At 38.1% G+C, this 72089-nt stretch overlaps 1 protein-coding gene and 1 pseudogene across 2 annotated transcripts; one reads left to right on the top strand and one right to left on the bottom strand.

Annotated features, from left to right (window-relative positions):
- Positions 1-38876: 38876 nt before the first annotated feature.
- FH (fumarate hydratase) lies at positions 38877-70142 on the bottom strand. 2 transcript variants are annotated; one of them, XM_033099773.1, is made up of 10 exons: positions 69974-70142; positions 64505-64639; positions 60238-60348; positions 58551-58727; positions 56005-56187; positions 53674-53839; positions 45395-45598; positions 43729-43856; positions 41386-41539; positions 38877-39078 (listed from the first exon to the last, which is right to left on the bottom strand). In XM_033099773.1, exons 1-10 carry the CDS (start codon positions 70100-70102, stop codon positions 38936-38938), a joined length of 1530 nt encoding a protein of 509 aa, XP_032955664.1. In that variant the 5' UTR covers positions 70103-70142; the 3' UTR covers positions 38877-38935. The 2 variants fall into 2 exon arrangements, with proteins under 2 accessions (XP_032955664.1, XP_032955665.1); XM_033099774.1 differs by lacking the exon at positions 69974-70142 and adding an exon at positions 69482-69731.
- A 561-nt stretch (positions 70143-70703) lies between these two features.
- Positions 70704-71722, top strand: LOC117018501 (junctional adhesion molecule C-like; annotated as a pseudogene).
- The last annotated feature ends 367 nt before the right edge of the window (positions 71723-72089 follow it).

The raw sequence follows: 72089 nt of genomic DNA, 5'->3' as shown, positions 1-72089 counted from the left end.
TAGTCATAGCCAGTCCTCACAACCAATCTGCCTGAAGGTCAATCACTCTCATTGACATGGAGACAGCAACCAAGGCTCAACTACAATAGGATGGCACACACAAATCACACCTGAAACACTCAGCTTAGGTAACCACAGAGATTGTGCCACTCAACTGGCCCCACAGGACACCTAGTACATAAGGCTACTCTACTAAGACCAGGACACATAGCAGCCTTACATAATACATAGAAATAAGCACAGAGGGGCAGCCAGCCAAATTGGGAGGCAAAGAAACATGTCCCAAATGAAACATCAGAATAAAGCTCCAGAAAAAGAACTAAACAGAATGGAGACAAGCAATCTACCAGATGCAGACTTTAAAACACTGGCTATAAGGATGCTCAATGATCTTAGTGAGAACTTCAACAAAGAGACAGGAAACATAAAAATGGAGATAGAAAACAGAAGAAACAATCAGTCAGAAATAAAGAATACAGTAACTGAAATGAAGACTACATTAGAGGGAATCAAGAGTAGATTAGATGAAGCAGAGGACTGAATTACCCATTTAGAAGACAAGGTAACAGAATACACTCAATCAGGACAAACAAAAGAAAAAAGAATTTAAAAAATAAGGATAGTTGAAGAGGTCTCTGGGACAACATCAAGCATGACAACATTTGCATCATAGGGATACCAGAAGAAGAGAGAGAGCAAGGAATTGAAAACCTATTTAAAGAAATGATGACAGAAAACATCCCTAACCTGGTAAATAAAATAGACAAGCAGGCTCAGGAAACACAGAGTCCCAAACAAGATGAACCCAAAGTCTCCACACCAATATACATCATAATTAAAATGCAAAGGTAAAAGACAGAGAATCTGGGAAACAGCAAGAGCTCCCATATGACTATCAGCTGATTTCTCAACAGAAACTTTGCAGGCCAGAAGGGATTGGCATAAAATATTCAAAGTTATGAAAGGCAAGATCCTACAACCAAGATTACTCTACCCAGCAGAGCTATCATTTAAAACCCAAGGACAGATAAAGAGCTTTCCAGACAAGAAAAAGCTAAAGGAGTTCATCACCACCAAACCAGTATTATAAGGGATGTTAGAAGGACATTTTTAAGATAAAAATATATATATATATATGAATAATTAAATGGCAATAATTACATATCAACAATTAGTTTAAATATATATGGATTATGCTCTAATCAAAAGGGTGGTTGACTGGATAAAAAAAAAAAACAAGACACTTACATATGCTGCCTACAAGAGACTCACTTCAGACTGAAAGACACATATAGACTGAAAGTAAAGGTATGGAAAAAGATATTTCATGAAAATGGAAACAACAAAAAATCTGGGGTAGCAATACTTATACCAGACAAAATAGACTTTAAAACTAAGGGTCTATCTAACAAGAGACAAAGAAGGACCCAGTAATCCCACTTCAGGCTATTTATCCAAAGAAACCCAAAACACTACTTTGAGGGGATGTGTGCATCCATATGTTCATTGCAGCATTGTTTACAATGGCCAAGATGTGGAGGCAGCCTGGGTCTCCATCAATGGATGAATGGATAAAGAGGAGGTAGTACATGTATACAGTGGAATATTTCTTGGCCATGGAAGGGAATGGGTACTTGCCATCTGGGGTGGCATGAATGGACCTGGAGGGAATTGTGCTGAGTGGAGGGTAAGACAGAAAAAGACAGATGCAGTGTGATTTCACTTATATGTGGAATGTAAAGAACAAAATAAACAGAAACAAACTCATAGATACAGAGAACATTTTGATGGTTCACAGATGGGAGGGGGGTTTGGGAGGTGGATGTAAAAGGAGAAAGGATTAAGAAGTACGAATGGGTAGTTACAAAATAGGCATGGGGATGTAAAATAAAGCATGGGGATTACAGCCAATAATATGGGAACAACTCTGTATAGTGCCAGGTGGGTACTAGACTAGTCAGGTGGCTCACTTCTTAAATTATATAAATGTCTAACCACTATGCTGTACACCTGAAATTAATATAAAATAATATTGAATGTCAACTATAATTGAAAAACTTAAAAAGGGGTAAAAAGGTGAAGGGGAATAAGAAGTTCAAACAAGTAAGTCATGGGGATGTGATGTACAGCATAGAAAATATAGTCAACAGTATTGTGATAACACAGTAAGGTGTCAGACGGTTGCTGGACCTATCATGGTGATCACTTCTTTAGGTATACAATGTTGAATAACTATTGTGTACACCCTAAACTAATATAATATTGTATGTTAACTGTATTTTAATAAAAATTATTTTTAATTAAGAAAGTAAAGAAGGCCTAAGGGAAGGTGTAGCAGTTACACTAAAAATAAGAAACAGAAAGCTGAGAAGGTAAGGGGAAATTTATGGCTGTGTTTAATCTTGTGACTGGGCTTCTGTCATGGTTAAGTGGGATTAAACTTTGATGCTTTTGAGGGCTAGAGACCATATAGACATAGATTTGAAAGCAACATAAGGAAATACTTTCAAGCAGTCAAAACTATTTCAAGATGGAAAATCCCCCAAAGGAAGTGAGTCCCTCATTAATAAAAGCAATAAATCCAGGCTTGATAAACACGAGCAGAAATGTTGAAGAAGAGGTATAGCATCAGATTCAGGAGTCCACTGAATTACTTTTAGAAGTCCATTTCTACCTGAGATCCTAGAATCTGCTGAGATTAATTACAGTTCATTGGGAATGATCAGAAATCAAGGAATTCAAATACATCATTTGAAATATCAGAAGTCAGAATGAAATTAAAACTTTTAGCTGAAGGTGCAGCCACTGAGAGACCATACAAATTGCTGTAATTAAATCATTATCTGTTAACAATCTGTAGAGTACGATCATATTTTCTATATATACTCATGTCTCTTGAAAATCTGTATGCATTGTCTTTTTTTTTGTATTTCACGTTAAACACTATAAACTATTATATGCCTACATGCCTATAGTGCTTATCCCTAGATTGTGAGGTCATAGATGATTTTTTAATTTTCTTCTTCCTGCTTATGTTAATATGTTTGTTTTCTTTAAAAGGGCATGAGTAATTAAGAAATAATAAATTTTAGTAAAATTTCAAAAGAAAAGAAGTGGCATATACTGAAGTGGGTAAGATGCAGATGTGCCTTGTACATCCTGTCTTTTCTCCCTTCTGGTTATCCATAAGACATCAGAGGATGTGTGGTGAACATGTCACAGCCTCCCCTCCGTCAACCTTGACCCCCCAGTGACCTCAGGGACAGAGCGCCATCCCTGCCACCACCACCACCACCACCAGGAACTCCTGCATTGGACCATAATGTGAACAAGAAATAAACTTTTATTATATTAGGCAACTTAAATTTGGAGGGAGTACTCATCACAGCAGTAACTAATGTAACCACCCACTCTCACCCAGCCAGCTAAACTTCTCTGAAACTGAGCTTAGGTATCATCTCCTCCAAGAAATTCGCCCTGACCTCTGCGCCCTTTCACTCACCAGGCTGGTTTGAATGCTCCATCTAGCATTCCCATATTTCATTCACTAGATTGCTTTATAATTATGAGTGTATTTCTTGCCTTCGTTATACTGTGAGCTTCTTGATAGAATGGACCGTGTTTTAGTCTTCCTTGCCTCTCCAGAGCCTAGGGCAAAGACTGGAACATAAAGATGCATAATAAATATTTACATTGAATGTAAAATATATATTTGCTTGAAGAGATATTTTAGATGACAGATGACTGGTAGTGTTTATTTGAAAGGTTAGAGATGTTTCCCTTACTCTGAAAATTGGGAAAGGCTATTTTAAACTGAAACATGGAAATAACAGTTGCTTGAAAATTTCTTGCCAATCTGAAACTATACAAGCCGTAGAAGCCAAGATTGAAAGGGTATCAGATATGATCCACGGATCCATCGAGTTATACTTCTGTGAAAGATACATATTGTAACATGAACCGCTGTATTTCCAAATATCCACTGAAAGAAAATACCCAGGCTTGTAAGAGTTACCTGATTATAGCATCTTTGCAGTCAGGAAAACTAATCTTCAAATCCATCTGTTAATCAAACTACCTTGGGCAAGTTACATTTCCTCTCAGCATTAGATTTTTTTCTCTTGTAAAAATAGCTACAGCATACCAATCATGTAATTGTGAGTATTAATGAGAGAGCATAAGAATACATGAAAGCTCCCAACACTCAGAGGTAGTAAGATTCTTTTCCTTCATTCTACTGTATAAATTGCTTACTGTTAAAATGTGTGCATACCTGGCCGTGAAGAGAGGCTTCTCCACTGAATATTTTCATCCCAAGACCCAGTGTTAGAAACCTGCACTTCTCATCCTGCACGGAGAAGTGGTCCCTTTATAGAGCTGCATTCGCCATTCAGAACAGCTTTTATTTTTGCAAGTATTTTTCTAATCTACACAGCAGATTTTTCCAGTTTTTCACATTGTTTTTTTTTTCTCCTAGCTGCCTATTTTCTACTTTCAAAGTTAATTATGATTTATGACAAAAAACTTTAGATTAGTATTATAAAAGACATTATAGGAAACACACTTGATAGGATAAGTGCATTCTTTTGCAGACGAATACACCAGTGGGTGGGGAATTTGGAGTAGAAGAGAGAAAAAGTGTGGAGTTTATCGTCTAGAGTGACAAAGTGGGAAGTTTATGGTAAGGAGAAGGAGATCAAGAGAGAGACAGATGTGGCATCTGCAACACAAAGACCAACCTTAAATAAAGACCAGAACTGAAATATTCTGTGCAGTGTCCTTCTCCAGGTTCGTCCTTCAAACTTCAGCAAAGCATCTCCATACTCTGACTGTTCTGAGAATTAGATTGGGGGCGGGAGAGGAGGGAGCAGGAGAGGTAGACAGGCAAGATGGGACAACTGCTAAAAATTTGCCTAGTCAGGTGCTGGGAAGGACAAAGTCAAGTGTAGATGCAAGGAGAGCCAGGGATGGTTGGGTTATGCACACACAGAAGACTCCCCAAACCGCCATTTCTCATAGACTCAGAGCTCTCCATGCCCCGTCTGGTCTATATGCTTATCATTCCTATTTCTTTCCCTTTTAAACAGGAAATAAGAGGGATGGCACAAGAGTCCTTATCAAATAGTAAACCATATCCTCAAGGAAAGAAGTGTCCATCCCTCTTTACTCCCTGCTAGTGTTTCCAATTCCTCTGGAACCCCAACACAGATTCCCTGAGCTGACACTTGGAGAGCCCTTTGTTCTAACTTAGTAGGTAGGACAGATTGGTAAAGCCATAGGTAGGTCAGCTGGGAAAGCCACAGGTCAAACCATCCTCACAGAAAGGTACAAAGCAAACTAGCACAAAAGAAAATGAGATTTGGAGAATTTTTTAGGGAATGGGGGCAGGAGTTGCTTTTGTTTGAATGAGAAGCCACTAAGGCAGCTAATACGAGTTGCTTACACAGCGCTGGCATTTTCTGCCCAGAATACTCAGAAGCCTCATACAGAGATACATGAGCTACCATACACACCGTCACATGCCCCTGGCCCACCCATGTCACAGAGCATATTATTCATTTCCTGTCACTTCGTATTGGCCATCCTCTCAGCAAAATTTCCAGAGCAAACTATAATAGTATAGCCCTTGCGTTCAGACTTTAAAATTGACAGCTACCAATGTGTGATGGGCAGTGCTGGCCATTTGACAAACATTCACTCTTTTCATCCTCACAACACCTTAAATCCGTACACTGATGCTGGAGGCCCATGCAGATGAGTTTGCTTAAAGGCATCAGGCAGTAAGTGACCAGGAAGAAGGAGGGAAGGAAAGGAGAGTTCACTAGTGAGAGAGAAAACACAACCAGAGGGAGTTTCAAAGCATCGTGTCTTTAATACAGGAGCACGATAAGAGCTGAGGGTTTTATCCTGGGTAAGGTTTCTATCACCCCGTGCACAACGCAAAGGGTGGTTCCACAGCATTAACCTCATAAATTTAGCATCATTCGTGTTTTTAGCCTGGGCCTAAAGGAGGGCTAAGGAGTACTAACCACCTGTAATACAAAGAATACAAAGAGCAAACATTTGATGCAAAGCTGAATTCAAATCCAAGCCCCAGTGTCTCACACAGAGTAGTAGCCCTTGGGCAAACTATTCAATCTCTTGGGGTGTCAGGTAACCTTTGTAAAATGGTGTGTACATCATAAGAATGCTGCCCGTACACAATGAAGTATTTTGTATGCAGCACCTCACACAGGGCCTGGAGCATACTAAGTCTTAATGTGTGTTTGTTTCTTTTCTGCCTCATTTTCCTTTATAAGGATGAAGTAAGAAATTATACGACCTCTGGGAAATGGTTGTCTGCAAAGCCTGGAGACATGTCACTTTCTGGATATACTGCCATATGCCTGGCAAACTGTACTGATTAAAAGTTCCAATAGAGAGAGAATAAACGAATTTGGAAGGGGTAATCAAGACTCTTCGAAATCCAGAGGGGATGATTTTCCAGCTGTGCAGAGAACAAATAAACCTCCATCCTGAAGACAAAAGTCATCTTATGAAAGCCGCGTTAGGTTACTCCAGAGAGGGAGATTTCACAGAGCCCGGTGGCCATGCTGTGCAGAGGAGCTGAGCAACCCTGAAACTGTGCTATTGAAGGAAAGGATCACAGGATTGTCTGCTAAAGAAACACAATCCTATTTAAACTCTTAAAATATGTCTGTTCTAAGTACCCATAGTACTTAAAATCACTGTAGGTAATTTGACCCAGGCAATAGCTCCTTACGCCCAATTGTATCATCTAAAATTTAGGGAACTTGCTTTCTTCTGTTTTACTCATTTTTCTACTGGGTCTCATGTCCTCCTGTTCTGTCTCCGTATTGTACTTGGTGTTTCCTCCCACTTTCCATCTTTTTTCCTACCTTAATCTGCATCTTTGCTTTCCTTGTGAATATCATACACAATGTCTCCCTTTCCTGTGACAATGTTACTACTCCCACCAGAACAATATGCTCCTGAATGCTTTTCCTAAGTGAGCTTATATTCAGCTCTCCTTTCCTTGCGGTCTCCTTCTGTCACCAGTGCCTTCGGTTACAAGATGGCTTCCCAAGGTTAGGAGTATCACCTGATGTTCAAAAACCAAGTTGGATTTCTTCGTCTGTGAAAAACTGGGCAGCTTGTCCAATTTTGAGGTTCAAATTTGAATTGCCAATTTGAGAATCACAGGTGATAAGCCAGTAGGCATGTGTGCGTTGTCAAAACTATTTGCTTTCACACGGCCACTAACAGAAGCCACACCGAATACAATCCCCACCACAGAGCAGATGCATATGTATAGAACACTATGCATAGAACAGCACTATGCATAGCACTATGCATAGAACAGAAGATCCAGCTTTACCTCTGGATCACAGATTGAACCAGGATTGGGCACTTTATCCATTGGCAGCCAGTTCATAGGTTAACCACCTTGCCCCAAAAGGAGAGCTGACAAAAAGTAGTCTTTCTCCAAGGAATTTGAATGAGAAATATGATAATCAAGCAGGTAGCCATAGGAGATAAAAGTGAAAGGAGGTGAGAAAATATAAGTAAAAACAAAATCTTCTCCCAGGCCAGAAAGACAGCAGAGAAAGAAAACACTTCCGTTATTGAATAAACATTAAACCAGAATGTGAAGCACACCACAGGCAATCATCTCAGAGACTGAAAAGACAGAAAGAAATTTCGCCCTTTTATGTAGCTAAGCAGATACAACCTGTTACATGTTCTCAAGATAAACAATAACTAGTCCTCATGAGGACCTGACAGCACCAGAGTTCATCCTAATTTTACTTGGTAGTTGGGTGACCATGTTTTAGCTAACTGGCTTTATGCAAAGGAAAACGAGCTTCTTGTATCTTTTTGCCAGGAGACAGTTTTGCAGTTTGGAGCAAGGAACTTACTGAAGTTAGCCCTCTACCTTGCCATGGACACTAGGAGACAGGGGCACGAGCCCCTGTGTTGTTTACATTCCAAAGGGATGGCTCCCAGGTCCTTGAGAAAGACATTGCAGATCATAAAGCTGGCACAAAGCCTATCTAGCCTTCAAAAGGATTTACACACATTTTGGAGAAGAGAAAGAACTTATAATTAGAAGTTTTCTAAAACAAATGCGCAAAGAAAAGAAGGGGAGGGAAATCTCTTTCCTTATCTTCAACACGAAGAATTAAGCCTTTGATTTTCATTTGTGTATTTCCTTAACAAAGATCCAGATGTAGAGAGATTCTGGACCTATGTGAGATGAGGTGATGTGGTAACAGAAACAGCGAGTAAGCAGATGCTTATAGGGTAGACAGACGACATCTATCTCAATATTCACATTTTATCGATATCTATAATTGAGAGTTAATACTTGTAGAGATAAGACAGAGAAACAGACATGTGGCATGAGCTAGAGTACCTCAGCAGATCTGCCATTTTTTGTTGTCGCAGCTGCTTTCCGTGCAGAACTATCATTTTCCTAAGGCCTGGCCATCTAGATTTCACGGCATTCCCTGGTGTAAATGTTATTACAAGCACCACCATGCCTCTCCTCCATACACCATTGCCTGAAGTAGCACGAGGGAGTCTTTGTTTCCTGGCTAAAAAATGCTTGCTTAAAACAGGATGGAAAGACTTTTTCCGGAGGGCCTGGCAGAGAAACTGGGACCCTAGCGTGCAGAACACCTGTCATCTCAGACTCATTCAGACCACTCTAGGGAAGGGTCTTACATGATTTTATGGACATGAAAATTAACCTTCAAGTAAATGAAGAATCACAAACATAGGAGTTCTGGTTTGTGAAAGGCAATCTTTGGTTTCCTGAAACAGCTCAGCTACTTCTTGGTAAGAATTTAAAAGAATTAGACTCTGTGCAAGATAGTCACAGAGAAAGATATTCATCTCTTTGTTTGTTCTTTCACTCATTCATTCACCCAATCACGTGTTGGGCGAATCAGGGTTCTGTGAAGTAGGAACCCAGACCAGGGACCTGCTGTGGAGGCGGCTACATCCTCGTGGGGGACACAGACCACAGCACAGAAGGACATAAAGACATCATATGTCAGGGGCACCGGTGAAGGAGAAATAAGGAAGGAGGGGGTGGTGCTAGTTTTGATAGGTGGTCTGGGGAATCACCTCGATTTTGTGTTTCTTATCTCTCTTGTGTGGGTCAGGCCCACAGAAGAAGCTAAAACATAGCAAATCACACGTCAGTGAGAAAGAAATCCATGTACATGGCTAGAGTTGGATGCTCTAAGGGAATAAATGCTAAAATTCCCTCTCTGGGCCACAGAGGTAAGGCAGCTCTTTGAGGCCTCCTCTCTAGCTCCCCTCAGGGAGCACCTGAAGAAGCCACGTGAGGGATCTCGTCATCGCTATTAGATTAAGGGGTCCTTCACAGAAGAACCCCTGACACATCTTTCAATAGTGACATAATCATAAAAGCCTACTTGAGAGCAGCGCTGCTCATGGGACGGCACCGGTCTAGTTCCCCAGAGACCCCAGTCTTAACCCAGACTACCCACAGGAATTTATTATTACCCTAGTATTATTACCCTAGTATTATTACCCTAGCGTCTAGCCCACCTCAAGTCTCAGTATCACAGAAATGGATGAGATAAAGGGAGTTAAACAAATGCTGTGCTTTGTACGAACTTCCACACACTTATCACCCAGACCAAGCCCAGGGCACAACACTTACTACACTGCAATGCAGCGGACCGTGTGCATGCCTTCTCTCCTTCCCCAGACCATGAGCTACTGCAGAACAAGGACCTTGCCTGTTCATTATTTTACCCTGCAGCACACAGCACAGGGGAGGGAACTTAACACACGTTTGCTGAATAAGTTAGATCGAATCAAATCAAACGATTTGCCGACGTCTGACATTTTTGTCCCTGGTAAACTACTCTTTGAAGCAAAGAAAAAGTGAAAAGTGATGATATTGTTTCTTTTATTATCTACCTTGTACCATATTTCATGAGAGTGAATTGTTTTTAAAAACTAAAGGGCGAGAGCTGGGGAGTTTTTCAATGAGTCTCAGAGAAGAGGGTGTGGAGTCCTTGGGATGAGGAGGTCAATACAGCAATTGGTCCCTCAGTGGCTTCCCAGAGTCCTGCCCTCAGGGTTCACACTCCCGCTCATGTCTTGGTGCAGAAGTCCCCGGTGGACTCTTGTCGAGGACACTGGTGACAAGCAACATCTTGTTCAGGCTCATACTCCCTTCTGGGAGGTTTCCAGCCAGGTTTCCAACCCCGTGGCATCTCACGCCTGGGGCCGATCCATTCTGGCCAGTTTGCACTAACAGCTCCGACCAAACGAATCTTGTGTGCTGAGGGCACTGGCAGGGGTAAGTGTTAAACCATTACATTGTTTTGCACGGGTGAATAGCTAGAGCAACAGTTTGTATTGCTCAGACTACAGTGAACTCAGAGAATCATTGGAAGTTAGCACAGAGCCCTCCAGTAAGGTGATGCGTACTAAATTAGGCCATGCTCAGCCCCCAAATAAGAGTACAAATACAAACTCCACCCACCAAAATAAAGAAATAAATCTATGCTGAGCTGTGCTACACAGGCAGCCCTCCATGGCATCCATAATGGGCAGAGGTAAGCAACTCTCCAGTGAAAGCAGGAGATGTCCCTGTGGAGAGAAATCGGGCCTGAAGTGGATTTGGGGCTATTTGGTCAAACAACTATAGTAACGAGAGTACTAATGTCTCTTTCTCTTCAGAGTCTGAGGAAAATAGTACTCTGAGAGGGTTAGTTCTTTGTGTCCCGGTGGAGGACTGTAGGTTTTCAGGTGAGCATACGTACGACACAGGGTGCCATGGACAGAGGAAGACCAAGAGGCAGTGGGATGGGAGGGAAAGGACCTGAGTTAGAAGACGAGAGTTGGGTCTTTTACTGATGGTGTGATCATGGACGAATTACCAAGGCACAATGGGCCTTGTTTTCCTCATCCAGACAGGATTTAATCAAGATTAAGTTTATGAGGTGTACAGGTATTCTGTTAGGGTGTAAGGAGAAACTGTTAGAACTTCTATTTGCATTCATTTTTATCATATTCTCTTTTTAAATTTCTATTTTGTATATGTTTTTAACGCACATGGTAGTACAATAGTAAAGCTCTGTGGCCGAAATAGCATGAAGACCACTGATTTAGAATGCTATGAGTCAGAAAAACACGAATTTCAAAAAGGAGTTCAAATCTTCACTCTTCCACTTACTAGTTACCTGACCCTAGAGAAATTCCTCATTTTTTCGGAGCCTAACTTTCTATGTATTACTAGGATAATAATAGCACACACATCACATAAGATTGTGGTGAGGATTAAATGAGTACTTAGCATGGTGCCTAGAAAGAAAGAAATGTGAAATTGATAATAGCTCTTATTAATCGTCAACAAAATGGAGATGTAATTTCTTTCCTGCCAAATTGTTGTGAAATTTAATGACATGGTATATTTACAAGCACTCTGTAGAATATAAATTCCAGACATGCATAAGGCACTATTTTTTAACTGCTTTGAAAAACTAGTTCAAGTGCCCGAGTACGAGTCCATTTCATTTTAACCCTTCCTTTATGAGACCACGTGACTATCCTTCGTATCTTAGAGTTATCATAAGGAGGCCTGTGAGACGCTCATAGGGTTGGTACGCTGAAATTTTTCTCTATAAACAGAGAATTTGGACATCATCTGCGGGTGGGGGGAGGAGTGGACTTTGTAAGGCTATTCTCCCACATCCATGCTTCAAATGTGAGTATTTTCTAGCCAAGACCAAAATAGTCTCAGTATTCCCCAAAATTCTTATCCTTTAAAATTTAGAGTAAGAACTTGAGGTGGTTTGTTCCTATAACGCGGTGCTTTAGAAAACATAAGATTTATGCATTTAATAAGATCTACAGCATCCTGGGAGTCAGTGCACAACTAGGTTTAGGAAACAGGAATGGTTCCCTGAGCAAGCTATGTAAAAGAATGAAAACATAACCAACTTAAGTCCAACTTTCTTTTGGGACAGTACTTCATTTATAACTGAAATCATTGCTGTTTTAGCTCGAGTAGTATCAGTACCAGAATAAAATAAGATATATATATATATTCTGGCATCCTCCATTTAATCTCTCTCTTTCGATGACCCAGGGGCAACGTGACAAAGTGAGACTGAAAAAGAGTCTGCGAGCTGGGTGTTAGATGGAGACACGCTAGGACCTAACGTCGACAGTGAAGAATGGCACATAAGGGAATGACCTCTGCTCTCCCTTACGGCCCTCATGGGCTCCACCTTGGTGGAAGGAGCAGCTAGCCCAGTGATGGTGCCACAGCTGCCATTCTCCAGTCCTGAAGTTAATGTACAGCCTTGCTGTGAATAAACTCCTACGGGTGAACAATGTGGAACTTTACCCCAACCCCATGCTCCCAGGAAACAGTAACAGGCATTTCCCTTTGTATTCTGGGAAATGGCTGGCTGCAGAGAACTAACTCCCCTGCCCTATATGACTTAGACAGAACTCCTGGATGACATCCTTGTGCACCTGTAACAAGGCCAGACACAGACCCTCCAAATTTTCATTCTTTGTTTCATCAATGATTAGCCAAACTATTGTTCTCCACTGACCAATCAGGAAAACTATCGCTAACTTAACTTGATTAAACTTTATCAGGCTTTTCTCCTTCCCCCAGGCCACTGAACTTTGGCTTGCCCCTAAGCTTAGAGAATCTTAAGCTAGCCCCGAAATATATCCTCCCTCTAATGGCCCTTTCCTGTTTCAGACTGTGTCTTTACACCATCTGCTCATCCTTCTCCTGCACACCCAGTTCTCTCTAGACTTCATTACTCCACCCTAGAAGAGAAAAGCCCTTTTCTGCTTGACCTTTCAGACACTTTCAGATGTTATGGTTGGAGAATTCTTCCTATTGAAATAGCCCCCCTCCCAATATTGTAAGAGTCCCCAACTCTGACTGCAATCGCCTCCCAACAATAGTTCTTGTGAATATAGTTTCTCCTTACTTAAGCCCAAATTTATATTTTATTGGACAGGGGAAAGCTACACTTTCTACTCCACCTTTAGTATTTTTTCCTTAAATGTCTTTTTTCTTGTATTCATTTATTAAACAACTATGTATGTATCAATATCTATCAATATATCTATATCATCTATATCTATATCTATTTATATCTGTACCATCTATATCTACATAGATCTATATCATCTATATCTCCATACCTATCTATATCTATATCTACGTCTATATCTATATTGAGCTCACTCTTGGTGGTGCAGATGAAATAAAAACAACAAACTCCCTGTCTCATGGCATTACACTATTGGGGAAGCCGCTGAGAGACAGATAAGGAAATATAAACACCAAATGATATGAAGTGCTTTGGAGATAAATAAAGCAAGGTAAGTGAGAAAGGGTGTCCTGGTTTGGTGATGAGTTGTAAATATATATATATATGGTGGTCAGTTAAGATTTCACAAATATGAATAGACCTAAAAGAAATGATGGAGAGAGCTAACAAGGGCAGAGACTCTGAGATGTGTTTTGGGGGTATGTTTGGAGTGTTCAAAGAATAGCAAACAGGCCAATGTGGCTGGAACATAGTAAGCAGAGAGGAGGAGATAAAATTAGAGAGGTAGCATGTTCTAGATCATACAGGCTTATATGTCATTGTAAGACTTTGGTTTTACTCTGAATGAAATGGAAAACAAATAAGGAGTGTGTGCAGTAGTGCCATGATCTGACTAACACATTAAAAGAACCACTCTGGATTCTAAATGGCGAATAGGTAGCTTTAACAATAATAGAAGCATGGAGGCCATCTGGGAATTTATTGTAGTAATACCTGCAATAGAACATAATGGTGTCAACAAGATAGTGACAGATTATTGTGCAAGAAGGCAGGACATGGGCAGTGGGAATCAGGACTTGAGTTTGGAGCATGTTATGTTGTGTATGCTTATTAGACATAAAATAAAGAGTTTTGGTTGAAAATTAGGTATACTGACACAAGTCATGAGTTCTAGACAGAGATCTTTACAGATTTTGGACGTTGATATCGATGAAAGAAATACTAATTATTTATTTAATTAACACTTAATTATTTTTGGATTTCTGATCAAGATGGAAGAGTCGGTAAATGCTGTTCTCACCTCCTCTCAGGACCGCATCAACGGCAAATATTGAGAATCACCTGAGGTCTAGCTGAACCAAAGCCCTGCAACTACAGGCATATAGAAGATGTCACCTTGAGACTAGTAGGAGAGGCAGAGACACGGAACAGGCTGGTGCCACACCCACATGTGTCACCATTAAAAATCAGGGGGGCTATCTCAACTGCAGAGCCTCCCCACCCCTGAGGAGCAAGGGGTCCCAGTCCCTCCCCAGCCCAGGGTTTCAGTGTCAGAGAGAGAAGTTCCCACAACTTCTGGTTGTGAAAACCAGCAGAGATTGTGTCTAAGTGAGATAGAGGAAAGCTGAAGTTCCAGGTGCTCCTTTTAAGGGCCCACTCATGGACTTACTCACTGATGGACGCACTTGCTCTGAGCTCCAGCACTGGCGCAGCAGCTCGAAAGGCACGAGGGACACCTGGGGAGGAACTGATTTGTCTAGCTGCAGGATGAGGGCTGAAAGGGCAGCTTTCTCTCAGACGGAGGAGCTGGCGGAAGCCGTTGTTTCTTTGTTGATCCCGCCCTCTCCCTGCGTGCAGACGCACGCAGACGTCATACCTAAGTCACCATCAAACTGGCTAACACGTTTTATCTGCCCTACCCCACCCAACTTTTGGGCCCACCCAAGCTGCTTCCAGTGTCTTTTCCATACAAACAATCTGTCTTAGCTCATGTTGCAGACTTTCATAAAATCTCTCAAAGGTTCATGAAACCTAAACAAGCAGCATCTGGTTTCAGCATGTCCCGTATCTTTAGCTGAGCAGTCCCAAGCCCAGCACAATCTGCATGTACCTCATGCCACCATCTCGCTTAAAGATAATTTCTTTGTATTTTACTCAGTAGAGCGTATGTCAGAAAAATGTGAGAACCCAGTTCTCACATTCTGGACCCAGTTCACTAATTGGTGCTCAGCTTATTTATTGAGTGCTGTCACCAAATTCATTTTGGTTGTTGTGAAGTCATCATTATGACATGTGTATCAAATCTACAATTATCGAAATCTAAGGAAGTAATTATTGATATGGACCAGGTGATAGAGATAAAAGTAGGAAAATTAGGGAGATGTGAGTAATCATATTTTTGTATTCAGCTTAAACTGGCCAGAGCTGGGAGGATGGGAGATCTGAAAGCAGAAATAATGGCTTTCCTCAATATCTATTTTATTGCCCTCTATAAACCAAGATATCAATAAGCATGAGGTTTAAAATAAGTAATAATAACTCAAAGAAAAAAGCCAATCTGTATATCTATTCTCAAGTGCTGATAAGAAAGCAAATAGTAGACTTTCTATCCCTTGTATTTAAAATCTTGTATTAATTTTTCAATCACACCATACATGGAAAACTCTGCAAAACAGAACTAATTTAATTTAAATTGCCCTAAATTCCCCCTTCTAATGCCTATTCATTATGTTACTCATCTTCATTTCTGGCCAGAACTGTCAGGAGACAGATTCTCAATGAAGTAATCAACAGTTCTGTGTCATATAGACAGCTGTTAGGTTTCAGTGGTGGGTGAAATGGTTGATTTACACAGATAACTCTGGCCATTTAATTAATAGATTTAGGTCAGACTACAGGCTGGACTAATGCCCTTGTGGAGTTAACTTGAAAGGACAATAGTTCATTACCATAACAAAACGCATGATTGTCATTAATAAATGACGTAATTAGGCATTAATAGCTCATAGAGGCAAGTAGGGAAGATTAGCAGTCTTTCTGGATTTGTTAATTTGGTCACAAATCGCAACTACAGGAGACAAAATCCAGGGTTTCATAACCGACTCTGAAGGAGGTTTACTGGTTTGTGATATAAGATAAGATGTTTGGAGTATTATTTACAGGCTTGCTGGGGAGTAATATTTCGAGAAATGGAGTTTACAATCTAAAGTGACTTTAGGTGGCCGATGTAGTTTGCAGAGCATAGACTTGTATGCAGACACTGGAGCTGTGTGGACATACCTGAAGAAGGGACCATAGGAACAATACTCATTGGTACTGCTGGCGGAGTAGGAGCGCTGAAGGAGTTGGGAAGGCACATGGGGAGAAGGCAGATGGAGAGTTGGAGGGTGTCATAGAGATGGAGCTAGTTCCCCCTTATTTCTAAGTATAATTCAGAGGCAAATCAAATCTGAAACATTTTATTTTCAAAAACTAAAAAGCCTTTCAATTTTTATTCATATGAAAGTCCAAGGTGGTGCCAAATATATAAAATGTGTGATTGCATACCCGAGTCCTGCGATTCTGCCGATATTTCCTCCCTAAGCTTGGCTAGGATATTTCTTGCTTACAATTACTAAGCTGCATTTTCTATTTGGAAACAGCCCAGGTGCTTCACAGGGACAGAAGAGAAAGCAACTGAATTTTATTTGTATTACCCTGGCACCTTCCCTTCCCTATTCTACCAAATGTTGAGCTACCAGGAACCTTAAGGATTGTTGAATTTCTGCCATTATACAGGGATCAGAAAAATTAATGGACATGGCCAAAATCAACACCTAGTTAATGACAGAGCCAAGACCAGGGCCCTGGTCTCCTAGACCTTTGAATAGTTCTCTGTAAGTTGGGAGAGGAAGTCTTCTTCTAAGATCCTACAAAGAAGCAGCTACCATATTTACTGACTTTCAAGATATCATAAATTTTATGTACCAATAAGAAAAAGTAAGGTTGCCAGTTATAAAATGCCATTAATTGTAAGATGCATTCAATTCTAGAGAGTATATATATATATTCCCAGTGTTTCCAAATAAATTGGAAGCGCATCCAGGTAGGATATTCTATTCATACTCTCTGAGGAAAACCAATCACAGTGCCATGCCCATAGTTTCAACCATCTACTTTAGTTGCTTATTCTATAGTAAGTCTTCTATAATGAGCTGAGTCTATATTTGGTGATTCTATAGCATTTGCTTTGTGAAAATCCATTAATATCATCTATTTATATTCTGTACACTTTAAAAACATTTTTTAGTTAATAGAATATTTTTGAGCAGTTTAAATTTACAGAAAGATTGAGCAGAAAATACACAGTTCCCATATACTCTCTACCCCCACCCACAGTTCCCTTGTTACAGCAATCCCCCGTTATCCACGGTTTCGATTTCAGAGGTTTCAGTTACTTACAGTCAACTGGGGTCCAAAAATATTAAATGGAAAATTTCAGAAATCAACAATTCATAAGTTTTAAATTATGCACCATTCTGAGTAGTGTGATGAAATTTCACACAGTCCTGCTCTGCTCTGCCCAGGACAAGAATTATTCCTGTGTCCAATGTGTTAGCAGAGAAGAGCAACTGCCCATCTCACTTCATCACATGACGTAGGCACTGGATTATCTCTCCCATCATGAGAAGAAGGGTACGTAAAGTACAATAAGGTATTCAGAGAGAGAGAGACAGGCCATAGTCATACAACTTTTATTATCGTATGCTGTTATAATTGTTCTATTGTGTTATTAGTTATTGTTGTTAATCTCTTCCTGTGCTTAATTTATAAATTGAACTTTATCATAGGTATATAGGTACAGGAAAAATACATAGTATATAGGGTTTGGTAGTACCTGTGGTTTCAGGCATCCACTGGGGGGTCTTGAAATTGTTACCAGAAAACGGGTCGCTGGTATTCATCACAGGAGAGAATTCAAGGGCACACTGAATAAGCCAAGCAAATGGCAGATTTATCAAAGGACATTACACTCTCAAGGAGGTGAGAGTGGGCAGGCCCAGAGAACAGCAGCTTCTCCGAAGAACAATTCAGCTTGGGAATCTATTTCACTAAAAATGAAGGCATGAAATATGCAAGATTTAGGGGTGGCTTTAGAGGCATTCCTAGGTGGGTCCTCATCGACCACTCCTTCCCATGGCGGGGAGGGATTTTGTCTTTGCTTGGCTCTGTTGGAACTGTGATGGCGACACAAGGGGTGAATATTTTCCCTAAGTGCAGTGCTAATAATATTATAACCCATTAAAATTAGCTAAAGTTCACCACCAGAGGCAACACCGCATCCAGGATCTGCTCTCAGCCACTGAAATCTAGTTCTGGCTGGTCTGGTAGCTGCACTTTTTCTTAAGGACGATCTCATTTCCTCCCTCCTTTGTCTCCCCTCACCTCCTTTTTCCCTTCCTCACCCTCTCTCCCCATGGCCCTAATCTCTGCTTACAATAACAGAGTGTGTCCCCCACAGATAAGGGCAGAATACTGTATTAATGTAATGCATTGGTGTAGTACATTTGTTATAATTGATGAATCAGTATTGGTACATTATTATTAACTAAAGCCCATAGTTGGCATTAGGGTTTATTCTTTGTGTTAGACAGTTCTGTGGGTTTTGACAAATGCATAATGTCATGTATGCACCTTTACAGAGTCATACAGAATAGGTCTACTGGTCTAAAAATGCCCCTGTGCTCACCTACTCATCTCTCCCTCCCTTTTCCCAAATACCTGGTCACCATGAACTTTTTACTGTCTCCATAGTTTTGTCTTTTCCAGAATGTCATACACTTGAATTCAGATAGTACAGTATGTAGCCTTTTAAAGACTGGCTTCTTTCACTTTCACTTAGCATCTTTCACTAAATGTGTATTTAAGGTTCTTCCATGTCTTTGTATGGCTTGATAGCTCATTTCTTTTATCGCTGAATCATATTCCACCGTCTGGATGTACCACAGTTTGTTTATCCATTCACCTATTGAAAGGCATCTTGATTGTTTCTAACTTTTGGAAATTGTGAGAAAAGCTGCTATAAACTTCATGTGCGGAATTTGTTACCCAACTGAAATTGAATCAAACCAAACAGGGGTCCGCCCACCTTACGCACAGTAAAGCCAAATGCTAAACATCGAGGTTTGCAATGGAGAAATTAAAGCTGTTTTATTTGCAAGGTGCCAAGCAAGGAGAAGAAGAAGCTGTTGCTTGAAACCCAAATTTCTGAATGGCTTTTAATCAAGGGTTTTTAAAGGCAAAGTAAGGATTAGGGGTTTGGGGAAACAGGCCGGTATGTGGAAGCACTGGCTGTGCAGGTTTTGGTAAGAGCTATGGAACTTGACCATTTATGGTTAAGATATGGTTAGGGCCTTCAGCACCAGATCTTCCTGGACAATGGACTCTTCGCTACTGAAACGTTTCGGTATTCTAGTTCGGGTCATGTCTCAGTCCTTTGGTTCCATGAGGGGCAAATGAAACTTTGGTTCCGAGTGCAACTGAAGATCAAAGTTCTCTCCTCTGCATGCTTTGGCTGCGTGACTTGTGGTTTTGGTCTGTTGACTCTGAAAGGCAAGTCAGTATCTTATTAGAAACAGGACAGGACTATTTTGAGCTGGTTCTGCCGTTTTAGTGTGTGCATAAGTTTTCAACTCATTTGTATAAATACTAAAAAGTGCAATTGCTGGATCTTGTGGCAAGAGTATGTGTAGCTTGGTAAAAAAAACTGACAAACTGTCCTCCAAAGTGGCTGTACCATTTTGCATTCCCATCAGCAGTAAATAGAGTTCCTCTTTCTCCACATCCTCACCAGCATTTGGTGTTAGCAGCGTTTTGGATTTTTGCCATTCATAAGAGGCAGTAATGGTATCTCATTATTACTTTAATCCCAATTCACTAATGACAATGATATATGATGTGGAGCATCTTTTCATATACTTATTTGCCACTTATCTTCTTTGTTGAGGTGTCTGCTCAGACAGTTTGCCCACTTTTTAATTGGGCTGTTTGTTGGTTTACTGTTAAATTTTAAGAGTTCTTTGTGTATTTTACTTTTTTAATATTTCAAAATAAAAGTTTAAATAATTCACAGATAAAAGTATTTAAATAATTGACCAATTAAAAATTGTAAATAACTTTCATCAGAATCAGAAATATCCATTAGTAATAAAAGTAAAAGTAAACTCTATGTTAAAAAAAAAAAATTAATTTTCTCCACTGTGAAATACATTGGTGTAAATAACACTTTCTTCAAGCACCAAAAAACTTCTTATAATGTTAAATCACTAACCACTAAGATAAATAATTTTCGTCCTTCGGACTTTGATTAATAGTCAAAGATTGACTATTAATTGATTAATATTCAGAATCAAGTAAAAATAAGATTTGCTCATTAAACAATCAATTTACACATAGAAAAAGAAAGAATTTAGCAAAGTGCTTACAAATAATCATGTAGAAAGCCTCATCTTATAGTATATCAGTATTATATCTACAAAAGGCCAAGGCAATTGTCAGGTTCAGTCAAACAATTAAAATTGATTGCCAGAACTGTACAATTGTTTAACTGGATTAAATGGTCAGTTCTTTCTAGATATCCTGTATTTGGGGTTCTTTTTTAATCTCCCTGTATGCAATGTATGTAAAATAGGATTAAAGGTATTTTTAATAGAGCATCTATGAGTTCTTATTTTGTTTCTAAAGCTCTTTAGTAACTTAAAGTGTTAATTATAAAGAAATAGTAAATTCTAAGTAAGTCAATTCCTGAAGAACAGAGGCCATACTTCTTAATCCACTTAAAAGTAAAATGTTTCAACAAAATAACACCAAGATTAAGATTATTTCAAAGGTCAAAGTAATATTCACCTAGACATCTGACTCAACCAGTCTACAGGTATGGGGATGGGAAGATGCATCTCCTCCTCTGTAGATAAAGGGAAGCCATAAGTTACACAGACCCTTCTCCTTCGCACCTCCACACCCGGAGATGTAGGTGGACGTCAGGGATGAGGTGAGGTTTATTTTCAAACATATTTCTTGCTTATAAAATAAAACTAAAGGCATATGATTTATTTCTCAGGCTCCTTCAAGTGTCCAAGAATCAAAATGTTATGTGTCAACTACACGAGTATGTATACATTAGTAATGCTATTTGATATAATAAAAAGGTTTAATTAATTAAAACTTAGGTATTTGAGGGGAAGTTAAAGAACAAATTATCATAGGTATTTTATTATTCAATCTTTTCTAAAAATAGATTTTATTTTTTAGAATAGTTTTAGGTTCACATCAAAATTGAGAGGAAGATACAGAGATGTCCCATATGTCCCCCTGCCTACACAGACACAGCCTCCCCCATTATCAAGACCCCCCACTAGAGTCATACACTTGCTATAACTGATGAATTACAGTGACCCATCATTATCACTCAAAGTCCATAGTTATAGGAGGGTTCTCTAATCTTTTTTTTTTTTTTAAGTGAAATGCAAGAAAATGATGGCAGGCCCTGGTCCTCAGCTATGGCAATTCCCTCTTCTGCTCCCTTCTGCCCTCGTGCTCCATGTGTGCCAAGCTATTTGCTAGAGATATTTTCCCATCACTGTGTTTGTCTCCCATGAGGCCGTGAGAAATTCTTTATTTTTAGGTTAAGACTGTCTTATTTATCTTTGAAACCTCAGGCCTAATAAAGAGCCAAAGACATAGTGTTAAACACTTATTGTTGAAGAATGTTTATTAAATAGCATAGATATTCCTCTCTAGTTTCTTTGAGTTTGAATTTGCTTATTAACAAAGGAGACAGGTTTATAGCATTTACCATTCAGGTCATCTTCCTTGGTCCTTATCAAATCCTTAACTACTCCAATTCTAAGATGTAGTGAAAAACAAAGTCATACTTCTTGATGTTCTACTTGTAATTCATTTTCCCACTGAGAAATGAAAGTCACAATATTGTGTTATATTTTGATGTGTTTTAACTAGAGAAGCTGTCTCTTTTAATTCTTAGAGAAGAACTATTTGAGCTATTTGTTTATTATGTTTGAAAACAGCTCTTCTGGTTAGATTTTCAACAGTATGCAATGCTTTACTAATGCAAATGTTTTATTCACCAACCAACATTTGGTGTCCATCTCTTCTGTATGGAAGTTTATAAGAGCCTTGATACTATAAGTTTCATATTTCAATAAGGGGAATAACCAGGTAACCTTTAGATGTGGTCCAGTGTTATGCTTTTGTTATATAACAGGGCACATTAAGGTTTACATCCCAATGACTGGACTTAGTTTTTCTGTAGAATAATCCTCCTGAATCCCATTCATCATGGGATTTTTTTTTTTTTTTTACATCTGATTGTAGCATAATAACAGGGCAGCTGAGCATTGGGAAATTTGGAAATCTATTTTTAAATAAATTTACTTTTAAAATGTGGGTAATCATTTCAACTTTAAGATTAAACCAGATTCTTCTTGTTGTGTAGATTTCTTCCCATATCCTGCCGCCACCCCCTGCCACAGTAATGGTATTGTGACTAAGACTGGTGTCACCATAATGTTCTTGAGACAGAATGATAGTCCAGTGACTCATCAGGCACTAGAAAGGGAAAATATTCAAGAAATTTAACATCATTGGCATTTGAAATAATCCAATGCTGTGAATCTCTTCCTAAAAATAAGGACGACTAAATAACTTTATTCACTGATAAAAGCCACAACTCCAAACAACTGTGACAGAGTACAGAACAAATTATAATTACTTAAAGAATCATCATGATTACTCATAAAAACCATAACATTGGCCAACCAATTTTTCTTGTCAAAACACATGGTTTCTTCTGGGGTTCATACCCTCAATTTGCCCAATTATTCTCCCCAAATGTTCTTTTTTGGTGGCTGAGACACACAATAGCGTTCAGATTCTAAAGACTTCTTTCTGTACAAACAACATTTGAGAAGCAGATGAATACCTCTCAAAGGCAATTGTAGTTGAGATTGTGAGTGATATGGTAGGAAAAAAGAAGTTATCTGAGGTCTCTGGCCAATGGGAAGAAACTGCTGAGTAGAGCAGGAGCTCTGAAACACAGCTCAGGTAACTAATGGCATGGAGCTCTCAGCATTGTTAGTTTCTCTTTTTTCTTTTTCTTGCCTTTCCCTCCCTTATTTTTCCCTGCTTCACTGAATGCACGCGCCTGTCACTTCTTCTCCCCTTTCTTCCATCCTCCTTTTCTCATGCTTCTCTGTGCATATTGGCCTTCTGAGGTCTATCCTACAGAGATAACTGGCTTGTTGGACCCACAAAAATGGATGTCTATCTCTTTCCAACTGCACCTCCAGGAAATAGTAACCACGCTCAAGATATGATTAATTTCATAATATCTTATCCACAGTATGATAGAGACTTAAAACACACTAAAAGTTATGTAGACACAGAACTCATCCCTGGGAAGTTCTCCATATTTGCTTTAAGTGGCCAATTCATAAACCTTCTCCTACTTCTGAACGTTCCTCTTCCAATGCATTTAACCCCCTCTGGCTCCCCTACAGGCTGCTCCGCAATTGCCTGCCCCGACACCAGAGCTATGCCTTCCTTCGTCAACAATATCCCATGCTCTTGACCTCCGTTCATCAAAACTATGTCCCATCCCCCTAGGATAATACTACGGGACTAAAGCTAATTTGATCAGTTACCATAAGGCAACACATTAATGGTTTCCTAGATAACATTTGCATTTATCAGGGATTATTTCTTAAAATAAAAGTTTTCTCAAAGAAGTGGTTTGAATAATGTCTTGATATGATTGGCCAATATTTATGGAGTACTTACTATGTGCCATGTGATGTGTAAGATGTCGGATATTCAGAGGTAGACAAAATGGTCTCTGTCTCATGGAGCATTATAACGTAGTGTGTCTTCATGTCACCATTGTAGAGTGACTGTTTCCATGACTTTTGAATCACATCTAGTAGGGTGACCACCTACTCTGTTACCACATGAACTACAGACAATTTTTAGAAAGTCACGCTTGGTAGCATTTATGTTCTGGGACTTATTCCAGCACACACAACAACCATATGAGTTAGAAAGTTCTACTCCCATTTTGCAAAGGGAAGTGGATAGCCAGTTAAGTCCTCTACTTAGGGTCTTAGGATGAGCAAGTAGTCATGTCAGTGTCTGGGGAGGACTTTGGACTCCAAGTCCAGTATTGTCCACTTCACCATAGGCGCCACTCTAGGTTCTTCCCAAGCTCCCCTTGGATATGTAATGAGTAGATAGTCAGGAATTGTATGCTACCTTCAGCTTCTCATTGGATGCCACTGGAGAAATAGAGCTGCAACGCAGTGTTAAAATTATTACTACTGCAATGGCCCATGCCGATAGCATATCATTTTGATTGCATAAAATATACTGGCTAGAGACATCCAGCCAGCACCCTCTTAGTTCTTCATCTCATTAATTGTTTTCTTCACTTCATTACTTTCTTATATGTATTATTTCACTCTGTTCCTATTTCTTCCCCCAAAGTGTCAGTATGGCTTTGGGGTTGATTCCAATTGGTCTTTTTCTGTCTTATACTTTATCTCTGGGTACAAATCAGTCATCCATTACTCATCTTCTTCTTATGTCAGCTGATTGACAAGTTTCTTAGCCCTCTACGTCACCTTCAACAATTATTCCTTACATTGGTGGCACTGAGAATTGATATAGCATGAGAAAAGCATGGTACTACTTTATGTTCTTTACACAAATAGGCCAAAGATGGCTTCTGTGTATTGGTCTCTAGGTTGTTTATTTCTTCATTGCAAGCAAAACCTATTGAAATATCTGTCAGTGCCAAACTCAGATTTTTACAATCCAAATGTTTTAAACATAGATAGTTCAAAAAAGCAGATTTGGGGGCACTTAGAGCTTGCCTATTTTGTGTACCCCATAAAAGTGTGTCCAACATCTAGCAATAGATAAGCTAAGTTCTGGGCCATAAAGATCCCAAGCTGTCGCTGCCCTTTGGAGCTCTGTGACTCAAAGATTCCTGCTGTGCTGCTGAGTAGCTCCACCTAGACACATCAGTGCCCTCTCTGATTCCCCTCTTTCCATGGAGTTCCCTTGTCTTCCTCCCCTTCTGAGCTGTGGCTCCTAAACCTGAGACTCTGGAAGGTCTCATGTTTTAAGGCACTTTCCCCTCATGCAAACCTGACAGAGTGTCACCTAATAAAGCTCGTGTGTGCTACTGCAACCTTGTGGTCATGACTTTCAACCAACCATCAAGTCCCTCATACCCCCTACGATATTCTGAATATGCATATTCTTAGGTTCATTTGGACTCACACAATATACATACAATTCCGTAAGTCAGATGTAATTTCAGTTTATTATTTTTCACTTATGGGTGGTATTTGACAATATTAATTTATTCAACAATATTATGTGACTGACACTGGCATCAGCGAGGTACAGGCAACTCACGTTTTACAATTGTACGGCTTGTACGACGGAAGTGAACTAATTCACGGAATAGATAATTACCTGTCACATTAACTGATCAGTTTTCTACTTCAAAGTTAGCACTTCACCTTAATAGGATCAGTCTTATTTCATTATAGAAATGCTTGCTGCATGTGGATACAAAATGAAAAACATCGTGTGGTTCCAGAAAAGTAAGAAAACACTAAAATGCAATTTAAAAATGAAGGCTTGTCAAAAGAACACAGGAGTCAACCTAAATGATCAAATTTAGAGCAAATTGATTTTTAAAAATAAATGATAATAGTATTGGATTTTAACACAAAGAATAAAATAAATATTCATAATTCTATACTGTTATAAATAAATAAAATAAGCAAATAAATTCATAGAAGAAACAGCTCTTCCTTACAGAATTCCCATTATATATGAGAGAAAAAAAAAAAGAGAATCACCATTAAGCAAGTACCACAACACTTGTTGCTGACAAGATCCACCCATGAATGCAAAAATTAGTGGGTGACAGTTTCAAGAGAAAAAGGATTTTCTCCCCAAGATACATATTAACCACAAAGGGAGAGAGAGTAATTTTACAGTAGAGAAACCTGGCAGGCACCAACTTAACAAAGTGTTCCAGGTAAGCATCACAGGTGATAAAATACAGACGTAATGAACCTCTTGATGTGGTGCACTGAGAAGAACACCACATCATGTCTGTGCTATTCTTGTCAAAAATGCGTAACGTTGTTCCAATGATGGGGAAATATGATAAGAACCCAAACTGAGAAACACTTCCAAAGTGAAGATCATAAAAGATAATAAAGGACTGAGAAACTGTTACAGACTGGAAGAGACTAAAGAGAATTCACAACTAAATGCAATGTGGGACACCAGATAGAATTCTGGAACATAGAAAGGATAATACTAGTAGAAAAATTGGTGAAATTTGAGAAAAAAGATAGTTAATAATATTGAATCAATGTTCACTTCCTGTTCTTGATCATTGTGCTGGGGTTATGTAAGATGGTAACATTAGGGGAAGCAGGGAGAAAGATGCAAAAAAGCTTTTTGTACTATTTTTCCAGCTTTTCTGTAAGTCTAAAATAATTCAAAATAAAAAGCTAAGTAGAATAAAGTAAAATAAAAATAGTGGGTACTCACCGAATCAGTAGAATGCTGGTCAAATAGCTGAAGAAAAAAAATAAACTGAAGTTAGATGATGGGAAGATTTTCATTCAATTCTTCAGTGCAAAATATGAGAAAAAAGTTTCATGATTTAACCAAAACAACCTAGACACAAATATCCTGGTTTTCAGCTCAGGTTTTACTATTAATATCCTATGCCAAGGAGAGTTATATAGAATGAAAAAAATAATATGTGATATATTTATTGTGTTTTAGTTCTTGTAACTATCAAATTAGTATGATTTTTTGGAATACATGTTCATTTATGATTGGGAATATTGAAATGGATAGTGAGGAACATCAATAAAATTACATCTAACAATTATGAAAATATAAAATTAAATATTGCTTAAGTTGAAATCATAATACCAGCAGATAATACATGCCAAGTGTGTGAGCGGGAGGCTTTTTATTTGGTGAAAATATCACAAAATTCCAATTAACCATAATTTTACTATACTCATCACAAAGTAATAGAAATAAATACTTTTGAAAATGTTTGATCATCAAGATAAAATGGCAACAAAATTTTATCCCTTAATAATCAAAGTCCTTTAAGACTTCAAGGAAATAAAGGAGAAGTTACTAGAGAATTTAAAATAACAAAAGTGATATGATTTCCAATCAACATGGCAGAGTAGGTAAAAGCTGTGCTTGTCTCCTCTCACAACCACATAAAAATTACAACTAAACTACAGAACAACCATCATTGAGAGTCACCTGAAGTCTAGCTGAACAGAAGTCCTATAACTAAGGAACTACAGAAGAAGCCATCTCAAGACTGGTAGTAGGGGCGGAGACAGGACACAGGCTGGTCCCACACCTGCATGTGATGGTTAAAAATCAGGAACAATATTCTGACTGCAGAGCTAATGATGAGCCATGCCCAAGTCCAGAGAACAAAGGAGAGGAACTTTTTTGTTAGGGGAAAGAGGGATTTCATAGGGGCTATTGTAAACAAAGAGTCCATTGGAAGAAACTGGGCGTTCCACGTGTAGTGGCTTTTCATTTGCTGAGTTGTACCAGTCTTTCATTGGCTGGATGGTTGCCAGATAAGATCCTCCTTCTTCCTGCGGAGTAGTAGAGTAGGAAAACATCTTCCTGTTGGAGATGAAAAGTATCTATTTTTCTGTTTGCGATAATTGACTGAGTGGTAGGGCATGAGAGTGAAGAGAACCCTGAAGCTGCCTTTTGGGGTAATCATTTTTAGTTGTTCATTAATAAATAAGACTCAGAAAAAACCTTTGACCCTGCCCTTTTTCCTGTGCAAGAGATTGAGACAGAGAAACCTGCTTCAGGAAGGAAATCTTAGAATGCTGCAATAGCCTAATTTGAATTAAGTATGGTAAATAAGAGGCAGGTTCCTATTAGCTTGATACCCACCCACTGTGTCCCATTGTATCTGAGTTGTCCAATAAGAATATTCCTGCCATGTATGTCCCACCCTACCTCAAGTACCTGTAAATCGCCCATTCTCACTTCTGAAATCTAATACCCTGTTTCTCCTCTTTTCTCCTTTGTCCAAAATGTCATATATACTCAATGTTGCCTCCCTGTCTTAGGAATTTTCACACCTATGTGAATTCCCCGTGTGCATATATTAAAATTTTAATTTTCTCCTGTTAATCTGTCTCTGTGGATTTGATGATTAGCCCAGCTAGAAGAACTTAGAAGGTGGAATGAAAAGTATTAATTTTTTTAGCCCCCACAAAAACATCCCTTATTGGCCCTCCGACTTCAATTTAAATGAGATTTCTGTTTATTAAACTTCACAATGATAAGTAAAGTAAGTCAGACAGAGAAAGACAAAAAGAAAAAGTCATAGATACAGAGAAAAGAAATGGCAGCTGGTGAGAGAAACGGGTGAAGGGGGTCAGAAGACAAAGAAAAAAGAAGAAACTCTGATCTTGAATTTAATTTTTCTTAGTTTACTCTCTTGCAGACATATCCATCATATACTTTAGAAAAATTTTGATATTTTCCCAGGACATAACAACACTGTACAAAGTTTCAATATGTGTATAGTTGGGATTTAAAAACATTCAGGCGAAAAGCAATCTAATTTATATGAAGGACAGATTTGTGGCCCATGTATTTGCCAAATATGTTAGGCTAGACTTCTAGGGGAAAAAAGGCCTTTAAGTTTCTACTGTTGAACTGGCAGACTACATAGCAGCTTTTTCCTTTTATTCTTTGTTTCTAAATAAAATGTTAGTGGATAACAGTTGAAATCAAGACTGTTCATTTCACTAGGCTAAAGATGTACCCATCGATTGTGTTGCTTCACTCAATAAAATGCTCTTTCAAATATGTACCTGGTAATGTATGGTACTCAAGGAAACAAAAGCTCATTGTTGTTCCCCCCTCGAAATGTGTTACACCTCAATAAAGCTGAATTTTTTATAAAATGTGGTCCAACAAGAGAGTCCTTGATTATAATCCCAACTATGCTGCCAACTTTCAACTCCTGAAGAATTTGTTGAGCACAACCAACCAGGTATGCTCAAGAACAGAAACTCTAGAAAAAAATAATATGCCTTTCCTTAGGTCACTTAACTGCTCTTACTTCAGCACCCCCAGTTTCAAATATAAACTGTGTTCTATTTCTGCCACATCTAATCCATCCAGGACATTCATTCTTGTTTATTCTGGGACATTACTCCATCCAACACTCTTTCTCTTATATCTTTGGTCTCTTTTCAAATTGATTTCTCTGTCAATAAAAAGTTTTAGCATCTTTTGAAATGGGAGGAAGGAAGAAAAGAAGGAAAGGGAGGGAGGGATGAGGGGAGGGAAGGAGAGAAGGAAGATGTAAATATAAATTGAAATAAAACTTCTCTGGACTTTCCCTGTCTCTCAAACTATAGCCTTGTCTCTTTTGTTTATTTTCAAATATCTTGAAGAGCCCAAGGGAAAAGTTGATAGATTTGGGAATTCCATAAAAAAACGCAAACCCCTGCACGTCAAGCATTCTGTAAATTCAGCTATAAGGCAACAAACAAACAAACAAACAAAAAGTGGGGAAACATACTTACATTAAATCAAATCAAATGGCCAAGAAAATTTAGAAACAAAAATTTATAGAAAACAAATGACTAATAAATGCATAAAAAACCAACTACAGTAGTAATAACAGAAATTCAAACTAAAACAATGAGATATCTTAAAAAAAAAAAACCTGTTAGTTAAGCAATTATTTGAAATGACAAAGCTCACTGTTTGCTGAAAGACTATTGTCATACAATTGCTACTAGTTGTAAAAAATTGTACAACTTTTATGGAACAGGGATGTAACACAGCCAATCTTCATTATTTATGGATTCCATATTTGCTAATTCACCTACTCACTAAAATGTTTTTCACCAAAATCAATCTTCAGGGTCTTTTCGCAGTAATTTTTGGACATATACAGATGAGGAAAAACTGGGATTCCTTGTCAAATAAGGCATGCTCTGCTTTCTTGTTTTAGCTCTCATCCTGAAAACAAGTATCCTTGTCGAGTGGTCTAGTGAGTGCCACATTTTTCTCATTTTTGTGCCTTTTGTTGGTGACTTTGCTGTTTAAAATGGCCCAAGCGTGGAGCTGCAGTGCTCTCTAGCGTTCCTAATTGTAAGAAGGCTTCCCGATGCTTTGGGGAGAAAGGACGTGTTAGATGACCTTCGTTCAGGCATGAGTTATAATGCTGTTGCCATGAGTTCATTGTTAATGCATCAATGATATACATTAAATAAGGCATTTTAAAACACAAACAAAAACAGGGGTACATATTGATCAGTTGACGAAAATGTGTTGACCAGAGGCCTGCAGGATCCTAACCCTGCAGGACTCTCTATAAAGCAGTGGATTCTCCTCTGGACTCTCTGGAAGGAACAGGCCCTTGAAGACAAATAAGACTGATTTCAACTTCTGACCTTCAAAATTACAGGAGAAAAATTACGGTTTTAAGTCACTAAATTTGTGGTAATTTGTTATAGCAGCAATAGGGAATTAATACAGGCCTATATTACGCATGTGCATAAAATAGAGATTGAGTAATGTTGCTATAGAAAAGACTATGGTAAATATTTGAGCGCTCTTGCCACACTGGTTTTGAGGTTTGTTGTGTGGCATAAATCTACAAGTATATGTATATTGTTGTTTGGGAACTGCTTTAAATTATTTTTTAAATAAGCCTCTTTAGAAGTAATAAATCCAAAAAGTGCATTTTTAATTTTTAAAAAATTAAGTACTGACTTTCATTTATCAAAGAAGTTAAAAATGAACATGCAACTTGCTCAAAATGTTTATCCACATCTACATCTGGGAGTATCACTCACCATGTGAAAACCAGAAGACACAAATATGCTGAAGAAACTTCAGCATCTATTTCAAAAGCTAAGTTACTTTGAGACAGTGCTTGAAGGTGACAGTTTAAAATATGCAGCTGCAGAAAAATGCATTTACATATCACTCTGTGGAGCGTGGCTTTTTTATTTAGGTCCAATGAATATTCTACTCAATGAATTTAATTTGTTTCTGCTTGCAAATTTTCTTGAGTCCATACAAAAGGTGAAGCCACAATACATGTCATTATACATTTGTCCAAACCCATAGAATTACTTAATACGGCAAACAATTTTGGACTTTGCAGATGTGATTAAGGATCTTGAGATGGTCACTTGTCCTAGATTATCCAGGTGGACTCTAGATGAAGTCACATGAATCTTTTGTTATGAGAACCAGAGGGAAATTTGACACAGGGTGAGGAGGAAAAGGCAATGTGACCTTGGGATCAAAGATTGGCGTTATGCATCCTGCGCCTATGGCTGAAAGAGGCAAGGAATGCTTCTTTCTCCCCTAGAGTCTCCGGAGGGGGCTCTACAGACACTTTCATTTTGATCCAGTGAAACAAACTTCAGACTTTTAGCCTCCAGAACTATGAGAATAAATTTCAGTGTTTTAAGCCACCAAATTTGCAGTAATTTATTACAGTTGCCACAGGAAACAAATACAGTGGGAAATCTTTGATCAAGATATTTGATTAATGAAACACCAACAACCTTCAGGTTTTTTAACTTTGCAACTTGAATTATGATTGAAAACAAACCTTGTAAACAAGAAGACATTGAAATGTCTCCCAACAAAAACAAGAGAACAACTAAGCAAATTAATTGACCAGAATTCAAATCTGCATGATTTAATTTGGAGTATCTCAACTTTTGAGAAAAATCTTTTGATGCTATTTCTACTCATAATTGAGCAAATTTTTATTTTGTATTGGAATAAAAGGAATTGAGAAATCCTACAGTTTTTCAGCATCTAAATATAGCAAACAATCATAATTTAAAACAACTTATCTAAAAAGTTTTTTTAAAAAAAATATTTGTCAAATTACGTTAGTCTGAGCAAAGGCAAAAGAACAGAATACTGGTTTAACATATTCACACATGTGAACACACACAAAGAAAACTAGTGTTGAAAGTAACTTCCATTTAGTAGAATTTGCTCTGAGCTTATCAGGTACATCAGCAGCTGTAGAGAAACTAATTGCTCAATTAAAAATATTACACTCTACAAGGAATCAATTGAAAATGTCAAAATTTCACATTTACAATTTTAAGGAAGATTATAAGCAATTTCATGGAAAAATTGAAACTAAAAAAAACCCTATTAGGAAAAAAGACACATTCTTTAGAAAAATACAAGTGATGCTGTATTAGATAAGAAACTGATCAAATTATGTGACTATGTACCCAGAGTAATTGTTCTGCTCCTGTTATTTTTAATGTTCAGATAATCAATGGAGTTCTTAAATTTTTGCTTTTTAATGTACACATACATACTCATACATATATTTTATTATTTTGGAAAAAAATCTATTTTTGAAATTATCTTTTGTGTAGTACTATATATAGGTCCACCGAGATGATAAAAAAACAATTTTTTGGTCAATAAAACTTTTAAAAATTATACAATTTTAATTATTTCAGCACCTCCTTCCATTCTACAAAGTGTTCTAGTTGGATGATACATTACATGGCTTAACATTCTTCTTAAAGGAAAAACATGGCCTAATCCAAATTTACCTGTCTCATCTTTTTAAAATCTATTCAGTAATTGGCAATTCTGCCCATTATCTTATCTTCAGGGAGTGAAACTGAGAAAGCTAATTGAGGCAGGCATTGTGCTGGGTACTTTATATACACATGAATTTAAGAATATAAATATGAACTATGCATCAATAGCTCCATTTTAAAGGTAAGGAAAGGGGCTTATAGACATAAGATCGTGGTGTAAAATGTTTGACTTGCAGGAAGCAGAGGTGGAATTTAACGCCACTGGGTCTACCAGCTTTCTCGTTCTCCTCCCTTAGTGTCCAGAGTACGAGGCACTCCAATTTGACTTCCATAACCATGTCTATCTCCTTCAGTGGTTCTCTCTCATTTTCCTTCTGCCTCTTCCTTGGCCATTCTCTTTTACAGCTTCAAATCTCACCTCTGTTTAAATGTCTTGATAAGATGAATAGCCCTGAGTTACTGATGAAACCATGTAGCTTTCGTCAAGAACTCCAGATTCCTTTCTCATCTGACTGAAGCACAAATAAGCACACTTGACCACAGGTTCTTAAAGAGGCAGCTCATCTGTGAGAGTGTAGTATTTGATACAGGAAACATATTTCATTCTGTCCTATCCCTTAAGCCTAGGGAGAGAGGGCTTCTTACTCTCAGGTCCCATAGGCTTATGAATGGATATGTTTGAATGCTAAGACAGCAGATGGGATAGAAAGAACTCCTTTGGTACTCATCGTAGCATCCTGGCCTATTGCTGGGCACCCATAGTCAGTCTTTGGAGAAAAGCCCTGAAGAGCAGGGTGAAGTGTCAGCAGGTGTTTCCAGGATGAACCAACAGAATGGGCTCATCTTCCTGGCTTCACATGGTGTTCTGTGATCTCAGTGCTCTTCTTCTTGACATCACAAATGGGGGGAATAATCAGCAGCTTCTTCCTCCTTCCCAGATCGCATTAGAAGCAGCTCTAGGTCAGTTTTTCAAAAGCCAGTTGCTAAATGGTCAGTCTAATTAATTTGCTTTAAAAAAACAACTAATTCATTTTAGTTTACCAGCTTTCATCTTATCTTTATCATGTCTTTTTTCGAAAATATTAAATTTGTCTAAGATTTCTTGCTGCTCTAGCAATAGAACAAACAGACGGTTGAAGAGGAAGAGAAAAAGGTATAACATTGCCGTATTCAAAGCACGATTTTTAAAATGTTTGAGTATGAAATATCATCATACATTTTTGTGAATATATTTTTTCCATCAACCAACCAGCTTAATGAATAAATGTGGCCCATATCTTTCCATCAACTTCCCTGCTGCTTCTGTGCGTCGAGTTGGGGGTAATTCCAGACTTACCAGTTCATCAGTCTAATGATGTTCCTTTTCTGAAATCTGTTTGTTCAAAAAGGCCCCTTGTCATTCTTTGTGTTTGCTCACCAGGATGAATGGATTGTTTCTGTCTCCATCCTAAACATGTTTACCTGACATATTTGCAAGTCCTTGACTCTCATCATGTTTATCAGTCACAAACCTTTGGACACACTGCTGGGAGTAGGTCACTCTAAGTCATGAGCGTTGTGATTGGTCAATGTTTCATTAACACTTTCCTGCTCATGCTCACAGCTAAGGTACCTCATGGTTTCCATCAATAAAGCCACTGCAACTCCAGGGCACCCACATACTCAAACAAGTAGTAAAGCCTGACTAACTGGTGAGCACTTCCAGAGTGAGTACTTTTTGAGTTTGTTTCTCAATCACGGCACTATTGACATCTTGGGCTGGAAAATTCTTTGTTGTTGGAAGCTGTCCTGTGCATTATAAGATGTTCAGCAGCATCTCTGGCCTCCATTAAATGCCAGTAGCACCCCTTCCCCAGGTAGCATAGCCAAGCATGTCTCTAGGCATGGCCCAATGTCCCGTGGGAGACAAAATTGCTCTCAATGTACAGAGACTAACTTTACTAACATCACACAAAGATGACTGTCAGCTCAGAGGATTCAACGATGGCTTATCTATGCTAGGATATAATAGACAGCAGTACAGGCTGAGGCTAGGAAGTAGGTCTCCTGTTATCTTTCTTACATAAACAGTTGTCTCTAGTTGAGCGCTCAAATGACAGCCTGTTTAGACTGAGGATGTCTGCTAAGGCAAAACAGCCGACATCATTAAGTTCCACAACTACACTACAGAACGGTTGCCAGTTGGATCTTGAGTTCCAGGCACTGATAAGCAATCTAATTGTTTTATGATTTTTTTTCCAATAAAGAATTTTTAGAAAACAAAATAGGCTAAGGGAAAGCCTGCTTTGTTTTCAAGTAAATTGCTTAAGCATCACGTCATCACCATGTGGAAAACACCAGCAAAAACAACATTGCATGGGCTGAAAAGTAGATCCTATAGGCTCTACAGTTCCATACAAAAGGACTGAAACCCTTTTTAACAGTAAAAAAAAAAAATAAGATAAAAGGGTGCCCACTCAGGCTTAAGAGATTAGTTATAAGAAGACATTTTCATCACAATGTTTGTTTCTAGAACTTTTTAAATTGAGATATAACATTATATAAAGACTTTTAATTATGCTTTTAAATGCTATACATGCTACCTTCTCAATACCACAGGGGATTTGGTGTTAATATGACTAATTTTCCAATAATAAATATCATGGATACCTATCCTTTTTTTAAAACATACTTGCTAGAGCCCTACTTATGGATGAGATGCTTTAGCTAGTGGGAATCACGCTCTTCATGATGCTGTTATTACATATGTGGAAGGGGGGAAAGGATATACCTCGTTTCACTGTGCTTCCCTTTATTGAGCTTCACGTGTTGCATATTTTACAAACTGAAGGTAAGACCTTCCACCAGCAAGAAGATCACAACTTGCTTTATTGCGATACTCGCTTACATTAAGGTGGTCTGGAACTGAACCTGCCATAGCTCCAAGGTATGGCTGTATGTCCCAACTCCCTATGTAATTGAGGTTAGATCTATTTTAAATAAGGCCTTTATATCAGCCTAGCTTGGATCTCCCTAGGACTAATTCGAAATCCCAAGGTTATTTCAATTAAATTCTTGCTGAAAAATCCTGGCACTGGAGCAGAGATAAGATGAGCAAGACTCACTTCCAGGGCATCCTTCCCTCTTTCACGCTAGAGCCTCCTTCCCTTATCCTTACTAAACCATGTCCTGTAATTCTTGACTCACCATCTTTCCAGTCTTTCCAAGACAATTCAAATAAGGCAAGGAGAGTGTGCGTGTGTCTATAATTAGCACATACAGTGGTACCTCGGTTTTCGAATGTAATCCGTTCCGGAAGACCGTTCAAGTTCTGAAACGTTCGAAAACTGAGGCATGGTTTCCCCATAGAAAGTAATGCAAAATGGATTAATCCGTTCCAGACCTTTAAAATCAACCCCTAAAACTGCAAATTTAGCATGAATTTTACTATTTAATGATACCATAATTCCATAAAATTGACAGCATTCGTAAACCGAAATGGTTGTCAACAGAGACATTCGGAAACTGAGGTACCACTGTACTTTGCAATTTTTAAAATCTATCATACATATGCACATGCCCAGGCATGGACACTTACACACATACTCACATCCCCACTCAGAAGGGCAAACGCTTGGTTAGCTTATGCTCCCAAATGGCAGGAAAATAAAAGATGTCTGAGGATGAGATGACAAGTACTTTTTCACTACTAGGGGAATTTTAAAAAAACACCACTAACCAAAAAAATTAGAACTCTTTAAAAATCTATTGATTTTTAAAGCTGGAGAGAAGTCCAAGATGGCAGGATTAGGTTAACACTATGCCTACCTACTGCATCCCAGGACCACAGCAATATTCAAATAAATTGTAAAACAATCAATCTCAAGAATCATCTGAAGACTAGCTGAACAGAACCCCTATAACTAAGGATATAAAGAAGAGGTCATATCAGGATCGGTAGGAGGGGCAGAGATGTGAAACGAGCTGACCCCAAATCCATCGGTAGCGGTTGAACACTGGGCAGGACACCTCGGTGGCAGAGGTCCCCTTTGAACTGGGAGGAGTCCCAGCCCCACACCTCGCTCCCCAGCCCAGGGACCTGTGCCGGGAAGAGGAGCTCCCACAGCATCTGGCAGTGAGAATCAGCCAGGATTTTGCCCTTCCCGGTGGGGCAAAGGGCCTGGAAACCCAGACACCCTCTCATAGAGCCCACCCGTGGACGCACTCACTTGTGGGCACTCACCTGGTCTCTGGTGGAGGGCAGCAGCTCCGGAGGTCCAGGGACAGGCGGGGAAGGGCTGAGCTGTGTGGCTTTGGCGCAGGAGCGGGAAGGACAGGAGCCATTGTTGGCCCTGTGTGGAGCCTAAAAGAGGGTGCCATCTTTTCAGTGTTAAGATCTCACCAAAGGGCCAAATCTGGGACCGCACTGGTCTGGTGGAATCTGTGCATATGCACCGTCTTGGTCATGCCTTGGAACCCCGCTCCCCGCATAGCTGGTGCTACGTCACCCAGGAGACTCCTGAATGCTGGGCTGCTGGCCCCGTCCCACAGGCTATTTGCAGTGGGCAGACAGCCTGGTGAGCACTAACCCAACACCTGTGCCACAGCATCTCTTGGGCAGCTCTCAGGAACTTGTGGGCCTGAGACGGACAGTGGCTGGACTTGGGGTTCCTGGGGTCTTTTTGCAGGGTGTTCATAGGCCCAGCACCAGTACAGGGGCTGAGACTGCATTGACTTTGTAAAAACCACCAAACATATCCCTTAGATACCTGGAAACCGTCCCACCTAGAGCTGCATTGCCAGGGGCACTCTTGGTGCCTAGACTTAAATGTAAAACCCCAAGCCATAAAACTCCTAGAAGAAAATATAGGAAGTAAACTCTCAGACATTACCCTTAGTAATATTTTCACTGATCTATCTCCTAGGGCAAGGGAAACAGAGGAAAAAATAAACAAATGACTACATCAAACTAAAAAGTTTTTTCACAGCAAAAGAAATCATCTACAAAACAAAAAGACATCCTACTGAATGGGAGAAGATAGTTGCCAATGATACATCTGATAAGGGGTTAATATCCAAAATTTATAAAGGACTCATACAATTCAACACCAAAAAACCAAACAATCCAATTAAAAAATGGGCAGAGGACAGGAATAGCTATTTCTCCAAAGAGGACATACACATGGCCAATAGACATATGCAAAGATGCTCATCACTAATCATCATAGTAATGCAAATAAAAACCACAATGAGATACCACCTTACTCCTGTCAGAATGGCCATCATTAATAAATCAACAAACAAGTGCTGGTGAGGAGATGAAGAAAAGGGAACCCTCATACACTGTTGGTGGGATTGCAAATGGGCATAGCCACCATGGAAAACAGTAGGGAGGTTCTTCAAAAAATTAAAAATGGAGCTACCTTATGACCCAGCAATTCCACTCCTATTTATCCAAAGAAATCCAAAATACTAATTTGAAAAAATATATGCACCCCTATGTGTACTGCAGTGCCATTCACAATAGCCAAGACATGGAAACCAAAATGCCCATCAATATACAATTGGATAAAGAAACCTTGGTACATTTATACAATGGAGTATTATTCAGCCATAAAAAAAAAAAAATGGAATCTTACCATTTGCAACAACATGGAAGGACCTAGAGGGTATTATGCTGAGTGAAATAAGTCAGACTGAGAAAGACAAATACCATATGATCTCACTTATATTTTGGAATCTAAAGAACAGAATAAACGAGCAAACAAAACAGAAATAAGGTAACAGATACAGAGAACAACCTGATAGCTGCTAGATGAGAGGGGGTTGGGGGATCAGTCAGGAGGTGAAGGGATTAGAAAATACAAATTTGTAGTCACAATACAGTCACCGGGATGTGAATTACAGTATGGGAAATATAACCAATAATGTAAAGACTATATAGGGTATCAGATGGGTATGGACTTATCAAGGGAATCACTTCATAGATTATATGAATGCCTAACCACTGAGCTGTACACCTGAAGCTAATATAAAATAATACTGAATGTCAGCTATGATGTAAAATACAGTAGGGAATACAGTCAATGGTATAGTAACAGCTATCTACAGCGTCAGGGGGTAGTAGACTCGTTGAGGTTATCACTTTGTGAGGGGTGTACATGTCTAGTTATTATGCTGTTTTGTACACCTGAGAGTAATAATAAAATTAAATTTTTAAAAATCGATATGGTTCTTTTATAAAACATGAAGTGATAAACACACACACACACACACACACACACAAATGAGAGACTCAACTATAATACACAAGTCAGTTAACATAAGAAAAGAGTCTATTTTCTTTTTTATTTTATACGATTTAATTATTTTACTTTAGACTTTTTAAATTCACTTTGGACCCAGCATGTCCTTAGGCTTCACCCACTCATCAAACTGCTCTGCTGTGAGATAGCCAAGTTCAATAGCAGTTGCCTTTAAGGTTGATCCATTTTTGTGTGCTGTCTTAGCAATCTTTGCTGCCTTGTCATACCCTGAAGAAAAAAGGAAAAGGCAATGTAGGAGTTAGTAGTGAAATTGGGTTTTCTAAAGCAAAACCTAATCATTATTATTTACTTGCTATTGATGCTACTCATCTCTTAAGTAACATTTTTTTAACCTTAAAAATATTTAACAGTGATTACCTTAATAGTTGTCATTTCTTCCATAGAATGAAACCTTTACCTTTCTTATGTAATATGGATAAACATACCTCAATTTCTACAAGAGATTTGTTCCTAAATTGAAATTGCCCAATAACTCAGATATTTTCACAGGGGAAAAATATAGAGCACCAAGACCTAACAATATACATCAGAGTAGTATAAAAGTGGTGTTTCAAACATGTTTAACTAAAAACAATTGTCTTTCTAACAAAGCACTGACGAGCCAGGTGCTACAGCGCTGCTGGATGAGGACTGAGCAGGCTGGAGGCGACCTTCACAGAAGCAGCCAGGGCTCAGGAGACGCCTTCAGGGCGGCTTCCCGCAGCTCTTCTCGGCTCAGCATTCCACACCCGGCCTCTTCCCAGACATTCAGGAGACCGGTGGGGAAGTTTTGGCTTAACTATATACAAACATAAGTATAAGAGATCACAGGCGTCCTGCTTACGGCAGTCACTTGCTTTTAAAAGTAATGAAAGTAGGGGCACGACAGTTCCACAAGTTGACTTAATGTAATTTTTCAAAAGTGAAAAGGCCAAACTAAGAAAGAAAAAATGAAAATGAAACCAATAAAGGAGGAAAAAAAGAAAAAAAAAACAAGATGAGAGGATTATGACCAAAGAGAAATAGTCTGCTGAGGCATCTGCTCATCAACCAAGCAAGGTAGTAAGTGTCAGTATGCAATTACTGACCATCTATACAACAAATTACAGGCATAGTTAATTTTACTAGCTACCTGAATTTGTGAAAGCTAAACACCTACCGATCAGATAGCTCTGAGCAAGAATTCTCACAGTAAACCTTTGGGGTCAATATTAGATACCCTGTACTCTTATGGTAATAATGACATTAAAGTCTAAGCATTATGCTAACCACTTTCAGTTCTCCTCTTCGAGTCCCTCAAAACACCATTACCAATCGGCCTGTTACATAACAAGCACAAAGAGACTCCACAATGTGGACTGTGAGGCTCCTGCCGGCACCAGTGAGGTGTGGCTTGCCTGCTTATCCTTGTATGGTTTTTACTTCACAGTGGATTGATTCCAAGGAAGACTTATCAATCATTCAGCTTTAGGAGTACCTTTAATTTCAATGTTTTGGAACAAGTTCTGAAGGAGAGATGCAATAAAACATTTCTCACATGAGCCTTTGAGTTCCCGTGAGTATCTCTCCAGTTGAATGCTGAGGTACAATAATTTTAAAAGGATCAAAATATCATTACCAATCTCAATACCACACCAAAGAACAGACATCACATTGGGCTCGAGCTTCCAGAAGCAGTTAAATTAGCTCTAACTTTATAAGACTGAAATTACTGGCTTGATGTGAAGCCAATTATAGAAAATCAGCCCTGAAATTTCAGGATTATAGGAGAATGTATTAAAGCAGTAACCATAACAGGCCAAATGACTGCATAACTTGTTCTAAAATACAGAATCAAGGAGTATGTTAATAATCTCAGCTCAGCCGTAGGAGAAGGTGGGAAAAAGCTTTGAACACATCATAACACAATGCAGTGATGACGCAAAACCTACAAGTCAAACAGTGCATTTAATGGGAATCACTGTGGTCAGTCTACAATCCAAGTCTGTACGTTTGAATCTACAAAATGAAATATTTACGATTCTGGAAAAGGCTTGCAATACAAAAGCTATGGTTTTAGACACATATTTGCATTTCTCCCTTTTCCCTGTAAGCAATGAATACATAACCCTTTTTCTTTTAATTGGAAACTTTCCATTTCTTAATTGAGCAGAATAAAAACAAAGCATAGCCGAGCATCTAGAGAAGGTAGAAAAAGAATTCATTCCATGTTGCTAAGCAGCCAGCGCCACCTAGTGACATCACCATCTGAGAGGCTCTTCCCCAGTGTCTACAGAATGAATATAAAGCATCTGAATTCCACTAAGATTAAATAAGTTTGAATTTACCACATTTCAAACAAAACGAAGCATAAGTTTTTGAAAGAACCATGACACCATAAAATTTATATATGTCTTACAACACAATTTCAAATATTTTATAAAATTTTACTGAAAAGAAACTGTCGTCTACAAACACTGATCCAGTATTCTCTTTAAAATTTTCAGCTTTTTTCTTTTGTATTCAAATGTACATTATTATTCCTTAAACTCTTACCTATATGAGGATTAAGAGCTGTCACCAACATTAGAGACTCGTTCATTAGCTTGTTGATCCTTTCTGTGTTGGCCTGGATTCCCACCACGCAGTTTTCAGTGAAAGAAACCGACGCATCCCCCAGCAGTCTGGCTGAGTGCAACACATTTTTAATCTGAGAGAGAGAGAGAGAGAGAGAGAGAAAGAGAGAGAGAGAGAGAGAGAGAGAGAGAGAGAGAGAGAGAGACTTATTAAGCTTAACTGTCTTTTGTCCAGTAACATACAGTATTATTTGCGGGTTCATAAGTGAATATATAATTCAATACACACACAGCACTCCTATAGACTTAAGGCAAAACAAATATTGTAATCATTTGAGGGCACAGAAATCTAAGAGGCAAAAAGGAATAAATAATAAGTACATATAACTAAAATATAGGAGAGTATGTGATATTACACAGCACAGGTATAAAATGTTAGAGAGTATAGAGAAAGAGAAATTCATCCCAGTTGAAAGAATTGGTAAAGATGTAGAGGATCTCATGGAGAGGATTTAGCCAGAGATGGAGAAAGAATCTTCCATGTAGGAGGAAGAGGAGCAAAGATGCAGAGTTAGAAAGTTCAGCATGTGTTTGAGTAAATCAGTGAAGTCGGGGCTTCCCAGCTCTTAACAATCACCACATTTTTTTATGTTTAACAAAACAAATATTCCATGGACAATTTAAATTAACCTCTTACACAATATTTACAAACAGTATAAAATCAATTAGTTTCTTTTAGCATTTTCTTTCTTTTTTGGTAACATTTCCAATATATATTAAGTTATACACCCTGTTTCCCTGAAAATAAGACCTAGCCGGACAATCAGGTCTAATGCATCTTTTGGAGCAAAAATTAATATTATATATTATTATATTACATTACATTACATTACTTATTTTACTTAAATTAAAATAGTAAAATAAGACCGGGTCTTATATTAATTTTTGCTCCAAAAGACACATTAGAGCTGATTGTCTGGCAAGGTCTTATTTTCACGGAAACACGGTATCCACATCCTAATCTCTTTTGGTCTAAAACCCCAGCATCTGAAAACTATGTTCCCAACAATGGGTTCCAGTAGAAGTCATAGGACTTCAAGATTCATTCATTTGATGGCAAACGTTAACTATCTTGATTTATTTTCTATTAAAGACAAAACTGATTTTTTGTTTTAAAAATTAGCAAGACATTTTATTGTTATGCACCTGTATTTGCCAGGCAGCTGGTATTGATTTTTGGAATGTGACCTGAAAGCAAAAGCTTATAGGTCTGAGTTCTGCTTTGGCCTGTCTTCTTCCTATTTTCCACCAGAATGTACATTCCATAAGGGCAAAAAAAAATCTGTCCTGTTCATTGTTCTATTACTAGCAACCCATACAGTGCCTGATATAGACTATACTCAATAAATACTTGATGAATATACTGAATTAATATACTTAATTTTGTCATTTGCATATTATCATCAAATTAAAATCAGACTTTACACCAAATACAAACTGGAAATAAGCCTCTGATATATTTTAGAAATAACATTTTACACAAATAAAGGACTCTTAATGATGACAACTCCATTATCTGAATCTGGGAAAGTGGATGAAAGATGATGCCATCTTGTTCTAGCTTCATAAAGATGAAGGAAAAAGAACAGTTTTAGTGGACACAATAATCTTTTCAAGTTATGTGGAAGAGGTAAAACCAATGAAAGTCTGTGAGAGAAAGGGAAGAAAACCGGAGAAAAAGTGCTGAGGAAACCAAGGGCAAAGGGGGCTTCAAGGAGGGAAGAGTCAAGGTCAGACGTTAGAGAGCTGCGGCACATCTATTGGACTGAGGCGGTCACAAGCGACGGCGAGAACAATTCAAGCACAAGTAAGGCTGACGCCAGACTGTAGTACCTGTGCTGTGAATCAGAGTGTGTGGGTTACTCGTTTTAGAAGACTGAATTTGGAGGGAAGAAGCAGCAGCATGAGGGACAGGATTGAAACAGGGTATTTTTGTTTGCTTGTTTTTAATAAACTGAGGAGGCATGAACTTATTTCTAGCCACTGGCATTCCCACTGGTGAGGCACAAGGAAGAAACCTATACCCTACCTTCTAGAATTTTTCTTCCTATTAAGAAAAGCAAATCATCAAATTACATGTACTAAAAGTCACCTAATTGAATATCCAGGATTAATCCTCTAACATTAATATACGCTTGACTTCCAACTGCTCCTTATGTCATCTAAGTACCTAATGTGCAATCTATGGAAACTTTTATGAAATACAAAAACCAAGACAATTAGCCTTCAGCCAAAAACATAAAAAATCAAATTTAAAGCTTACCATCATTGGCTTGAAAACATTCAACTCAAAATGTCCATTGCTGCCTCCGACGGTGACGGCGACATGATTCCCCATGACTTGGGCTGCAACCATGGTCATTGCTTCACACTGGGTAGGGTTCACCTTGCCTTCGAGAAAACCCCAGGGAAAGACTGCACGTCAAACACACTCAGGGCTTATGTGTCAGCTAAGATTAGGTCTATGTCAAATAACCAAGAAAAGCAGGAAATCTAACTTTATTACATAAAGTAAGACATATAATAAAGCAAGGCCCCAACAATCAGTGCTGATTTCATGAAACAAACCAACCAATGACAGGGGGATGATGGGTAGCCACAAACTGAATCATTCAATGTTTACTGAGTAGTAAGTAATGAGTACCTGCAACTATACATAAAATGCAGTTCTACCCTCATGGCTTTCATTCATTCTAGAAATGTTTATAAAGCCAGGCATTGAACATACAATGATATGTAAGAAAGGTGCAGCCCCTACCCTGGCAGAACTTGGAGGCTGGGGAGAGAGTGCTGGCGATTACAACACGTCAGGGGCAAAGACAGACAAGTGTGGGCCTCTGTGGGAACAGTCACAAGAGGCCCCGCGCCCCCACTTGGGAGGCTTCTCAGAGGACGACAGTAAGCCAGAATGTTCCTATTCATCATACGAATCTCCAGGACCCCACCCCTGGTAACGTTCCTCTGACAAGCTCAAGTTTGACCAAACACCCCAGATTCTTCTGACCAATACAAAGCAACACATTGGGGGAGATTATTTCCTTTTCTGTAACTCTGCATTTCTCTTTTCTCAGGTAATCGCCTTGAATTTGCAATCAACTAAACTCATGTCATTTTTCAGCATGAAATACTTTAAAAGCAAATCTCTTCTCACTCTATACATGCATAGATTTAAAATAATCTACTCAGGTCTTTCTTTTTCATTATTAGTAGTCACCTTGTCAGTTTTAGTCCAACCTACAGAGGCCTTTATGAATCTCAATTCTGTTATTTGATGCAGTGCTAGCTCAGCTTCGTTATCTTCTAACCTGATTAGCATGTATTCTCTACAGTCACCCTCAGTCACCAGCAAAGTGGTGAAGGGGCAGAGTCCTTCAGCTTGTCACTAAGATATTCGTCCAGTCTGAAGTCAACTCATTAGTCACTACTTAAGTGTCACCATGCACCCAGCGACACCCATCGAACAGTACTGCCCACACTTCACTGGATTCAATGAACATCATGTGCATCTGTCAAATGACTTGCTGGAATCCAGACGTCCAACGTCTGTGTCACTCCCCCAAAGCCAAAAATTAAATAAGAAGCATTTAGTAGAATTTATTTGTATTCAATCCATGCTGACCACTTTAACAGCCTGTTCTAGAACTCTCTTGGATGCGGATTGGGAAAGATAGAACTATTATACATTTTCCAATGTGGGAATCAAAATGCATGCTACTAACAAAAATTCTTTTTTTCCTATATTGTTGGGTGATGTTCTCTGAAGTCGTGATCAAAGTAGACCCAAAAAGACCTTCTGAAACTAGCATGCCACACATATCTCCATCCATCTTTGGAATCATGGGATCCCAAAAAAGAGACATGCTCTGTAGATAAGAGTCCCTGGGTTCTAGTCGAGTCCCAGCTCCAACATTTACCAGCTATGTGATTACCTGGCATGATACTGCTTCCTGGTTCATTTTCAGGTAAAATCAGTTCCCCCAGACCAGAACGAGGACCAGAACCCAGAAAACGAATATCATTTGCAATCTTCATCAGACTGCAAGCGGTAGTGTTCATGGCTCCACTGAGCTCTACCAAAGCATCATGAGCAGCCAGAGCTTCAAATTTATTTGGAGCTGTAACAAAAGGCAAGCCTGAAGAAAAAAAATAATAACCTGTATGAGTTAACAGGTAAAATTAAATGATTTTCTAATATCAGCAAGTTAAACAGAAAGTGCAGTATATGAAAACCAGAAATAGAACAATAAAAATTTTACTTCAGAAAAAAATTGTTTAAAACCAAACCTTTGTCTACATTTCTTTAAAAAGTCTTGAAGAAGTAGAAAGAATCTGGTAATACTAGCACATTTAAGGATGAAAAATCAAGTACTGTAAATGCATCGAAAGAAAAAAACACTATCCTACTGCAAACACATCTGTATGATGCCCACTCTTGAGTAAACATGAAAAGTAGGTAAAATTCATTCTGCTTTATTCCAAACTCCTTTCCTAATACAATTCTACCCCCACATCCCCATTCTATTCTCTCCTCTCTCCAATGGCCCACAAAATCTTCTAAGAGATTAGGGAGCCAAAACGCGTTAGACAATCTCACCCAATCTCTCCTATGTTCAAAATTTTAAAGATCTACATATTCTAAACCCTATAATACCATTCTTCTTGATTAAAAAACAAATTTCTCTGAGTAAGCAATAATGAGCATTGTATAATTATCTCTACGCTAATCCTCTGGTAATATCTGCATCTTAGTAAGTTTTATGGACATGATAACTTGGGTCTAACAATTATTATCATTATTGAGAGTATAGGACTTTACTAAAGGAAAGACAGGATTCAAAAAGGTCATTAATTCAAAGAAATATCACAGCATGCCATAGGAAAAAAAAGAAATTAAGTCTGTCAATATTTACAACATATTTATCATTCAAATGAATTCCTAAACCATGTGTTGGTTTTGACTGTTTTGAAAATAAGTATTCAAAACAGTTTTAAAGAGAAATAATTAAATACCAATAGATAGTAACACCGCTAGCATGGATCGATTTTAACTGCATGCAAGAGAGAGTGATGTCAACATGATGGTGACATAGGCTGTTCCCAACTTAGCTCCCCCTCACAACTACTCAAAATCAAGACACCACCAAGAGAATCATAGGTAAGAGAAGTGGCTACGCATTGGCCACACTGTCCCTTCCCCAGGATAGCAGCACCACATGGTGAGCTCTCCCCTGAGCATCCAGTTCTTCCAGCAGGAAAAGAGAACCCAGACAGGACAACCAGCCCCTCCTCTCAAGCATGTGGGTCACTCTGTGGGAGCCCCACCATGCAGATTGCAGAGGAATCTGCGGAGCTCAACCACTGGGAATCTGTGCTGCAGAAGGGGGGAAGGGCTTGCAACAATCAGCACGGATCTTGGCAGGCTGAGTTCACACCTGAAATTCTAAAGAAGAGGTAGCAAATAACACCCCATCGGAACAGCAGAAAGAATTTTTTAAAATGAGGATAGTTTAAGGCACCTCAGAGATAACATCAAGTGTAGCAACATTCCCATCATAGGGGTACCGGAGGAGAAGAGAGAGCAAGGAATTCAGAACCAATTTGAAAAAATAATGACAGAAAACTTCCTTACCCTGGTGAAGGATGTAGACATAAAAACTCAGGAAGCAGAGAGAGTCCCAAACAAGATGAACCCAAACAGGCCCGCACCAAGACACATCAAAATTAAAATGTCAATGGTTAAAAACAAAGAGAGAATCTTAAAAGCAGCAAGAGAAAAGCAGTTCCTTACCTACAATGGAGCTCCCATAAACTGTCAGCGGGTTTCACAACAGAAACTTTGCAGGCTACAAGGGATAGGCATGAAATATTCAAAGTGGGGAAAAGTCAGGACCTACAACCAAGATTTCTCTACCCAGCAAAGCTATCATTTAGAATCCAAGGACAAATAAAGAGCTCCCCAGACCAGAAAAAGCTAAAGGAGTTCATCACCACCAAACCAGTATTACAAGGAATGTTAAAGGGACTTCTTTAAGAAGAAAAGGGGGGGGGGGGACAGAAATATGAATAACAAAATGGCAATAACTATGTACCTATCAATAATCACTAAAAATATAAATGGAGGGCTGGCCCGGTGGTTCAGGTGGTTGGAGCGCCGTGCTCCTAATGTCGAGGTCAACGGTTTTATTCCCACATGGGCCAGTGAGCTGCGCCCTCTACAGCTAAGATTGTGAACAACAGCTCGCTCTGGAGCTGGGCTGCTGTGAGCAGACGGAGGTTGGCGTGAGCTGCCGTGGGCCACTGTGTGCTGCTGCAGGTTGCTGTGTGCCGCCCTGAGCTGCTGGTGGCCAGGGTGAGTGGCCGGCAGCCAGCGTGAGTGGGCAGCAGCCAGTGTCAATGGCCCGCAGCCAGCGTGAGCTGCTGTGTGCTGCTGTGGGCTACTGTGTGCTGCCATGAGTGGCCGATGGCCAGCATGAGTGGCCGGCAGCCAGCGTGAGTGACTGGCAGCTAGTGAGAGCTACCGTGAGCTGCTGTGAGCAGCCGACCCACCACTTGTGACCAACTGCCTCAGCCAGGGGGAGCGCAAGACTCATAATACCAGCATGGGCCAGGGAGCTGTGTCCTACACAACTAGACTGAGAAACAATGGCTTGAACTGGAGTGGGTGGGGGTGAGGTGAAAGCAAGGGGGGAAAAATATATAAATGGATTAAATGCTCCAATCAAAAGACATAAGGATGGCTGAATGGATAAAAAAATCAAGACTCATACATATGCTGCCTACAAGAGACTCACTTCAGATTGAAAGACACACACAGACTGAAAGTAAAGGGATAGGAAAAGATATTTCATGCAAATAGAAATGTTTAAAAAATCTAGAGTAGCAATACTTATATCAGACAAAAGTTATGCACTCAAAACTAATATTTATGGATGTAAAGAAAGAGTCTGAACGTAATAGTCATAGCAGGGGACTTTAACACCCCATTGATATCAATGGATAGATCTTCCGGACAAAAATCAACAAGCAAACAGAGGTCTCAAATGACACAGTGGAAAAAGAAGGATTTAATTGATATTTTTAGAACACTTCACCCCAAAGCAACACAATACACATACTTTTCAAATGCACATGGTATATTTTCCTGGACAGACCACATGCCAGGGCACAAAACAAGTCTCAATCAATATAAAAAGACTGAAATCATACCAAGCATCTTCTCCTGTGACAATGGTATGAAACTAGAGATCAAATACAAGGACAAAACTGAAAAACACACAAACATATGGAGGCTAAATAACATGCTACTAAACAATGAATGGGCTGACAATGAGATCAAGGGAAAAAGACACCTTGAAACAAATGAAAATGAAAACATAACCAAGTCAAAATCTATGGTACACAGCAAAAGTAGTCCTACGTGGAAAATTCATAACAATATAGGCCTAACACCATAAGAAACAAGAAAAATCTCAAATAAACCATCTATCCTTAAACCTAAAGGAACTATAAGAAGAACAACAAACCAAGCCCAAAGTGAGCAAAAGGAAGAAAATAATAAAAATCAGAGAGGAAATAAATAAAATAGAGTCTAAACAAATACAAAAGATCAATGAAATCAGGAGCTGTTTCTTTGAAAATATGAAATTGATAAAACTTTAACCAAACTCAGCAAGAAAAAAGAGAACCCAAATAAATAAATTCAGAAATGAAAGTGGATAAGTGACACTAGAGAAATACAACTGACACTAGAGAAATACAAAGGATTATAAGAAAATAATTCCAACAATTATATGCCAACAAATTGGGCAATATGAAAGAAATGGATAAATTCCTAGAACCATACAATCTTCCAAGACAGAGTCAAGAAGAAACAGAAAATATGAACATACTGATTACTACCAACAAATTTTGAATCAGTAATCAAAAAGCTCCCAGCAAACAAAAGTGCTGGATCGGATGGCTTCATAGGTGAATTTCACCAAACATCAAACAGGAATTAACACCTTTCCTCTCAAACTATTCCAAAAAATTCAAAAGGTGGGAAGGTTCCCCAGTTCATTTTAGAAGGCCAGCATTACCCTGACTCAAAAACCACACAAAGACACTATTTTAAAAAAACAAAATTAAAGGCCAATAGCCTTAATGAACATAGATGCAAAAATCCTCAACAAAATGTTAGCAAGCCAAACTCAACAATACGTTAAAAAGATCATACGCCCTGATCAAGTAAGATTTATTCCTGGGATGCAAGATTGGTTCAATATCCGCAGATCAATTAACATAATACAGCACATAAACAAAATGAAGGATATAAATCATATGATCATATCAATAGATGCAGAAAAAGTGTTTAACAAAATCCAGCATCCATTTATGATAAAAACTCTCAGAAAAGTGGTGATAGAGGGAACATATCTCAATATAATAAAGGTCATATACAACAAACCCACAGCTAATGTCATACTTAACAAGGAAAAGCTAAAAGTGTTTTGCTTAAGATGGAACAGGACAAGGATGTCCACTTTCATCACTTTTATTCAACATATTAGTGGAAGTCCTAGACACAGCAATCAGATAAGAAAAAGAAATAAAAGGCATCCAAACTGGAAAGGAAGAAGTAAAACTGTCATTATTTGCAGATGACACAATACTATACACAGAGAATTATAAGACTGCAACAAAAAACTATTAGAACTGATAAATGAATTCAGTATAGCAGCAGGATAGAAAATTAATATTCAGAAATTGGTTGCACTTTTATACACCAATAACAAACTATCAGAAAGAGAAATTAAGAAAATAATCCTATTTACAATTGTATGGAAAATATATAGGAATAAATTAGCCAAGGTAGTAAAAGACCTGTACTAAGAAAATTATAAGACATTGAAGAAACTGAAGAAGATGCAAATAAATGGAATCATATAACATGAGCATGGATAGGAATAATTTACATTGTTAAAATGGCTATACTACCCAAAGTAATCCACAGTCTCAGTGTAATTCCTATCAAAATACCAATGGCCTTTTTCACAGAACTAGAACAAAATCCTAAAATTTATTTGGAACCACAAAAGACTCTGAACAACCGCAGCAATCTTGAGAAAGAAGAACAAAATTGAGATATCACACGACCTGATATCAAACTATACTACAAGGCTACAGTAATCAAAACAACATGGTACTGGTTTAAAAACAGATACATAGATCAATGGAACAGGACAGAAAGCCCAGAAATAAACCCACACCCCTATGGTTAATTAAGCTATGACAAAGGAGGCAAGAATAAACAATGGGGTAAAGACTGTTTCTTCAATAAATGGTGCTGGGAAAATTGGACAGGCACATACAAAAAAAATGAAACCAGACCACATTCTTACACCATATACAAGAATAAACTCAAAATGGATTAAAGAAAATGTAAGACCAGAAACCACAAAACTCCTAGATGATAACATAGGCAGTAAACTCTCTGACACTGCTCTTAGTAATATTTTTTTTTGATTTACCTCTTTGGGTAATAGAAAAAAAAGAAAAAAAGAAAATGATGGGACTACATCAAGCTGAAACGTTTTCGCTCAGCAAAGGAAACCATCAACAAATCTAAATGACAACCTACTGAATGGGAGAAGATATTCGCCAATGATACATCTGATAAGGGGTTAATATCCAACATTTATACAGGCTTATACAATTCAACATCAAAAACACCCAAACAATCCAACTGAAAAATGGGCAGAGGACCTGAATAGACATTTCACCAAAGAGGACATAGAGATGGTCAACAGACATATGATAAGATGCTCAAGGTCACTAATCATCAGAGAAATGCAAATCAAAACCACAATGAGATATCACCTTACGCATGTCAGAATGACCATCATCAATAAGTCAACCAACAACAAGCAGTGGTGAGGATGTGGAGAAAAGGGAACTCTTGTGCACTGTTGGTGGGATTGCAAATTGGTGCAGCTACTATGGAAAACAGTATGGAAGTTACTCAAAAATTTAAAAACAGAACTACTGGTTACTTACCTGAAGAAATCCAAAACAGTAATTCAAAAAGATATATGCATTCTTATGTTCACTGCAGCATTATGTACAATAGCCAAGATGTGGAAGCAACATAACTGCCCATCAATAGATGATTAGATAAAGAAGATGTGGTACACATGTACAATAGAATATTACTTGGACATTAAAAAAATGAAATCTTACCATTTGCGACAACATGGATGGGCCTAGAGGGTATTATGCTAAGTAAAATGAGTCAGACAGAGAAAGACAAATACCATATGATCTCACTTATATATGTTATCTAAAGAACAAAATAAATGAACAAACAAAAGAGAAACAGAATCTTAGATACAGAGAACAAACTGATGGTTGCCAGATGGGAGTGGGGGTGGGGTATTGGGTGAGAAAAATGAAGGGATTAGGAAGTACAAATTGGTATTTACAAAATAGTCAGGGGAACGTAAAGTACAGCATAGGGAATATAGTCAATGATATTGTAATAACTATGTATGGTGTCAGATGGGTACTAGATTTATCAGGGGGAATCACTTCATAAATTACATAAATGTCTAACCACTAAGCTGTGCATATGAAACTAATATAATATTGAATGTCAACGTAATTTTTAAAAATGCATGGAAAAACATGAGCAGATACCAATGAAAGGAATCAAGATACATGAAAAATCAGGTAAATGTGACACAGCCAAAGGAAGCTAATAAAGCTCCAATTACCTACCATAAAGAAATGGAAATCTATGAACTGTGCTTAAAAATAAGCATAATTACAATACTATGTTATTAGTTACACAATATAAAAAAATATAAATTGTAACAAAATAACATTAAAATGTTAGGGGGTGGAGAAGTAAAAGTATAAAGCTTACAAATTCTATTGAAGTTAAGTTGTTACCAGTTTAAAATGAGGTGTTATAAGTTTAAGATATTTTATGTAAGCTTCATGGTAACCACAAGCAAAAATCCTGTAATAATTATACAAAAGAACATGATAAAGAAGTCAAAGCTCCTGATAACAAAAGACATCAAATCATTAAAAAAAGACAGCAGGGTAAGGAACAATGGATCTACAAACTAACCAGAAAATTGACAATAAAGTCCTTACCTATAACAATTATTTTAAATGTAAATGGATTAAATTCTCCAATTAAAGACACAGAATGGATGAATGGATTTAAAAAAAATAAAATAAAAAAATAAGATCCAATAATATGCTACCATGTTTCCCCGAGAAAAGACCTAGCCGGCAATCAGCTGGCTTTTGCATCTTTTGGAGCAAAAATTAATACAAGACTCGATCTTATTTTACTATAATATAAGACTGGGTCTTATATAATGTAATGTAATATAATATAATATAATATCAGGTCTCATGTTAATTTTTGCTCCAAAAGACGCAGTAGAGCTGATTGTCCAACTAGGTCTTATTTTCTGGGAAACACAGTATCTAGAAGAGACTCACTTTAGACTTAAAGACACACAATAGGCTGAGAGTGAAGAGATGTAAAAAGACATTCAATTCATATGGGAATTAGAAAAAAAGCAGAAGAAGCAATACTTACATCAGACAAAATAGATTTTAAGAAAAAAAAACGGTAAAAAGAGACAAAGAAGGTCATTATATAATGATATAGGGACTAATACATCCAGAAGATATAACAATTGTAAATACTTATGCACACAACATTGGAGTACCAAAATATATAAAGCAAAATCTGACAGAGCTAAAAAGATAAATAAACAACACTACTGTAATACTTCAGGACTTTAATATCCTACTCTCAACAATGGATGGGTTATCCAGACAGAATCAACAAGGGAAGAGTAGATTTGAACAACACTGCAGAGCAAATAGCTCTAACAGACATATACAGAACATTCTATCCAACAACAGCAGAATACACATTCTTTTCAAGTAAACATGCAACATTTTCTATGATAGACCATATTTCAGGGCAACAAAACAAGTCTTAGCAAACTCAAGAAGACTGAAATCGTACCAAGTATCTTTTCTAACCACAATGGTATGAAGTAGAAAAAACACTCCTAAAATAAAACACATGTTTGATGGGAAAATATTATTTGTAACTTTAAATTTGCAAAAATTTAAAGCAGAAACATCCAGAAAATATACAAACTGATAAAAATGAATAATAATTCATATTATCACTGACCTGTGAGTGTAGCCACCTTTGCAGCAACCTTTTCTGCAAAGCCAATTCTAGTATTTAAGCCAGTTCCGACAGCAGTGCCTCCAGCTGCCAGCTCATAGATTCTTGGCATGGCAGCTTTTATTCTCGTCATTGCATATTTCAGTTGTTGAACATAACCACTAAATTCCTGAAAAGAGAAAGAAATTAAAGTGAGAATATATAATTTACTAATGACTTACAAGTTACTCCAACTGCATTAAGTAGAAGTTTTCCTAAAATACATTTCAGGCACTAAATAAGTTACTCATGTGGTATTTACACTATTTTAGTTCATATGATGAGCAAAGCGTAGGAAAGAATGAGTTTTTATAAACCTATGAGGTAGGACGATACCACTGATGATAACATGCAGTCTGTTTATAATCTAGTCTTTTAATAGAAAGCAAAAAAAAACAACATAGGAAATAAACTTCAAAAAAGAATGACTTTACTACATTAAGTTACTGGTTTATTTGCAAGTTATTTCTTATTTTTTGGTGTATCCCAGACAACTTTGGGAAAGAAAAAACCTGAATCCTCTCAAGAAAAATGCAAACATAGAAATACTCTCCAATTTCAGTTTAAAATCCTGATAGGGAATATTAGGATATTTTACAGGGATTCAAGGAGTTAAGTGACTCACTGAACAGCACAAGAAGCTACCAGGGTAGAATAAGATAATAGCTTCAAGATATACTTTAATTCTGCTATTAATGTCACACTGGTTCCCAAAATGACATACTTTAAACAAGGTAACCACGGAATTTATTGTGTTTTGAACATAGCAAGGGCATAATCTATTAAGAATTATGCAGGGACAAAAGACATAAACTGAAACTCAACTGAGCAAGCCAGGATATGTGGTTACACTCAATCTATCTTTTTTCCTGTCTAAAAACACTGAAAATCTATGAATATTTTTTATTATTTATTAGGATTTCATACTGCTCTAAAGAAAACATTCTAGAAGACACAACTTCTTTCAGGTAGACCTGACCCGTCTGATACATATACCAGCTGGATTCACTCAATAAATGTATTTTCATTGGGGAAAAAACTGCACAAACTCAAAAGACAATTCTAATAAAAACAAATATAAATGTTCCTGACAATATAAAGTCAAACTGAAAAACATAACTTTTTGTTATAATAGGAACAATGATGATTTTACACAGGAGGCAGAGTCATGGCCCAACTGGACTTGAGCATAGTGGTTTGCCAACAGGTGACACACACAAAAAGGAAAATAATGAGAAGCCAGAAGGATACTGAACAGTTTCAAAGACATATACTGCATCACCTTAGAAATTATGCATGTTACTAAGAACCAATGACACAAAGAGAAATAAGACACAGCGTTAAGAGGTAACCTAATTTAGTGGGCTCAATTTAATCGGATTATCTGTATTTCACTTAATCATTTCAAGTTTTCTTCATTCCTTCTGTGATAAAATTAAACTAAATCAGTGTTTGCTATGGTTTGAACAAGACTACAAAAGGCAGCAAATCAGCATTAGCTAGGCTCTCGCCTTCACCTCAATTTCTACAAAACTACCATTTGATAACTATCATTTATACTTGGCATATATAACCATGTCTTGATATATAATTTGTCTATGTCCTAGCTCTCAAACTGGAGTGAGCTTACAAAGACAAAAACTGTTCCTTGTATTTCATTACATTTCCTTTGTGACACACACTATTAGACATTCTTTAAGGACTGATAACACACAAAAATACTTTCTGGTATTATGAAGACAGTAATACCTCTTTCATATGTGGCCAAAACCATTTTAAAGAGTAAGATATGCTACATTTAAGCACTTTCAAATTAATGGTTGAAGCACCTCCTAATTTAGAGTAAGAGATGATGATGACGGTGATGATGGTGACGACAGCTAACACCAGTATTTGCTTCCATGTGTCAGGCATAGTTCCAAGCACTCTACATTCATCACCTTATTTGAACCTCACAACCATCCTATGAAAGAGATATTATGTTCCTCATTTGACAGCTCAGAAAACTGAGGCACAGAAAGGCTAAATAGTTTTCCTAAGGTCCAACAGCTGGTACGGAGCAAAGCAAAGACCTGACCCTGAGCAGATTGATTGGAGTGTGGCTCACAGACTCATGCTCTGACTTTTCCCTACATGATGTCAATACAAACCACTGGCTGGTTAGTGCACAACAATCTGTCACTGAACTGAACTGGGATAAACTTGGCCTTTTAAACTAGTATGATTTAGCAGGTGATACACTGGCCGTATTTGTACCAGCCCCTGACTGAGTCAAATCTGACCGCATGTCTATACCTGCCCAAGAGTGAGTGGCACGGCATCCTGTGTGTGAGTGCGCCCAATTTTGATGATCTGGGCAAACTCCTTGGATTTTGCCTCGAGAGCATCATGGAGCTTCTGGAGTCCAGGTAGCAGTACTTTGTGAACTTCCAGGGCAGCAGCAATGTGCATTGCGGTTGGGAAAGTATCATTTGAGCTCTGTTGAAAATTTTTCAAAAGAAATATAAAATGTTAAATCAGAAGCAACAAAAACCAAACTTGAAATGTCTCAGCTAAAAATCTCACTAAATGACTTCTTACAAATCAGCATGGTTAGCACTCAATTACATTTGTGTGTGCCAAGTCATAGGTCACTTAGCATCAAAGAAAGAGCAACCTGGTTTCCTTTATGGAATGTACTTAGGACTGTATGATATATATATATACCACCTACAATGAATACATATTATTATATCCAGCAAGAAATAGAGAAGTACAATTAACAGTGCCTGTAAGGATAGCAATAAACAAAATATCTTACAGTTATACAGTGCATAGTCTTTCATAAACATTTCTTTATTTATTAAACTTGAGGAAAATTCTATGAGGTAAGTCTCCACTTTCAAAATAGGAAAACCAAGCTGTCAAAGAAATTATATGAATTGCCAAAATATTCAGGACTAGCAGAACTGGGATCTGACCAGGAAGTCTAAACTCCATGCTTTTTCCTCAATTGTAACTCCGTACTTTTAAATTATAATGTTATTTAAAAACACATATTCATTATTTGTTTTTCTAACTTTTCATTATGAAAAATGTCAAACTGTTTACAAAAGTAGGATGAATGATATAATGAACATTTGTGTACCTTTCACCTAAATTCAAATAATTGTCAGCCTATAGTCAATCTTGTTTCATCTATAAATACACCTCATTCCTCCACCTGACCATATACATTGAATTATTCTGAAGCAGATTTCAGATTTCAGTACGTATAAAAGATAAATTCATTTTTAAAAGCACTCATTGGGTTTGAAAAATCCTTCATACAATGAATTTATGTGGAAAAAAACCTTAATACTTAAAAATACATTAAATTACACTTAGTACCCTGATCTTAGTTTCTAAATGTCATTTTTCTAATAAGATTCTCTAAGAGTTCCTTGGAAAAATGGGTGGTTATGGGGCCAGGGCAGAGAAAATACAACACGACGAGCCTGGAGTATCATGTAGTGTAAGAAAGTAAATAGTTTTTCTTTTTTTTAAAAGGATGGTGGCATGTCCACAGTACACAGGAGCCAAAAGAGAGAGCGCTCAAAACTGGAAAACTCTGAGCAACAACATAAATAACAAAAGTATTGGATTATAATCCCAAGAATAAAATATTCATGAATCCATACTGATATAAATGATTGAATGAATAAACGTTGGGAGAGGACAAATCTTCTTTATAGAAAATATTTCACTAATATAGGAGAAATGAGAGGAATAGGATATCACTCCTACAACACAATTGGAACTGCTTATAGGCAAGATCCACTGACGAATGCTAAAATTCATGGGTAAAAGTTTAAGGAGAAAGAGGACATTTGCATAACCTCAAAGTTATCCATTAATTCTGTGGTGATTTTAACACATGTCCAAAAGTTTCTTGACATTCCTCCCTGTAGGAAGTGACGCTTACGTGTAGAGCCTGGCGTACAGGCAGGTCTCGGTGACTCACTTCTAACAGAGAATGGGAGGTGGAGAGACCTGGCAGACGCCGTCTTCACCACGTGATTAAAGTTAACGTCACCAGTACTGGTAGTTACTCGTATGTTGTAATCATGTACCCGTGATGTGATACAATGAGAAGAGCCCTTCGCTTCTCTAATTGTCATCTCAAAACTCCATAGTTTCAGTCTAATCATGAGAAAGAATCAGACAAACCCAAACTGAGGGACATTCTACAAAATACCTGGTCACTACTTTCAAAAGTGACAAAAAACAGACTGTCTCAAATTGGAGGAGACTAACGGGATATGACTAAATGCAAAGTGTAGTCTCGACTGGATCCTGGAAGAGAAAAGGACTTTGGTAGAAAACTAGAGAAATCCTAGTCAAGTCTATTTAGTTATGAATATTGTACCAATGTCAATTTCTTAGTGTGATAAATGTACCAGAGTTACATAAAATGTTTAAGATTAAGGGAAGCTGGGTGGAGGATGGACAGGAACTCTTTAAAGTATCCTTGCAACTCTTTAAGAAATTTAAACTATTTAAAAACCAAGAGTTAAAAAAAATAAAACAATAAAAATATACATATGTACTAAATTCAGGTGTGCTAAAAGTGATTTTTTTTCCCTAAAAGTGATATGAAGTATAAGGCATTAGACCCAAGACTCCTGAAAAAGATAAGAAGAACATATAAGTCCTTTATATGTTCCTTTTCATATATTCCTTTTCATATATTCCTTTTCATATATTAAGGAATATAAGCAGAATGAACCCTCCTTGCCAAAAAGCTAACACCTGTTTGACAAGACAAATCTCAGGTGTTCTTTTCAATTTACAACAAAGAAAAGTGGAGATAAAATACTGACCTGGCTTTTATTAACATGATCGTTGGGATGCACAGGTTTCTTGCTACCAAGTTCACCTCCTAGCATTTCAATTGCTCTATTGCTAATGACTTCATTTACATTCATGTTTGTCTGGGTTCCTGATCCAGTCTGCCACACCACAAGAGGGAAATGATCGTTTAATTTACCTTCAGCTACCTGCAGAACAAAATGTTAAAAAAGGGAAAATTTTAAAATAAGAACATTTTCATTTAGCTATTTTGATCAACTCCGATTGAGCTGGCCTCATTTATCGTACTGTTTTAAAGATGTTCACTTTTTTCATATACTAAATGACTTAGTGAAGGTGCCACACAGTGCGTGGTTGTCCATCCAGCAAGTCTAAGCTTCTGCCGCATCGCTCATTCCAACCGCTACATTAAAAAGGGAAAGATCATTGTGCGTGGCATAACAATTTCACTGATTCCAAATGAAAACGGAATCAAAGCCACCTTTGTTCTGTTTCTCCAACTGCCTCCTCTAATATCATCCAGATAGGGCAACTATTAAGGTTGGCAAACTGTTTAGTCTTTAGATACATTTACTATTGTTCAGCAGGAATGTCCAACAGATGTTATAGCTGGAGTGAGCATGATAACGAACTGCTGACTTGAAAGTGTGAGTACACTAATAGCTACTTCACCACACAGATGTCCAATGAGGAGCGACTGCCAAGCACAGAGACAAACACAGTCCAGATTTGGTCCTATTTTTGTCATATTTTTATGCTTTCAGTTAATGTGTTAGTTTTGGATTGTCAACTATCTAAAAGAGTGGGTGCTTAACTTCATCTTCTGGAATGATTACAGCTATAAAAAAAAATCAGCATGCACTTTAGAAATCTATTGCCTTAAACAACTGGTTCACTTTGCAGTAAAACTTTTTTCCTAGTTATATAAACATAGGTGATCAGTGTAGAAATTTTTGAGAACTAAGAAAAGTATGGTCATCACAGTTCCATCCCTCAGAAATAATGACTACCAGCATTTTGGCATCTCCTTCCAGTCTCTACGCCAAGCAATGGAAGTGTATATGTATATATAAAAAGACACATTTTCAGTTCATTTTTTTCCTAAACAAAATTAGGATCATAAAACACATATATGTTGCTACCTTTCCCCCACCCTACTTCTTACACGGTAAGCTTGTTTTATGACATTCTTTAAAAAACTAATTTCTATGGCATCCTAATGTAACACATAAGCAAGTGCTATGGTTGGATACTGCCTAATTTGTTATTACAGTACTGCAATGAACAACATTTTGTATAGACTTTTTATACTGTTATATCTGAATTCCTCCTTTAGATTGGTATTAGTGCATTAGTGAAATTACATTCTCTAACCTATTATGAAACAACCAACTAGTGTTTAAATGAATCATTTATACACAAAATAAATCAAATATATAAATTTAAACAGTCTCTCTTCAAAAAGTTTTCTTTAAACTATATAAAAGTGAAGAGAATCAAAAATAAGATCATCCACAAATTTTGCCACTATGTTAAGTACCATATTAATACCCTTCCCAAACAATAACGCTGCCACCCTACCTTTTAACTTATTAACTCAAGAATTCACGGTGTCCCTTCCCCCTGCCAGAGCTTATCATCAGGTGGATGACATGGGTCTGACGACAGTAAGCAAACACACTTATCACCTCCTCCTACCTCGTCTGCTGCCTTCATTATTGCATTAGCAATCTTTGGATCGAGACCATAATCCTGGTTTACTTCAGCAGCTGCTCGCTTCAAGATGCCAAAAGCTTTGATAACTGGGATCTAAAATCAATCAGAAAAAACACCTCAGATTTGCAATTTTAGTTAAGCAAGAAAGTTTAAGATCACTATTTTATGCTAGTGCAAAAAGTGTACATAAAACAATAATGTAAATAATACTATAACCCTAAAATGATTAGGATATAAAGTTTATAGATAGTTATATAATAAACCAAGACTCATCATGTATCTATTTGTTTAGGAAGCCAAACAAAAGCAAACACATTGATTCTTCATGTACGTGTGTGTATGCCACACAAAAATATTCACACATATACAATGTACCACTCATCCTATTTTTATACATTATAATGTATATGTGCTTATTTCATATATGCAAAAACAAATGGTGCTCAATCATTTCACCAGCAATCACAATTATTTTTCCTCATTGGATCCCATGCTACATTATAATTTTTCCTTCTCTTTAAAAAAATTAAAATAGCACACAAAAAAAAGAAAAGTAGCAAAATGCTATTGGGAAAACTAGACAGCCACACACAAAAGATTACACCATACACAAAAATTAACTCAAAATGGATTAAACTTGAGTGTAAGACCTAAAACCATAAAACTCCTAGGACAAAACGTATGAGGTAAGCTCCTTGACATCAGTCTTGGTGATGATTTTCTTTGGATCTGCCTCCCAAAGCACAGGCAACGAAAGCAAAAATAAGCAAAGACCATCAAACTAAAAAAGCTTCCACACAGAAAAGGAAATCTTCAACAAAATAAATAAGCAAACTATTGAATGGAAAAAAACAATATTTGCAAATCACATATCTGACAAGGAGTTAATATCCAAAAATAAAAAACTTATACAACGCAAGAGCAAAAAACAAACAATCTGACCAACGGGGAGATGATGTGAATAGACATTTTCCCAAAAAAGACAAACAAATGGCCAAAAGGCACATGAAAAGATGCTCAGCATCACTGATCATCAAAGAAATACAAATCAAAACCACAACGAGATACCACCTCACAGTTGTTAGAATGGCTATTATCAAAAACACAAGAAATAACAAGTGCTGGCAAGGATGTGGAGAAAAGGGAATCCTTGTGCACTGTGTTTTGGATATTTGGATATTGACTCCTTGTCAGATATGTGATTTGTCAGATATGTGATAAATTAGTGTGGCCACCACGAAAAACAGTTTGGAGGATCCTCAAAAAATTAAAAATACAACTACATATAATCCAGTAATTCCACTTCTGGGTATCTGAAAAAATAAAAGCATTAATTCGAAAAGATATATACAACCCGTGTTCACTGTAGCATTATTTACAATAGCCAAGATATGGAAACAACTTAAGTGTCCATCAATGGATGAATGGATAAAAAAGATGTGGTGTATACATACAATGGAATACTACTCAGCTATAAAAAAAGAATGAAATATTGCCATTTGCCACATGATAGACCTTAGAGCATTATGCTAAGTGAAGTAAATCAGACAGAGAAAGACAAACATCGTATAATCTCACTTACGTGGGGAACCTAAAAAACGTAACAAACAAAAAACCAAGCTCATAGATACAGAAGACAGATTGGTGGTTGCTGAGAGAAGGAGTGGAAGGTGGGTAAAATGGACGAAGGGGTCAAATGCACAAACTTCCAGTTACAAAATAAACAATCAAGGGGACGTAATGTACAGCATAGTGACTATAGTTAATAATACTGTACTGCACATTTCAAAGTTGCTGAGATATTAAAAGTCATCAAAAAAAGAAAAAAACATTTTTGTAATTATGTATGGTGATGAATATTAACTAGACTTATTGTGGTGATCATTCTACAATGTATACAAATATTGAATCATTATGTTGTACATGTTAAACTAATATGTTATATCTCAATTGTACAATAAATAAATAAATAAATATCTGCCAATTAGTATAAAATAAAGTTACTGAATGGGTATCAAGCCAAAAAACAATTTTCTAATTAGTGAAGCTTGATATTTAATAAGTCACTGGAAATTTCTCTCAGAAGAATTTTTTTAAACCTAGAGTTCTAAAGGTGATAGCTTCTGATATATATAACCAGATTTCAAATGCTTTTAGTTTGCAGATCTTTTTACTTCCTACCCCAAATCTCCTTACCAAATTTGAAAGGGTAAATTGAGTAACTTATGATGAGGTTTCAATGAAATGATACATCATTTTTGTAAGATAAATAAGGTGTTCCTGTCAAAATGAATAATACAGATTGTGGTATAGATCCCATACGTGGTTTGAATGGGAAAAGAGCAGAGGGAGAGAAGGGTGAGGAAGAGGGTAACGAATTTATAAAAGAGATGCTGCAGTTCTCATAGGGAAATGAAATGGAAAAACAAAAAAGAGTAAGGAATAAGACATTAAATCTAGGCCAAAAGGACGACAAACCAAGGCACAAACAGAAAAGGAAATAAAAACAGAACATGTATTTTTTTTTCATTTTAAAAAATGAAAAGTAAAACACTGTTAGTGTTTTACCCAAATGAAATGGAGACAAATGGCACATAGGATTAGAAACTTAAAAACTTTAAACATGAAAACAAATGGGAATGTAAATTTCACAGAACACTGCATGGTGGGTTAAACCACTGCCAAAGTCATAAGCAAATGTCAATCAGCCCTGGCCACCTGAAGGGAGTGACTGACCCACGTCTGTGGCCTCCTACAAAGGAAAAGAGGTCCCAGCAGAGAGTTCCACTGAACACTATTAAAATAAAATGGTAAAATGTATCACTGGAGAAAACAAAAGTCTCATTATTCTTAATTTATTCCCATTAGAAGTTCATAATCATTTTTAACTTTGTTTTCCTTTGAACCTCAGGTACAAAGGGTTGGGTGTACTCATACTACTCAGCTGCAGGCACACATAGCCTGTTTAGTATTGAATGAAGCTCAGGAAATTAATCCAGATGAAGGCAAATGTGACAATACTGATATTCCAAGTGCCCATCTTTCTCACACAAAGAACAGCTCTTCTGTCCCTGGAGCACCAGCAATCATGCACACCCAGACTCACATACTTTGCTGGTTCAAGCAGCAAAATCAAAACATGCACCAATATGGGGTAGGACTGATCTCCCTAGTCCCCACAAGTTGAACTAGATGAGAATGTTCTTGGATCAGTTGCTACCCTTTGTCACCCAACCATGTCATCTGAGCCTGTGTTCGTTTACCTGACCACCAAGCTGGCTAAAGGTAACAATAACAAAGAGATTTTCTTCAAAGAAGATACAGTTGCCGACTGTAAAATTGTATGAACATGTTAAGATTCAGTCTTGAAGGCTTAGGAATGAGCTAAACTATGAAAGCTAAAATTACTACAAAATAACAAGTGTATTTAGAAGGTAACTGTTAAACAATATCTCACCGGATGAAGCCTGGCTACTTCTAGGTTTCCTAGCCTATCCTGCAGTCCTGCACTGACTATTTCTCATACTCTAGCTGGGCTCCAGTAGGACATGTAATGTATTTCATTCATTCTTTTCACACTTTAACATCTCTGAAATCAAGATGCGTCTTACGAACAATGACATCTCACGACTGGCAGCCCTTTTCTTTCTTAGTGGTACATATCGGTGCATCCACTAATTGATGTCATCTTAGATTTAAAGAAATATGACAGAAAAAATTATCATCATTAAATCATTCATGTAGCATTGAACAAATACTTACACACTATCATATGCCAGGCATGGTAAAGAATAATAGTTTTAGGTTTTTGTGTATACTTTTCTGGAAATTGATACCAAAGTAGATAGAAAGTATAATATAAAAAAAAAACTGTTTTCTTTTAAATCAATTTTTAAAAACCAGTGCTAATCAGTAAAAAATGAATAAAATTTAAGTATTGAAATGAAAATTATTTACACACTGTAAAATCCTAGTGAAAACCTGAAAAATCCCAGCAAGAATAAAAAGACAAACAAGTTAGTTCTATCAAATAAAAATCCAAAACATTCAAAGGCACAGCTCAAAATGGTATACTAAACTTCAAAAACTTCTTTGATATTTTAATGAAAGAGAAACGTCTCATTACTCACAAAGTTCTCTAATAACTACATTTTAACTCTATCCAGTATTTATTTATAAAATGAAGTGACTCATTTGAACAAAGACAAGTTCATCCAGATAAGCCAATATTCCCACAAAATCCACTTACTGGCATGCGTTCCGTCACACCTCCAATCTTAAAGTTCATGGTGGACCTCACAGTCTGGGCGCCATAATACTTATCGTTTGGGACCTGGAGTTCACCAAAGGTATCATATTCTATCCGAAAGGAATTTTGGCTAGCCTAAAGATAAAGATAAGACACTGTTTACAGCTTGAAAAGAAATCAAGTATCAAAAGCAATAACATCATATCAGCTGTAAGGGAAAAGAAACCTTCCTAAGTCCCACAAAGGCAAAATGTTCCATTTTGATTCTCATTCTGCTCCCCTCCTCCAGCTCTTTTCTGAGAATTTTAGTCACAAATTTATTAATATAGATGTTAAAGGCAGATTACAGAATTCATACACTACACAGATAGTAAATACAAAGAAAGCCTTTGAAGCAAAAATAATCTTTTCCAATTCAGGAGTTTGCCTATTGTCGGTCAAGCTTTGGCCAAGTCAATGTACTTAGCTTAATGCTTATTTTACTGGGAACTTTAAAAAAATGGCCTAAGAACGATAATTTAACATTTAAAAATATTACATATTTAAACAAAGCTTAGCCGTGGTCTACAAATGCTATGCACGAGAGATAACTTAGTGCGGTATGGATGCTCCAGACTTCGCTGTGTCAAACCTTCTGCAAGTCAGCTTTTCTCATTTACAAATTAAAATAAATGTACAGATAAAGGGAGATGGTTCTTAACCTTTTCGGGGTGATGGAACCCTTTGGGAACATGAAGAAAGCTATGGATCCTCTCTCTATAAACATGAATGTAAATACACATATACAAAATCTTACATATGACTTTAGGGAGTTTATATCTTGAAGCCAATCCATCACCCAGAATAAGAACCCAAAGTCCCTTTTATGCAGAACCTAGGTGATGTTCTACCAAGAACATCAACTTACACTAATAAAAAAAAAGTCAATAACTGCTCAAAAAATATTTTACAACACTGCAAAAATTTGTATTGTAAAGCACTAGAAATTTGGAATTTACACATGATACGTTATATTAAGCCTACATTACAAGCATACAATGCAAATGCACTTCAGGGAAATACTCAGAGCTCTAATTAATGTTCATCTTACATTAATTATGAATTAAACATGGTCAATGATTCAAAAGATTTAAAAATCCAGGCCAAGTAATCTTTTTTAAGGAAACAGTCCTTTGACAAGGAAAAACTTAATCTGTAGTTATGGGACTTGATTTACAAAACCCTTTATATGTTATAAAGACTTTTAGATTGCACGAAAAAAAAAATATCATTGTATCTAGGCAGAAATATAGAAATATAACCAATGAGACATATTTTTTTCCATGCCTAAAAGTCTGCTGAGGACTGGCCTAAGCCAATAGGGAGAAGCTAATAAAAATAATCATATCCTGGCATTTACTGTGCTAGGTGGCCAAGACTTTACAAGCATTGCTTTATTTGACATTCACAACCACCCTAGGAGATTTTACTATTACCATCCCACTTTAAAGAAGGAGATACTGAGGCTCGGAGCGATTAAACAATCTCAGCAGATCACCCAGATAGAAAGGGGGACTGAAACACTCAAAACTGGACTGTTGGATTCCAAACCTGCTTGGAACCACTTTTTTATCATCACTTCCGTAAACCAAGAAACAGAGGGAGTCACTCCAAATCAGCCCACAAGAAGCCCTTGAACTGTACCCCTTGAACTTGTAGATAAAAGGAGCTAAAGTATAGATTTTTCTCTAACAGAGCTTGGTTACATTGACACCACTGTATACCAACGTGCCTCCTACTCTGTAAACCAAAAGCAGCTGGGTTCTAACTTTCAAATGCACAAATAAAATATTTTGCGTTATGATCTTTCTTTAGATGTTCTAAGTAAATATCCTTGTATGTCAAATATACGTGGTCCAACACTAGCAATGACAGCAGTGGCACTGGACAATGACAGGTCTTCTTCCCCATCACTTTGTTATGAGACAGCCAGCAACAAGATGCTGGCAACAAAGGAGAGAGACTGGTTTCCCTAAGCCATTTGTGCAATCAGGTTCCATTCCTTAAATTTATGTTATCACTTTGTGTGTTCAAAATTATTAAAATTTCACCATAAAACAGCATTAACTTTGTCCCCTAAGTAACAGGTTGCTATGATAAAACTCAGATTCATTCAAAGTTACTTGGAAAGATCTTGATGAATAAATTTTAGCTATTTTCTTCAGCTTAAACCTTAAAAAAATTTTAATTCTAAATCAAGAAACAACAGCCTCAATCAAATTCTAGAATCTTGACAACGATCATTTAAAAAGTATAGAAGTCAATTGTGGCTGAAATCACAATTTGTAGAACAGAAAATGAAGCAATACTATAAAACACTCCGGACATCACCAGGAATTAGAGAAAAACTGTCACAGCAGGCTATGCCTATGTGAGGTTGGCATCCATTAGGTGAACATATACGAGGACATATGGATAGAGGAATGATGAACCAGGTAACTTAGCCAAATCTCTTCAAAACGCTCTATACAATGACCCACAGAAAACAACTTTATATCGTGATTCTGCACATGCATAAACACATGTGCAGACGCATACAAACCTAAAGCAAAAATTTTATGAAACAATATATGTTAGTCACTGATGTTTTCTATTCTATGCTAGTCTATGCTGTCCAAAAAAAATCTCACTATCCACTAATGAGTCCACCTGAGGTTTGGAAAGCACTTGCATGGTTTTCAGAATCTTCCTTCATTATCCTGTATAATACTTTTCCCCATTGGCTTGGGCAAAAAGAGGGATGCTCACCAAAGTTAATAAAAAAATTAGTAGTGTTTTTAATGAAAACTGAAGTGATGAATGGCATCTCTTAAATATAAATTTTTAATTCATATAGTATATTCCATTGTTAAAAAAAAATCACCATTTTTTTTTAAAACCATGTCTTCATTCCCCATACTTCAAAGAGCAGAATTTCTGGGAGAAGGTGGTTTACACTTTCGGAATTAACACTATGACTTAAAAAGCTTAACCAGCTAGGCATGGGGAAGGCCCAGAGGCACGATTTCCCAGTGGTTCCTGGGATCTGCGTGTTCACTCACAATCACTTCCCCTCTTAGAGAAGCATGAATGCATAACGTGTCCAGTGTTCACTGCAGTATGATCACGATTAAGCCCTAGAAATACTAAGTACTATTAGCAGCCACTAACCCAGGAACCTCAGTAATTGATGGGATCGTCTCAAAATTTGCATGCCAATTTAAACTGGAAAAGTCAGCAAAAAAATATAGGCCTTGGGCCTATTAGATGTCCCCATGCATGTGCATGTATAAGATAACCTTTAAACCACGGCACCTCCTAAAGAAAAGGAAAAATGCTTTTCAGATTCTCAGTCTAAGGTGGTTTAGCAGAATATTTCAGTGTTCAAATAAATCCAAATCATTTCTCACGCAAAAAGGCTTTCCAGATAAAAATCCAAAATTTGACTTGTGTTTGGGTTTTCAGTTTCTTTCTAAAAAAGTCTTTCTGGTCTTAAAATATCGGATGACCATTAAGTCTTGAAATACTGACAAATATATAATATACAATAAATAGTTTATTAATATTACATTGCAATATAAAACATTATGTTTCCAGACCTTATGACCATACTGAAGATCATTCAAGAAATAAAGAAAAGTGACTCTAAAAAATGGAAGTTCTCCCTATCCACATGCTACCAAGGTAGTATCATGGCTTGTCTCCATTATATAGTCCATTTCACTGTACTTTTTCTCCTCAGTAGCATTTACCATGCTGTAATTACTTTTGTGTGACTTCTTTGCTTCTTTAACTGCTTTTCTTCTTTAATCTGCCCCAGCAGTCTAAACTCTATGCCCACAGCAACTGTCTTATTCCCAGGGCCCAATACACACCAGCATTCATAAACGTTTTCTTCCTATTGGATGACCTTAACGTGTTCTTTCAGATAAAAGGTAACTTAGGGCATCTAGGGTTATGTGAATTTCTCAACACTAGCAACAAGAAAAACTTGTAATCAAAATCAACACAGAGATTTTTGGAGCTGAGATTAGAGGGCAAAGATGTATTCAGAATAATTAGGAAAAAAAAATCCACATCTGATGTTAGCTAACATTACAACCTTAAAAGCAAGGCAGTGCTATTTTTGATACTTGCATCAATGGGATAGATTCAGTTCTTCAATCTCCTATTCCCTTTAAAAACACAATTAATTAATTAATTAATTTAAAAGGCTCTAAAGTGTACTAAAAGTATTCGAGCAGGGTGTCCCAAGAGTAGAAAGCATTCCTGATTTGGTAGTTTCAGGTATAGTGATGGCATCAAATTATCTTAAAGTTTATGGTCTAGAAAATGTCTTGGCCTTTGAAATATCCTAGATGGGAGCATTTATTTAATGAGCCCTTAGCACATGCCAAACTTGGTCAAAGTACTTTCACAGGTGCAGTGTTGCTCAGTGGCTGTAATGATTTTCATTTTACATGCAGAAACTGAGGCACGGAGACAACTGGCCCAAAATCCCAACCTTGAGTAGCAGAGTAGGGTTAGAAATCACAGCTTTGATTACAAAGCTCATAGCACAGCACAGTGAATAGTGAAGAACTGGAACTCTTCCTAAACTATCATTTATTTTCCCAATTTTTCCCAGCAATATACATGTGTACGTACGTATTGCTTGTTGAAGTCCGAAATACAGAAGGTGACACTCTACAGAGCAGAGACCTATTTAAGTCAGTATCTCATAACCTGAACTGGGGCCTTCAGGTTCCTTAGCGGTCTTTCTGAATAAAATAACTAATCCAGCTATAGTTAGGTCCTATCCAATCTCCTCTAACATGCTTCAGGATACTCAGGCCACGTTCACAAATTTCAGGGTTTTACAAAAGTTCAGTGGGATAAACCATATGCAGCCTAACGAACTAAACAGGCAATTCCATGAGAAGTAAAATCTTTTAGGTTCCTAAGAACCTTCAACCCCACCTGGACCTGAAAGCAGTTCACTGTAGCGTGGTGACTCAAGAAGCCAGAGTTCCGAGGCGACTAGATTAGCACTCCGCCAGGGATGGGCCAGCTAGGCCCTACTAAGGGGCAGGGGCGGGAGCTGCCCGTGTCCCCACTCTCCTCCTTGTCCTGAAGACAGCAACCCAGGGCGGGGGCCTGCGCATCGCAGCAACACAGCAGTAAGCGTGGCTGAAGCCAGCGCCTAGGCTCATCCCGGTCGTGGGGCTCCCGGAGAGGGGCCAGGAGCAGGACCCACGCCGCCGGCTGCCTCCCTTGCACAAGCGCTCAACCCGGGCGGAAACTCCTTTCCCCGCTCTAGAGAGGGTGGCGGGGGCCAAGGAGGCCGCCACGCCGCGCACGCGCGCAGCCCACGGCAGGGCTCGGCCAGGACGCCCGCGGGCGCCCGGGCCGGCGAGCCGGAAGGCTGAAGGTCACCGCGGGGAGGTTGGGGTACCGGAGGCTCGCGCTCACCATTCGAGCGGCGGTCGAGAGCCGGAATGGGAGGGCGACCTCGCCACCTAGGCCCGGAGCCGAGGTTGAGGATGGAGCCCGCACGAGCAGACGCGAGCGCGCGAGGAGTCGGAGTGCACGGTGATACATGGTGCAGCAGGAGCTAGGGTAGAATTTTTGAGCGGCGGTAGCCACGCCTCCGCGCCTGCTGTCAGAACCCGTCCAGCCCACCAGGCTCGCTCTTATCCAATCAAGAGCCTCAAACTGATCGCGTGGGGCGGAACCAATCATGAATGGCCAGTCAAGAGTGAGGGGGCGGGCTAACTTCTTGCAGAGAGATGTTTGAAGCCCTGGGATTCACGGGAAACTAGTGAGAAGGGAATTATGGGAAAGGAGGTTCAGGTTGTTCTTTGAGCCAGTTTGATTGCTGTGTGTGACTATTAACTAGCAGAGTATTAGCTGATGAGTCGTCAGTTAGTGTTTGGTTGGTAGGATATCCTAGAAAGAAATATTTGTTCATTTATTTTTCAGGTAATCACTCATTGCATGTTCTTTCTATTGATTTGTGCTTTTTTGTTTTGTTTGTTTGGTGCTTTTTTTTTGGGGGGGGGGGGGGGTTCTTTCAGATTACATCTTCCGTATAGAAATTTTGGGAAACACAGCAAAATATAGAGAATGAAATATTAATAATCCATGATGCCAACACTTAAGATAATACTCATTTCTTTTAACTTGTCGATTTCCTTTCTCAATGTGTGCTCTCAGAACTCTCTTTTTAAAAGGTAGTGTAGAAATCCACCTGGCGCGTAAGCCGCAGAGCGGACTCCAGCTCTTCTGCTTCTCAGGGGCTTACCTGCTAGGAACGGTGAATCTCAAATCCAGCATCCGAAACCCAGTGGTACAGGAATTTGAACGTGTGGAGCTGCCTTGCATCATTACAGATTCACAAACAAATGACCCCAGGATTGAATGGAAGAAAATTCAAGAAGCCCAAACCACATGTGTGTTTTTCGACAACAAAATACAGGGAAGATGTGGCAGGTCCTGCAGAACTAGTGGGGGAAATCTCTCGAAAGATCTGGAATGTAAACTGGACAAACTCAGCTCTTTATCGCTGTGAGGTGGTTGCTTGAAAAGACCACAAAGAAATGGACGAGATTGTCTTTGAGTTAACTGTGCAAGTGAAGCCAGTACCTGCTGTGTGCAGAGTACCAAAGGCTGCGTTGTAGGCAAGACGGCAACAGTGCACTGCCAGAAAGGAGGGACTTCACCTTGCCCCTCTCCCCACCCACCTCATTACGGCTGGTGTCTTAATGATGTGCCGCTGCCAACAGATTCCAGAGCCAATCCCAGGTTTCGAAATTCCTCTTTTTTCTTAAATTCTGAAACAGGCACTCTGGTTTTCAGCACTGTTCACAAGGCAGTATTACGGCATCGCTCCCAACGACCAGCCTCTGCCAGGTGTGTGGAGCAAGAGATGGACGTTTGACCTGAATATCAGGTGGAATCACTGGCGGTGTTCTGGCTGTCCTTGCTGTGCTGGCCCTGATAACAGTGGGCATCAGCTGTGCATGCAGATGTGGTTTCTTCATCAACAATAAACAGAATGGGGAAAGTTACAAGAATCCAGGGAAGCCAGATGGCGTCAGCTAGGTCAGAACAGATGAGGAGGGTGACTTCAGACATAAGTCATCATTTGTGATGAAACCTGAAGATGTGGCTGAGAGCTCGTGCAATGCCTCTACTATAAACTATCAAGAGCAGCCTTGAGTAAAGTGCACTTGGACAGAGCTAGACACTCGTGCAAAAGCTTTTTGTTTTGACCAAAGTTGAAAACTAGTCCTTTCTTAACTTTTTAACAAGCCACATGAAGAAAAGAATTTTCCTCGAGATGGGCACAGTCACGACAAGGAAAAGCAACTGAATGAGTTCATTGAGGCTGATCCCCCATCTCTGGCCTGGCCTCCCACCTGAGTGTTAGGGGGATTTTAAAGCTCTTGCTCACAGATTCTGCTGGGCTGGGCACCGTGGGCCTGGGAAGACAGTTTATTTGCCACTTGCTGTCATCAGCCAGGGGTGAGCCCATGTGAGGGGTGACCAGGTAGCTGTGTCACACTAGTAGTGCAGAGCTTGGAAC

Source organism: Rhinolophus ferrumequinum, chromosome 27 (assembly GCF_004115265.2).
Source record: "Rhinolophus ferrumequinum isolate MPI-CBG mRhiFer1 chromosome 27, mRhiFer1_v1.p, whole genome shotgun sequence".
In the NCBI taxonomy this organism is placed as follows: domain Eukaryota; kingdom Metazoa; phylum Chordata; class Mammalia; order Chiroptera; family Rhinolophidae; genus Rhinolophus; species Rhinolophus ferrumequinum.
The sequence above is the reverse complement of the archived record's forward strand: the minus strand, read 5'-3'. Positions and strand labels throughout refer to the sequence as shown.

Bases quoted from the DNA above. Each gene is read 5' to 3' on its own strand.
- FH (XM_033099773.1), bottom strand. From the start codon at position 70,102: ATGTATCACCGTGCACTCCGACTCCTCGCGCGCTCGCGTCTGCTCGTG. The intron at 45,599-53,673 runs GTCAGTGATAAT...TTTTTTCTTCAG, and splicing joins AAAGGTGGCTACACTCACAG to GCTTGCCTTTTGTTACAGCT. The intron at 41,540-43,728 runs GTAAGCTTTAAA...TCTCTCTCTCAG, and splicing joins ATGTTTTCAAGCCAATGATG to ATTAAAAATGTGTTGCACTC.